This window comes from Rhineura floridana, chromosome 20 (assembly GCF_030035675.1).
Source record: "Rhineura floridana isolate rRhiFlo1 chromosome 20, rRhiFlo1.hap2, whole genome shotgun sequence".
NCBI lineage: Eukaryota > Metazoa > Chordata > Lepidosauria > Squamata > Rhineuridae > Rhineura > Rhineura floridana.
This window is the reverse complement of record NC_084499.1, coordinates 1,461,304-1,531,936: the sequence shown is the minus strand read 5'-3', so window position 1 is coordinate 1,531,936 and position 70,633 is coordinate 1,461,304. Positions and strand designations below refer to the sequence as shown.

General features: G+C 47.3%; 3 protein-coding genes across 4 annotated transcripts in view; all 3 read right to left on the bottom strand.

Moving 5' to 3' along the window:
- The window catches only part of MAMDC4 (MAM domain containing 4), a 57,198-nt gene extending 41,087 nt beyond the window's left edge, over window positions 1–16,111 (bottom strand). The window contains exons 1-6 of the mRNA XM_061604465.1: window positions 16,060–16,111; window positions 14,484–14,588; window positions 6,665–6,838; window positions 4,522–4,647; window positions 1,230–1,375; window positions 1–46 (exon numbers count right to left, since the gene is read on the bottom strand). The exon at window positions 1–46 is cut by the window's left edge and continues 39 nt beyond it. Of these exons, the coding sequence (XP_061460449.1) occupies window positions 1–46; window positions 1,230–1,375; window positions 4,522–4,647; window positions 6,665–6,838; window positions 14,484–14,588; window positions 16,060–16,111 (649 nt within the window). The remainder of the gene's footprint in view (window positions 47–1,229; window positions 1,376–4,521; window positions 4,648–6,664; window positions 6,839–14,483; window positions 14,589–16,059) is intronic.
- Window positions 16,112–38,507: 22,396 nt separating this feature from the next.
- Window positions 38,508–41,108, bottom strand: PHPT1 (phosphohistidine phosphatase 1). The gene is made up of 3 exons (XM_061604019.1): window positions 40,895–41,108; window positions 39,548–39,672; window positions 38,508–38,819 (listed from the first exon to the last, which is right to left on the bottom strand). Exons 1-3 carry the CDS (start codon window positions 41,037–41,039, stop codon window positions 38,727–38,729), a joined length of 363 nt encoding a protein of 120 aa, XP_061460003.1. The 5' UTR covers window positions 41,040–41,108; the 3' UTR covers window positions 38,508–38,726.
- Window positions 41,109–51,264: 10,156 nt separating this feature from the next.
- On the bottom strand, window positions 51,265–66,815 carry AJM1 (apical junction component 1 homolog). Of its 2 annotated transcripts, none has more exons than XM_061604018.1 (3): window positions 66,750–66,815; window positions 56,591–56,679; window positions 51,265–54,924 (listed from the first exon to the last, which is right to left on the bottom strand). In XM_061604018.1, the coding sequence occupies exon 3, from the start codon at window positions 54,855–54,857 to the stop codon at window positions 51,591–51,593; it is 3,267 nt and encodes a 1,088-aa protein (XP_061460002.1). In that variant the 5' UTR covers window positions 54,858–54,924; window positions 56,591–56,679; window positions 66,750–66,815; the 3' UTR covers window positions 51,265–51,590. The 2 variants fall into 2 exon arrangements, with proteins under 2 accessions (XP_061460002.1, XP_061460001.1); XM_061604017.1 differs by lacking the exon at window positions 66,750–66,815 and adding an exon at window positions 64,587–65,076.
- Between the last annotated feature and the right edge of the window lie 3,818 nt (window positions 66,816–70,633).

The following is a 70,633-nucleotide window of genomic DNA, read 5'->3' as shown; positions in this document are numbered from 1 at the left end:
CCAGTTGCACCGTCTCAGAGAATTCCTGGGTTGAAGTGAAAGTTATCTGCAGAGACACGGAAGAGCTCTGGGTGAGTCTCTAGTAGCAGCAGGCTCCTCTGTTAGTCAGCCACTCCCCAAGAGCAGCTCCCCAAATGCCCACTCCTCGCTGAGGACGCACACATTGACTCTTAGAGTGCATAAGAATTCCATGACCCTAGAGGAGTCCACCCCTTGGGGCGCCACTACATAAGCTACGGTAGGCAGGAAATGTTGCTGAGTCCCTGTGCCAGGAGCAGCGGAACAATACAGTCACAATCCAGTTCAGAGACGGCTCAGCAGCCTTTGCCAGCTTGGTGCCCCCCAGATGTTTTGGATTCCCATCAGCCCCAGTCAGCACTAGGCTGTCCTACAGAGTTGGAAAGAGATGGGGCCAGAACAGTACATCATACAGAGATGCAACGAGCAACCTCCCTTCCAGGCATGAAATGCCACTGAGTCCTCACATCAGGAGCAACTGGACAATCCACCCCCACGCCATGCCCTGAGGACTCTAAAGGAGACTGACAGCCCGCCTCTCCATCTGTCTTCAGGTCCCCCCAGAGCCTTTGGAAGTTAAAGGTTCCTCTCCGTTCCCCTAAAGCAGGAGTGAGTAATCTCTGGCCCTCTCAGTGTTGCTGAAAAACAACTCCCATCAGTTGCAGCAAGCACAGCAAATGGCCAGGGATGATGGTAGTTTATCAACATCTGGAGAGCCAAAGGTTCTCCACATCTGCCTTAAAAGGCACATACCTGTGGGAGGGGGGAACCAAAAATTAACCTATTCCCACCATGGATTTACATGGATTTCAAATGAAAATGGACCGCCTTCAAGTCATCCTGACTTATGGCAACCCTATGAATGGAGTTTTCAAGGTAAGCGGTATTCAGAGGGGGTTTACCATTGCCTTCCTCTGAGGCTGAGAGGTAGTGACTGGCCCAAGGTCACCCAGTGAGCTTCGTGTCTATGTGGGGATCCGAACCCTGGTCTCCCAGGTCATAGTCCAACACCTTAACCACTATGCCACACTGGCTCTCTTACCATGGATTTACATGGCCTCATGGCCTTGATCCCAAGACAGGTTACAGAAATGCCCTTTGATCTCAGCAGGCCAAGCCATCCGTTTCCACCATGGATTTAAGTGGCATTCCCTCCAGGCCAGGCCACAGAAATAAGAGAAGGGAGCTGCTCTTTGAGGGCAGCCAGGTACCTGGAAAGTTCCCTCGATCCGGCCTGTGTAGGCAACCAGCTCCCGCCAGGCGTAGACGCTGCTTGGGGGGTTTCGCCACAGCGTCACTGTGTGATTCCTGCGGCTCAGCTCCACCGTCAAGGCGGGCCAGGGGTTCTTGTCGAGACCTGTATTAAAGAGGCAACAAGCATCTGTTGAGGTCTGGAAAATATTCAGCTTCACTTGCCTCAGCTCTCAGAGCACTATTTGGGGAGGGGAGGGGGGCTGCTGCCCTTCCTATCCACCCTTCGGACCACTTGGGAGGAATTAAGCCTCCTCAAGTCAGGAGTATCATATCTCCGTGCAAACACAGGCATGATCCAGGAGGTCTGTGATCAAACTTCCCAACGTCCTTTTTCAAAATAAATTTTTAAAAAATTATATTGCACCGCACTTAAGAAATATGTTAATGTTAAGCAGTCTAGAAATCTTCTAAATTGTTTTCTAAATTTTCAAAACAAGCAATAATATTTTTTAAAATGTGGGGTCCTTAAATAGGACCAAACTGGATTGAGGGAGTGACTCTGGGGAGGGCTATTAAGCCCCTTATTTATTTATTCACTAATAGGAAAAAAAACCTTGCGGTTTATGAACGTACCTACAGCCAACAGATATTTCTATCAAACTTGAAAAAGCAAGGAAATTGGGCAGCTCTAGTAAATGCACCAGGGGAGCAGGAGACCTGACCTCCTCTCTGAGATATTGTACTGCCCTACACCAGCCTTTCCCAACCAGTGTGCCTCCAGATGTTGTTGGACCACAACTCCCATCTTTCCTGACCATTGGCGATGCTGGCTGAGGCTGATGGGAGTTGTGGTCCAACAACATCTGGAGGCACACTGGTTGGGAAAGGCTGCCCTACACATTTGTGAAAATTTGAGTTGGTCTTTAACAGTCCAATCCACTTCCCGTGTAGCTTGGAAGAATTTGGTAACATATGCCTCTAAGCACATCAGTTCCCCTTACAGAACTACAATCCCCAGAAGAGGGGCTGCCTGTTAAATCCCTCTGGCCATTGGAGCTCTGTCAGGGGAATAAGCCTCTCCTAATAACTCTCAGCACCCTTGGCAAACTACACTTTCCAGGATTCTTTGGGGGAAGCCATGACTGTCTAAAGTGAAACTACCTGATTAGCCAAGCCAAACAGCTGTGAGTCTGTCTTTTAGAACACTGACAGTTGGTTCTTACTGAGCATGCCTAATGTTATAATAGACTCCAATGTTAAATTTCTTAAATTAATTAAAAATCAGCCAGGCATTTTTTTAACTTTAAAACTGCAGAAGATGAAGGTCAGCAATAGGATTACAGGTACTCTGTGAACATGGGTGATTTGTAATTAATTTCAACAAATTATGAGACCAATGACAGAAAAAAGTCCAAAAGGGATTTGGATTCCCCCCCTTTTTTTTACACTTTGAACTCTGGATTCTCTCTGACTGTTTTGTGTATCACCATGAAAACCTAGAGGGTTGTTAAGCGTTTCTGAGTTTAGGACTATAAGTTTTGTAAGGTTTTGTTTTGAAATTAGCTTGTGGGAAACAGCAGAATGTCCCGTCCAGAGCCAGAAGGACGAGGCTGAAGCATGGGTGCAAGTATATCTCATTTTATTAGAGTAATGGATACATCAAAGGCATTGCGCTTCATAGAAAACCCTGCGCTAACTCACTAGAATCCCTAACTATACTCTAGACATGCTCTGCAGCGTGTGAAGGAAGTTGACTCAACGACTCCCCACTGTGAGCGGCAAGCTTAAGTAGGGAACGTTTTCAAACGTAATCTCTGACTCCTTCGTAATTCCTGTCTTTGCCCTGTCCGTTTCTCGCGGTGGCAGGAGCAAGGGGACAGGGGCGTGTTTTCAACGGCTCATCGGAAGACACCTGCTCCTGAGCAACGGGCTCGAGGTCAGGGGGCTGTGCCACACTGGTATCCTCCTGGGAACTGCTTGGCAAGGGAGGAGCTGGCACTGTCTCTGGAGCCTCCCCCAACAAGTCCTCTGCATCAGCTGGGGGCGGCGTGCTCTGTTCCTCGGAGAGTGCACTACCCGTGGGAACTGACTGGAGTGCAGGCTGACTCCCTCCCGCAAGGTCCTGCTCAGACTCAGCAACTCCCAACTCTGCTTCTTCTGGCAGTGGAGGCACCTGAAACTCATGCCTCCCCCCTCCCTGTCCCTTCTGGGTTAGCTGAGGCTCAGCACAGAATGGCATGGGGAGTATTTTCAATTTAACATTGCAGAATGTGAAAAATCCATGGTGGCTATAGTGTATAGCCATTCTCGTGGCTGTATAATTGATTATATCTTGCCCTTCCTCTCAGAAGGAGCCCAGGGTGGCAAACAAAACCACTAAAACCACTCTAAAACATCTTTAAAAACATATTAAAACAAAGTATCTTCAAAAACATCTTTTAAAAAAAGCTTCAAAAACATCTAAAAAAGTAATTCCAAAACAGACGCAAACTGAGATAAGATCTCTACTTAAAAGGCTTGTTGAAAGAAGAGGGTCTTCAGTAGGCTCCTGACCCCTTCCCTCCTGCCAATTTTATAATCAAAATCTTTTATAGCTGTACTGCTGAGAGAAATTCAACAGGTGGAGATTTCCCAATCACTGCAAAACCACGAGAGGAAAACTTCAAAGAAAAAGAATGTATTGATTATTATTTATTATTACTATTATTACTGTTATTATTATACCTTTACATCGTTTCTTTGAGCATTCAAACATTTTATATACTTTTATAATTCCAAACTACCTTAAAGGCTTGTTGTCATAGCTGCTGATGTAATGTACGTAAATTGCTTCAAATAATCTATAGTTAGCTATTTAAATGGTAAGGATTATTGATGAAGGCCATCTAGTAAGTTCGTGACAAAAGGCGTTCCCTCACAGAGTTACAGTTCCCAGAGTTACCTGGAAAGAGAGATTCACCATTAAACCACTGTGGGAATTGTAGCTCTGGGAGGGAAATAGGGGTCTTCTCTAACAATTCTCGGCACCCTTAACAAACTACATTTCCCGAGATTCTTTGGGGGAAGCCATGGCTGTTAAAATTGTATGATAGCACTTTAAATGTATGGTGCGGATGCAGTCTAAGATTCAAACTGGGGGCTGATGCTCTTAGGTGTTACACTTTGCCCCTTACATTTTCTGTCTGCTATAACTCTGGAAACCAAGCCAAACAAGTAAAATGGTTTTACCCTAGAACACTTGGTTTACCAAATACAACCCTGAGGGAGGCTGCTGTTGGCTCCTCCATTCCCACAGGCCCATTTCCATACCTGGTCCCCACAGGTGATACCAAGCCCGGATCTCGCAGGTGGCAGCTGCCGCCCTCATTGGTGGGGATCTGAGCTGGGCGATAGCGGATGGCTTGGCTCTTTGCTTGGAGGTGGACATGAACCAGCCTGTGGGAACCCCAAAAGAGGCATTCAGGAGCACCCTAGGTAATCACAGGACATCCACCTCTCCTTTTCTGATGGCACTTTAATGCAAATCTAACAAGTTCACTCTGCCCAGAACAATACACAAACCAATATACAATTATCCTTCAAAATTCACACGTCTCTTAATTTTGAAGTTCCTTCAACCCAAAAATGTGCACAAACGTCCATAGAGGAAACTATGCATAACAATGCATACATTAAAGAAAATTCACTAATAGAAAACCCTTGCGGTTTAAGATTGTACCTATAGCCCATAGATATTTCTATCAAACTTGAAAAAGCAGGGAAATTGGGCAGCTATAGTGAATGCACCAGGAGAGCAGGAGACCTGACCTCCTCTCTGAGATATTGTACTGCCCTACAAATTTGTCAAAATGCAAACACAATTTGGGTTGGTCTTTCACAGTCCAATCCACTTCCTGTGTAGTTTGGAAGAATTTGGTAACATGTGCCTCTGGGTGGGCATTGGGCATTGGGCATTGGGCAGAGGGAAAGCCCCTTTCCTTTCCAAAAGGAAAACATTGTTAACAGTATCGTTATTTTTCAGGGTTTCCCCCACATTTTTATTCTGTAGCAGGCACATGTAGTCTCCTACCCAAATTTAAACCAAAGCTGTCCCTGGCCACATCCACACCAGACATTTATTCCACTTTAAACAGTCATTATTATTATTTTATTATTTATTAAATTTATTAGTCGCCCATCTGGCTGGATGTCCAGCCACTCTGGGCGACGTACAAGATAAAAACAATACATTAAAATGTTAACATTTAAAACCATAACAATAAAAATCTAACCCACCCCAAAAGCCTGCCTGAAGAGCCAGGTCTTCAAGGCCCGGCGGAAGCTCATCATAGAAGGGGCATGGCTTCCCCCAAAGAATCCTGGGAAGTGTAGTTTGTGAAGGGGACTGAGAGTTGCTTGGTGATGCCCTATTCCCCTCACAAAGCTCCAGTGGCCAGAATTTTCAGGGAAGAGGGGCTGACTGTTAAACCACTCTGACCACTGGAGCTCTGTCAGGGGAATAGGAATCTCCTACCAACTCTTAGCACCCTTCATAAACTACACTTTCCAGATTCTTTGAGGGAAGCCATAACTCTTTAAAGTGGAATAAATGCCTGGTGTGGGTGTGGCCCCCTGATTAGCCAAGCCAAATAGCAGTTAGTCTGGCTTTTAGTTTGTTCTTACTGAGCATGCCTGCGATTTCATAGACTCCGATGTTAATTTTCTTAAACTAATTAAAAATCCGCCATGCATTTTTTAAACTTTTAAAGTGCAGAAGATGGAGGTAAGAGTATGGGGCAAGATCAGTAATAGGATCTCATGTACTCTGTGAACATGGTTGGTTTTTAATTAATTTCAACAAATTATGAGACCACTGACAGAAAAAAGTCCAACAAGGATCTAAATTATTTTAGACTTTTAACTCTGGATTCTCTCTGAGTGTTTTGTGTATCACCGTGAAAACTTAAAGAGCTGTTAAGCATGCATTTCTGAGTTCAGGACTTTATGTTTTGTAAGATTTTGTTTTGAAATGAGCTTATGGGAAGAAGTCGAATGGCATTATACAGGCACTCTCGTGGCTGTATAATAACATACAAAATGCATTCTATTAGGGAGCAGTCCTTGCAAAAAAGTATATAGTGCTCTACAATGCTGATGAACTTTCTTGAGCCTTGGACTTAAAAAATCAGAAACAAAGCAAACTGAAGTTAAGATTGAAAAAGTGAGAGCAACCAAATTGGACAGGTTTACCCATCCCTACTCGGCACACCCCCAATTCAAGGCATGCACAGACAGACATAATTTTTTTTTCAGAGCCAGTTCAAGCCTTTTCCCTGCCCTGGGTGCAAATGAATCACAAATGAGTTGTGATTCTTGCAATGATGAATTCTCCCTGGGCGCAGGACAATCAGCCGAGCCCTTGCAGCCCTTGGCCACGATCTCCAGAGTCAGCCCCCTGAGAAGAAGCAGTTACCCAAATCGGTGCCCAGCGTATGGTCAAAGGGGGGTTCTGCCCCCCATGTTGAGAGGCTGGCCCGTGCTGGGGCCCATCGGTAGCCAGTGGTGCTCACATCCTCCCAGCCACAAGTGCTGCCTTCAAAGTCGCAAGTAAAAGGCGTTCCCAGGGCAAAAAAATCCTTTCGATATCCTAGAAAGCAATAAGAATAAGAATAAACGTATTAGTCGCCCATCTGGCTGGATGTCCAGCCACTCTGGGCGACGTACAAGATAAAAACAATACATGAAAACGTTAACATTTAAAACCATAACAGTCAAAACCTAACCCACCCCAAAAGCCTGCCTGAAGAGCCAGGTCTTCAAGGCCCGGCGGAAGCTCATCATAGAAATTGAGAAAGAATGCTCAGCTGGCAAAGCCCAAAACAGGCTGGCAGGATCAGTTCGAGGTCCAGGAGTGCCTCAGGCAAGGAGCATTTCGGACAGCCCCCTCCATTCCTTTGGCTTTTGGATGCCTTGTTTTTAAAACAAGGCGTCTGCAGTCCATTTTGTGACTTTGACGCACAGCTTGCCTGCATGTTTTATCCCTGTCAGCTAAGATGCTAAATTTGCACACCTGGATCTGATGATCAGTCAAGTCAAGTCAAGTCAAGTATATTTTATTGTGCTAGCCAAAGGCCATGACAAATACCTTAAAAACATTACAATTGAATATGAACAAAAGCATACAGGATATACATATTGTCCCAGGATATAAAAGTCATGTAATAGAAAATTAACCAGCAGAGTCTCCCTGGCAATTAATTGCTATTTTGTCTAGTTCTTTTTTCCTAATCTTTTTTGCCGCAAGAGCAAAAAGGGCCACCTTGTGGGTCACATAACTATTAGCATCACTCAAGAGATATAAAATCTCCTCCAGGGGGTTCCCATTTCCCTGGAACAACAGAGGTTTTATAAATCTCTCTCTTGGGTGTTCATATAGTGGACATTTTAGCATATAGTGCGCAATGTCCTCCACCTGCCCTAGATCACAAATACACAACCTTCTTTCAAAGGGCACCTTCTGATAACGTCCATCTATTACCGCTGTTGGCATAACTTGGAACCGTAGTTCCATGAACGCATTTCTTAAAGGAGCTAGTCTTAATTTGGTCAGATAGCAAGCTCTAAAGTGTTCTGTTTTCACTGACGCAAAATAAGTAGAAAATCTAGAGTTTTTAATTAGACGCAAATCCCTTCTGGCGTCTATCCAAAGGAGCCAATCCCTTAAATGTCTCTTTTCTATGCCTACTATATATTTTAACTTGGGAAGATGGTAACTATTTAAAAGATTTTGAGACATTAACTTCCAGTTTGGGTTGTTTTCTAGCTCCTTATAGCACAATACTGGGAGGCGTTCTTTTGTCAGGGAAGCAATTCGCTTATAATAATTTAAGCGTAGCCACACAGCTTTTATCTTTATTGATGGCCAGCCAGATTCTGTTCTCAAGAAAGCTGCAGGTGTTCCTGGGGGTAAGGAATATAGCTTTCGAAAGAATTTATTCTGTATTATTTCCAAGATTTTGATCACATTTGAATCTGACCCCCATACCTCTACCCCATAGAGCATTTGTGTGACCACTTTACTGCCAAAGATCTTTAAGGCAGGTTCAATCATTTGTCCTCCCTTATTATAATAAAACTTCATTAAGGCTCCAATTGTTCTCTCCGCTTTCAGCTTGATCGTCTCACTATGCCGTTTCCATGTAAGGGACTCGCTGAAAACAATCCCTAGGTATCTGAATGAGCGGACTTGTTCTATAACCTGTTGATCTAAGTTCCATTTGTATCTTGGATTACATTTACCAAAGACCATAATTTTTGTCTTGGAGTAATTTATCAATAGATGCTCATTTTTACAATAGGTGCTAAATGCATCCAGGAGATTTTTAAGGCCCAAACGAGAGAGGGAGATGAGTATCAAATCATCTGCATACATTAAAATAAAAATCTTTCTATTACTAATTGCTGGTGCGGGAGAATCTACTCGAGCTAACCATGGCACCAGATCATTTATATAAATATTAAAAAGAGTGGGAGCCAAAATGCATCCCTGCTTCACCCCACGTGTTGTTTTCAAGGCTTCAGTTAATGCACCCTTTAGGCCAATTCTGATCCTTAGTTCTGTATTACTATATAACTCTTGAATCAGTTGTAAAAGTCTACGATCCATCTTGGTGCTTTGTAATTTCTCCCATAATCTGGGTCTGTTAATCGAGTCAAAGGCTGCAGTAAGGTCTATGAAGGCAGCATAAAGATGTCTTTTGTTCTTGGTGTATTTCTCTATAATATGGTTTAGGATAAAGCATTGGTCGATCGTGCTATATCCTCTCCTAAACCCTGCTTGTTCTTCCTGGATAAACTGATTTTCTTGCAGCCAGTCAGTTAGTTTTAATAATAAATGTCGAGCATACAGTTTTGAGGGGATGTCTAACAGGCTGATTGGACGATAATTTTGTGGGTCGTTTCTATCCCTTTTTGTAGATTGGAAATATTATGCTTGTTTTCCATCCTAGAGGCATTTGACCAGAACTATTTATTGTGGTAAATAATCCTACCAGGATGGGTATCCACCAGTCTACATTTTCTGTAAATAGTTCTGGGGGGAGCATGTCTTCTCCTGGTGCTTTTTTAGTTTTCAAGGATGCAATAAGAGTTTTTACCTCATGTGTTGTAACTGGATGCCACTCAGGTAGGTTATCAAAATTTTTAGATATCTCTATCTCTGCACGATCATTAGGCTGATCTCCAAATATATTAGAAAAATGCTTAATCCAGGAAGAAGCAGAAACTGCTGCCTCCGAGGTAGATCTTATTTCCTTTAGACCACGTGAAACCAGCTCCCAGAATTTGCCTTCATTTTGTTCCTTTACTGTTTGTTCCAATTCTTGCCACTGCATTTTTATATATACCCTTTTCTTGTTTTTAAGTAAACTTTTGTATTCCGTCCTACATTTGATTAAATCTTCCATTATCTCTTTTGAAGGTTTCTTACAGGATTCTCTGATTTTTTTTTAACACTTTCTTAGCCTTCTTACACTCTGCATCAAACCAACCATAATGTATTGTCTGCTTACTTTTGTCATTAGATGTTATGAAGCAAGGTCTAAGTTCCGTAACTATTTGCTGGAAGATGTCTACATGATTCACTGAGTTATCCCCAAATTGTTGTCACCTGCTCATCAAATAATTATTTTGTAGTTTTTGCTGGATGTTGCTACTTATTTTGCTGGACCATTTCAGTCTCCTTTCACCCAGCATTTCCCCTGTAAGGTTGGTTGTTTCGGTTATTGATACCCGTTCCATCAAGGGGCTTATATTCACCGATAAAGGGTGATGGTCACTTTCTGTTCTTCCAAGAATTTCAAAAGCACTTACTAGTGGGAAAAGTGAGACTGAAACCATAATATGATCGATAACACTGGCGCCCAGTTTGCTCAGATAAGTAAAAAAACCTTCAGTTATATCCAGTGAACTCCCGTGCAACGAGTATAAACTTTGGTGGTATATAAATTCTAAAAATTTAAGACCTTGTTGGTTGTATTTACTGTCCATCGAAGTGTGAGAGGTTAGGAAGATTTCTTCCAGATCTATTCCCAAGGGATGAAAGTAACCTTCTGAAGTTGCCCCAATTCGAGCATTGAAATCTCCGCAAATTAAGATGTATGCTTGCGGAAACTTCTGATCTATCTGTTCCATCAAAGAAATTAAATCTTTCCAAATCTTAGTAACGGTTAATGGGCCCTTGGACGGAGGAAAATACGTGTTTATGCAGAAAAAGGGGGCTCCCGTCTCTGTTTTTAATTGTACTGGCAGAAGATAGTTGTTCTGTGGTCCCAGATTGACCAATTGGGATTCTTCTGTTAATTCCAGCGATATGAAGGAAACCAATCCGCCACTGCCTCTGCCCATCTTGAATTTCTTAATAGCTGGCAGATTGAATGATTTATAACCCTGCAATAAAGGGGGGTTATTTTCATAGGTCCAGGTCTCCTGTAGGCAGACTATGTCATATTGTTGGAGCATCACAATAAATTCATTATCTGCCATCTTATTTACCCAACCTGCCACGTTCCAGGAGATTATCTTTAACCCTTTATGTTTTGTACGTAGTCAGTTAGAGTATTCCAGGAAAGTTTTGGGAAGATAATCTCTGGGCTTTTTGTTATCACCCTTGTTCCAGTATTTGTCTTTAGGCATCGGACCGCAATACCTGATGGAGCGCCTCTCTCGCTATGTACCTACCTGTTCACTACGCTCGACGTCGAAGGCCCTTCTCCGGGTCCCAACCCATAAAGAGGCCCGGAGATCAACAACTAGATCTAGGGCCTTCTCGGTGGTGGCCCCCGAACTATGGAATGCCCTCCCAGACGAGATACGCCTGGCGCCTTCTCTGTTATCTTTTCGGCGCCAGGTAAAAACTTACCTTTTCGCCCAGGCTTTTTAAATTTTGTAAATGTTTAAATATTTTAAATTTAACATTCTAAATTTAATATGATCTTAATTTATAAATCTCAATGGCAATTTTATTAATGTTTTATAATTGTACTATATATATATATATTTTCCACACTTGCTCATATTTTAATTGTGATTTTATTTGTTGTACACCGCCCTGAGAGCTTTCTGCTATAGGGCGGTCTAGAAATGTAATTAAATAAATAAATAAATAAATAAATAAATAGTAGGGATCATAGGTTGTATTCCCCAATTTTCCTGTTTATGATGATCCAGCCTGATGTTATTTGGATAGGTTACAAATTTGGGGATCTCATGCCTCTGGTTCCTCCAGCATCTGTTTTCCCCCATACTGTATTTGGGCTGTCTTTCATTTCCAGTCCTTGGTGCCCATATGGAAATATTACTATGCCCTTGAGGGGACTTATTTGGTGTTCTTATCAATTCAAATAGTAACCCTCTATTGGAAAATTTATGTAATAGAGACCAGAATTTACAGCCTAACTCCGAACTCCAAAATGTGAGCTCAATGCTACCCATTTGTCCAAAGGAGGGTAGACAATTGCAAAAAACTCCTTTTCTTATATCCAAGTCAGTTCCCAGTATAAATTGAATATCTGTTAGGAGTTCTTTCCACGATCTTATTCTCCCTCCTGGTTTTCTCACTGGCCATTTATGGATGATCACTTGAAAATCATTCGATAATCTTTCCCTTGATATAGTCCTTTTCTTATAATAAGGGTTGAAGTTGCTCCTTTTCCTTCTGTTTTCTTTATAATTGTATTTTAAGGGATAAGCTGTTTCACAAATTTCCTCGATTGCCTCCCGACTGCATTGCTGAGTCAAGCGGGGAGGCTCTCGTAGTGACTTATCTAAGCCATCTTCTTCTAGTGGAATTTTATGAGTTTGCTTAATGCTATTGGGCGAACTACTCATAATTTCCACTGGGAGTGGAGTGGAGGCTTTATCTGAATATTTATCTATTATTAGAAGTCTTGGAGGGTGTAAGATTTAAAATAGAAACATCGTTGTTACTAAGAGCTTGCTTTTGGTTACTAACATGAGGGAATGTCTCTGAGTACCTATTCCAGTCTGCGAATATATCCTTAAGTTGTTGAGTTATTGTATTTTGATCAAGGTCCTCCTTGTACAGATCTTCTCTGGCTGAATGTTCTTTCTGTGTCATGATATCCTCCAATCCTTGAGTAATGAAATTTGTCTGAGGAGCTACTGACAGAATTCCCATCTCAACCAGGGCAACTAAAGCTCTAATAGTAGCCTTCAGACCAGAGACTTCTTGTTGCAATTTATCCATGTTGTGAAAAAATTTTTCTGTTGTTTGCTTAGTTAAAAGACATTGGTCTCGTAAAATCTCCCACGGAGAGGGAGTTTCTTCCTTGTTTTCTCCTAAGTCCAGTTTATCTAAGTTTCCCTTTAAAGTATGTAGAGTTTATTTACTTGTAGTGAGTTGTTTTTGTCTACATAATTGGGAAATGTCTTCTCTCAAATCTGGATCAATAGACCAGTTAGTTTGGCCTTCACTAAAGGAATACTTGTCTGGGATTCTTCTGTCTGCTGGATGATCTGTCTCTGTTATAAAACAAGTGCTATCAAGAAAGTCCAGACTCTCCATAGACGGTAATTCTGGAATACTTTGGACCATCTGCTGCTCTTTTGCTTTTACTTTTGGATCTTTTCCTTTATTTATTCCACAATAATCTAATATAGATTTTTGAATTAGATTAGGAAGTGAACTATTAATTATAGTGCCACGACTTTGAGCACGTGTGGTCACCATTTTATACCCGTCTGGTCAATTCTTCAATGAGTGAAATATGCTCAAGCAGCTCTATTTTCTTCTCTTCTCTTCTCCTCCTGGCTCTCTAGTTTGATTTCACTAGGGGTTCTTTGGTAGTTGCAGCTTTAAAGGAAGGGAGTCAAAGCTTCCTTTGTAGGAGGGAGAGACTATGTAGCTTGTAATATGCAGGGGGGGCAGTGACAGCAAAGTTGTTAATTGGCTGTTCCAAGGTCCATTTAAAATAATTCTCCCTCCTCGCAATAATATTTCTACCCCCTTGCAGCTGCGTTGGTTTTCTGTTAATTAAGTGAGGTGCCGAGCCACAAGAGAGTAAATAATAATGAGTACCTGTATTCTTACGCTAGATTTTCATCTATTCAGCTACAAATAAGTAAGTACTTTATAAGAAACTGGAATTCTGCAACTTCTTCACTTCCTTCCTTCCTTCCAGGATAATAGAGAAGCGGTGGATGTTTGCAGCTTGCTGTTCCCTCCTCCAGGTCTCGGCATAACCTGCTTTGTAGCTTATCTCTCTAATTCCACTCTTTTCCTTTTAGGTACTTTCAAAGGCCCGGAAAAAGGAAACAGAGGAGTTATCTCACTCCTGTATTGATTTCATTCTCTTTAATTAACTCACAATTGCCAGGAATCAGAGCTTGGAAAAGTTACTTTTTTTAACTACAACTCCCATCAGCCTAATCCAGTGGCCATGCTGGCTGGGGCTGATGGGAGTTGTAGTTCAAAAAAGTAACTTTTCCAAGTTCTGCCAGGAATATAAAGGAGATATAGGAGCCATACAAGCATTCAACCGTCTCAGTCGCCATCTTGGCCCCTCCCTCTGATGATCAGTCACTCATGAGCAATGGACAGGCCCTGATGTGAATTTTCCTGCATGGAGCAATAGAGTGTAGGAGCGAAGAACTTCAGGCAATGCAGGTTGGCATGGCCAGCTTTACCAGTGAAGGTGAGCGGTTTCCACCCTTTGCTCCAGTGGGACGAAGAAGAGCTGGGTAGGATTCCCTGAGTCAAACACAAGTATGGAGAGGGGGAGAGGGGAACCCCAAATAGAGCGTACTGAGTAGACTGACTGACAGTTTGGGGGGGGGCAGAGAAGAGGGAAAAACCAAGGGAAAAGGGGAACTGAACAGAGTATCCTAAAAAGAACTTCACACTGCAACAATTTGTTGCACATCCCACTTCTTAGCCTCATAGTTGAATGGAACCTCCCTATTCAGAAGCAGTCTACCTCCGAATACTAGCTGCTGGGGATGAAACACCCCTTGCATCCGTCCCCTGCTTTGTGGGCTTCCCAGAGGCATCTGACTGGTCACTGTGGGAGGAAAGGAAGATGCTGGACTAGACACACCTTTGCTCTTGTCAACCTGGTGCCCTCCAGCTGTTCTGGACTTCCGTCCCCATCAGCCCCGGACAGCAAGGCCACATGATGCTGAGGCTGATGAGAGCTGTAGTCAAAAATAGCTGCAAGGCACCAGGCTGAGGAAGGCCATCTTGGATCTTCTTGGTTCAGGGAAAAAGCACTTACCACACCAGCTTTCATCTGAGCAATCCCAGCAGTCACAGACAAAATCACAGATGCTCGTCCTGGGGCTTCCACACCTGTTGCCGAGGGCAAAAAACGGAGGCCTGGCTAGGAGACAAAAGGCAGGAGGCACAAATGGACGGACCACCCAAATTACCTCTCTGCTCGACCTACCTTTCTATCCAGCCCTTCCTCCACCGAGGGATGTCAGTGGTTCTACCTGTGAGGTGGGCGAGGCTAGGAGGCAGTAATGTACCCAGGCCGGGGGCTTAATGTTGCCAGCAAGTCATCCAAATATCACAAATGGAGCATATACTGAAAATGCATGAACCATCCCATAATAAACTCCCATCCGGAAGCTCCCCCCCCCCGTGGGCTTCAGAGCTGCTGAGCGGGAATTTGAACCTGGGTCTTCCCAGTCCAAGTCCCTAAAATATATTGGGTGCAGCAAGTAAAGGGGCTAATATTCGTGTATGGGGTATTCTCATGCAAGGGTTCAAAATGCAACCCACCTTAAAAACCTCCTTAAAAATCTGAATTTAAAAAACAAATAACTGAGCTCTCTGTATAAGCCAGTGTACAGGTTGGGCACAAATTTCCACTCTGGAGAAGGCTGTTTGTATATGTGTGAACTGTTATATTTTAGCAACAAGAGTTCAGCACCACCACCAAAAACAAAACACACACACACACATAGTGTTGAAAACAAATTCCCCCCGCGGAATGAACTGCAGCAGAATTCAACAGGGAGCTACAAACATTTATACTGAGCTTCAGAAGAGTGCCAGATTATTTATATCCCCCCCTTTCATCCAAAGGGCTCAAAGTGGCATACATGGTTCTCACCACTTTCCCCCATATTTTATCCTCACTAGAACCCTGTAAGGTAGGATCGGGAGAGAGGGAGAGGGAGAGAGAGAGGCTGGCCTAAGGTCACTCAGTGAGCTTCATGGCTGAGTGGCAGTTTGAACCCGGGTTTTCCAGGGCCTAGTCTCAACACTCTAACCACTAAGCAACACTGGAGTAGAGGGACCAGGGGCCTGGTTCAGTCATTCCTTCACTTTCTCATTTCCTGAAATTAAATCGTGGACAGGCTTCCTCTTTCCCACTGGAGTGGTAGAAAAGAGGACCTTTACATTCACCCCGGAAGCATTGTGCCATTTCCTGAAGAGGAAGAGTGGCAGCAGAGCACCTTTCCTTCACACGCAGAAGGCCTGGGGTGCAGCCCCTGGCATCTCCATGTAGGGCCGGGAAAGACTCCTGCCTGAAACCAGGGAGAGAGGCTGCCAGTCAGTGTAAGCAATAATGAGCTGGATGGACCCCGAAGGTCTGATTCGGTGTGAAGACGCTTCCTATCTAAATCATCCCCTTTTATTTTTAAGGGAAAGGTCATAGGTCAGTGGCAAAGCACTTGCTTTGCATGCAGAAGGTCCCTGTCAACTCCAGAGTAGGGCTGGGAAAGGCCTCTGCTTGGCAGCTGCCGGTCAGTGTGGACAATACTAAGCTAGACAGAACAATGGCCTGGCTCACTAGGGTGGGCAGCTTCCCATCTCCCTATGTTCTCCATTGGAAAACTTACCCAAAGGTTTCTCCAGGAGCAGGAGACACAGGAGGAGCCATAACCCAGACATACTCAGAGGCCGACCCAACAAGCAGAAGAATTTCTCTTGGGAAAGGAGGGCAGGTCTCCGAGCATGACACCGCACTCTGGACTTCAGACTCATTTATCTCTCACCTGCGCAGCAGAGAGAAGCAGGCCCAGGGCAATTTCCTCCTTGATGCAAGCAGGCAGTTGAGCAGAATCTCAGACACCCTTCCCAGGGGTGAGGGGCATCAGTCAGCGAGGGGATGCACAGGAAGAACACACACACAACAGGAGCAGAGGCAGCAGGCTTCCCACCCAAAAGGTGGCAGCTCGAGGAAGCCAGCCAAGCTGCACCAATGCACACACACTGGAAGCACTGGAAAATCCAGGCGTGTTGGACATCATTTACTAAAGGGGCACAGGAGAACCCCTTTTGTTAAGGCCAGCCTTTGCCAGCCTGGCACCCTCCAGATTTTCTGAGGGGCTGAGGTGTAGTCTAGAACACCTGGTGGCCATCAGGCTGGTGAAAGTTAACAACAGCAAAGAGCAAAAAATGGGAAAGTTGCTGCTATAATTCTAAATTCTCAAAACACTGTGGGTTTTTGTTTTTTTTAAAGACACCTGTGGAGCTAATAGCTGAACCCTGGCATGCTACTTGATATGGAATTTTCACATTCTGCAATGTTAGATTGAAACAAAACTATACAAAACTTATAGTCCTGAACTCAGAAACACTTGCTTAGCAACAGTGCTCAGAGGCTCATTTACCAAATTCTTCCAAGCTACACAGGAAGCGGATTGGACTGTGAAAGACCAACCCAAACTGTGTTTGCATTTTTACAAATTTGTAGGGCAGTCCAATATCTCAGAGAGGAGGTCAGGTCTCCTGCTCCCCTGCTGCATTCACTATAGCTGCCCAAGTTCCCTGCTTTTTAAAGTTTAACATAACTATCTGTCGGCTACAAGTACTTTCTTAAACCACAAGGGTTTTTTGCCTATTAGAGAATAATGTTTACCAATGTGCCAAATGTCAAAGTGATCCAATGAAACTTGCTACAGGTACAAGTTAAAAAGAGCTGAACATTGATATCCTTTTTATTTTAACTTCAAGTTTTCAACAGGCACATCATATATTTCTTTCACATTTTGGTGAAAACTAGTGATGTGCTTTATTCAGGCTTGGTTTGGTGAAGGTCTGAGCAGCAGTTCAAAATTTATTAAAGCTCCCGTTCTCCCTGAAAGCTTGCAGCAACAATTGTTGGTAAATGCTCAGTTTAATTCTGATGGTAGAATGCTGCCAGTACTCCAGTGTTTGCAGAGAGAGACACTTATGTGCAAGGCCCATTCCTTTATTATTTATTTATTTATTTATTTATTTAATTCAGCTTTTATACCGCCCATAGCAAGCTCTCTGGGCAGTGTACATCAATAAAAAACACTTCGCATATAATATAAAAACCACTTAATCATCAGATTACAAAAGATATATCAACTGTCTGTTAAAACATTACATACAAAATACAAATACAAGAATACGAACATATTAAAATATTAAAATGCCTGGGCAAAGAGGAAGGTTTTCACCTGGCGCCGAAAGGATAGTAATGTAGGCGCCAGGCAAACCTCGTCAGGAAGGGTGTTCCATAGTTCGGGGGCCACCACCGAGAAGGCCCTCTTTCTTGTAATCACCTTCCGGGCGTCTCTCTCTGTCGGCACCCGGAGGAGGGCCTTCGATGTTGAGCGCAGTGTACAGGTAGGCTCATATCGGGAGAGACGTTTCATCAGGTATTGCGGGCCTGTGCCGTGTAAGGCTTTATAGGTTAAAACCAGCACCTTGAATCGGGCCCGGAAACATATGGGCAGCCAGTGCAAGCAGGCCAGAATCGGTGTGATGTGCTCCGACCGCTTGGTCCCAGTTATTAATCTGGCCGCTGCATTCTGCACTAGCTGCAGTTTCCGAACCGTCTTCAAAGGCAGCCCCACGTAGAGTGCGTTGCAGTAGTCCAATTTCAAGGTTACCAGAGCATGAACAACTGAAGTAAGATGTTCCCTGTCCAGGTATGGGCGTAGCTGGGCCACCAGCCTAAGTTGGTAAAAAGCACTCCGTGCCACCGAGGCCACCTGCGCCTCAAGTGACAAGGACGGGTCCAGAAGGACTCCCAAGCTGCGCACCTGCTCCTTCAGGGGGAGTGTAACCTCATCCAGAACAGGTCGAACATCCATCATCTGGTCAGGGGATCCATTTACTAGTAGCATCTCAGTCTTATCTGGATTGAGCTTCAATTTGTTCGCTCTCATCCAGTCCATTATCGCAGCCAAGCATCGGTTTAGCACTTTGACAGCCTCACCTGAGGAAGATGAAAAGGAGAAGTAGAGCTGCGTATCATCAGCGTACTGATGAGAACACACTCCAAACCTCCTGATGACAGCACCCAGCGGCTTCATATAGATGTTAAAGAGCATGGGGGACAGAACTGATCCCTGCGGAACTCCATATTGGAGCACCCAGGGTATCGAGTAGTGCTCCCCAAGCACTACTTTCTGGAGACGACCTGCCAGATAGGAGCGGAACCACTGCCAAGCAGTACCTCCAACTCCCAAATCCGCAAGCCTCCCCAGAAGGATGCCATGGTCGATGGTATCAAAAGCCGCTGAGAGATCAAGGAGAATCAACAGGGTTACACTCCCCCTGTCTTTCTCCCGACAAAGGTCATCATACAGGGCGACCAAGGCCGTCTCTGTGCCAAAACCGGGCCAGAAACCTGATTGAAATGGATCCAGATAATCGGTCTCATCCAAGAGATCCTGGAGCTGGGATGCAACCACCCTTTCCAGAACCTTGCCCAGGAATGGCACATTTGCTACCGGCCTGTAGTTATTCAAATTCTCTGGGTCCAGGGAAGATTTCTTCAAAAGTGGTCTCACCACCGCCGCCTTAAGGCAGTTCGGGACCACTCCCTCATATAATGAGGCATTAATCACTTCCCTGGCCCAGCCGGCAGTGCCATCCCTGCTAGCTTTTATTAGCCAAGAGGGGCAAGGATCTAACACAGAGGTGGTTGCACGCACCTGTCCAAGCACCTTGGACAGTTATGGGATGTGGACTCTTAGGAAATGGGAGTGGGCATTGAATGCACCGATGTGGAAATGGGGTTGGGGGCCTCATGCTGACATTCTGAAAGCAGGAAGGGGATGCCAGGGAGAGAGGAAAAGGTGCAGCTGGACCAGCAAGCAGCTTAGTTGCAGCACCCTCAAACTTGCCCCTCTAGCCACATGCCCAGCATACCGTAACTGCACATCTGCCATGGAGAAAAGCGATTGATGAGGGAGAAGGCAGCAAGTGAAGTCAGCAGAAAGAGGACAACAGAAACTGGCCCCGGGTGAGGGAGGGAGAGAGACAAAGAGGCTGAAGATAAATATTGGAGGAGTCTTCCATACAGAGTCTGTTCCACAGTCAGCTGGAAAAGGACAAATGATCTATCCTGAAAGAGAGAGGATTACGGCATAGCCACAGTGGCTAGAGGCTAGGCCATGGAACAGTGAGACCTGGGTTCAAATTCCTGCTCAGCTGTGAAGCTCACTGGAGCAGTCACTTTCTCTCAGGCTCCCCTACACCACAGGGTTGTTGTGAAGATCAACAGGGAGACAGAGAATCATGTACGCAGCCTTGAGGGGAAAAGGTGTAATTGGAAAATAATTAGGAGTTTTAACGCATGGATATTTGGCACATTTGGTTTCGTCTCCTGTTCATTGTTATTACTTGAAATTGAACCTGCCCAATGGAGTTCTCCATTGCTCTGACAGGGAGCTGGGAAAATCAGAACAAGCCTACCTTGAGTTTTGCAAATAGCTGGCAAATGGTCTAAACTGCTTTGAGATTGGCTCAGTCAGTTTTTGTTTTAAGTGGATGTCAAGTGGCTAGTCCATTCAAGTCCAGGGGATCTTTCTGGGACAGAGCAACCCAGCGAATGGCTTCCTTGCGTTTTGCATGCCTCCCAAACTTCTGCCTTCTTAGACACTGGCACATAAAAACAAAAGTCTCTGTTCCTTAACAAAATGCAAAAGCTCAGGAAAAAAGAGTGAAGGATAAATAATACATTGATATATTAAAATTCTTATATTCAACAATAAAAGTAAAGGTTAAATACTTATTCCAAAGGCACTTGTATACGCCCAGTTAATGAGACAAATAAATATTTTTAAAAGTGCTCCTTTGGCGTTTTGGCCAGACACCTTTCAACAACCTGTCTTCCTAAACTCACAACATAAAAATACAAATAGCATTAGTTAGTATCTCAAAAGGAAACTTTTTAGCAACAATATATTATATATAATGGCACTCAGCCAGGCTTTTAAATAAAAAATCCTTTCAAACTGCAAGCAATATATATCACAGACTAATGTGGGATGCCACAAATCCTACATAAAGACTAAATATATATATAAATTGTAAAAATGATCTCACTGATCATTTAATATATAGCCAATCTAAGGTACCCAATGCCTTTATAGTCCAATTCCAGTGAATAATAAATACATACGATAAAGAAGCCATGGGTAACAGCAACTGTCCAGACCCAAAGTTTTTATGGCTAAATTTGGAATCAAAAAGTTGACACAGCTGTGTGATCAGTTTGGTGCCACAGCTGTTGGCCATATAGGTAACGATTAACCCCTTCTAAGGCACTATCCAAATCAAACAAATACATGAAAACAGTAAATTGAAATAATCACAAAGGTGAACTATAAAGGATACAGAAAGCTGGTTGTCATACAGGTATCAGCCAAATTCCATATCAACTACAGTTCAGGAGACCAATCAAATCCTCATACAAACCACCTGGCATCAAAGTCTTCAGAATAAAGATCCAAAAGGTTCTCTTCTTTCTTAGCTTGCTCTCAAGTTGTGTTCCTGATCCAGTGATTCTTTCCAAGGCTCAAAACTTTAAGTCTATATCCGTATGTCCATGTTCAATGAAATGCTTTACTATGGGGGCGTGCATCCTGTGATTCTTAATGCAGCATTTGTATTCACACACACTCATTTTCATTTTCCTCACTGTCAGATCTACATTTGCAGGGGCACTGAGCCACATATATAACCCCTTTAGTATTACAGTTATAAAAATCCTGTAGGACTTATTTTCTACCATCTTTGCACTTGACAGATTCCTTGTTGTGCAGTTGTTACAGACACTGCAATGGTTGCATGGGAAATTGCCTTTAACCTTCTGGTGGAATGCAAGTCATCTCTGCTTTGCTTAAGATTACTATCTCCTAATAGATCTTTTAAATTTCTTGCACATTTATACACAAATATTTACTTCACATCCTGGTATATCAGCCAGTAGATTCCAGAATTTAAGTATGGCTTTCTGTATAGAACCCTTATTGCCATCATAAGTCAAAGGTATCACCATTTTGTTTTTTTTTGTAATAATTTTTATTATTCAAGTTTTCATAAAACAAACACAACAAAATCAAACAACAAAAACAATACAACAAAAATAAAAAGAACTTGACTTCCGATTTGTTATCTGTTACAGATAAGTATATATAATATATATCAAACCTGTCCCCTAAAACATACGAAATTCACTTTTTTCCATAGTCTATCTTAATTAATCGTCAAATCCCATTATCATCATTTCATTTTTTTTCTTTCAACAAAAAGTCCAAAAGAGGCTTCCATTCCTTAAGAAATGTATCTGTCGTTTTTTCTCTGAGAAGGCATGTCAATTTGTCCATCTCAACTAAGTCCATTAATTTCAATAGCCATTCTTCCTTTGTTGGTATTAATCCCATTTTCCACTTTTGTGCATATAATAATCTTGCTGCCGTAATCATATATAATATTATTCTTCCATATTTCTTTTCCTTTTGTTTATCCATAAAACCCAATAAAAAAAATTCTGGCTTTGACTGAATATTTATCTTTAATATTTTTTGCATCATCCTACCTATCTGTGCCCAAAATAATTTTGCCTGTTTACACGACCACCACATATGATAAAAAGATCCTTCTTGTTGTTTACATTTCCAACATACATTAGAAACATTACTATACATTTTTGACAACTTTTCTGGATGTACCAACGATACATCATTTTATAAAAATTTTCTTTAAGATTATAGCATAATGTAAATGTCAAACCTTTTTTCCACATATTTTCCCATTGATCCATTTGTATATTATAACCAAATTTTTTTGCCCACTTGACCATACATTCTTTTACTTGTTCTTCCATGTCCATTTTCAATAAAAAATTATACATTTTTGCAATTATACATTCATCATTTGTACACAAACCTATTTCAAAATCAGATTTATTTATTTCAAACCCAAACATTTTCTTATCCAATTTGTATCTTTCTAACAATTGTAAATAGGCAAACCATTGAGAACTATATCCTTCCTTTATTAGTTGTTCTCTCTCTTTCATTATATATTCTCCATGCACATTTTCTAATAGTTCTTGGTAAGTTAACCATTTCTCTTTTCCAACCATTTCTCTTCTATAAAATGCTTCTTGACTTGAAACACATAGTGGTATTTTCGAAAAAAACCTTGTTTTATATTTATTCCATATTTTCAACAAAGGACGTCTTATAAAATGATTATTAAAATCCACATTAACTTTTACTTTATCATACCATAGATATCCATGCGATCCCCACTTCAGGTTGTGACCCTCCAAATCCAATAATCTTTTGTTCCTCAATACAATCCATTCCTTTATCCAGACTAAGCAACAAGCAGCAAAATAAAGTCTCAAATTTAGTAATCCCAGCCCTCCTCTTTCTTTGGCATCTTGTAATAATTTAAATTTAACTCTTGGTTTTTTCCCCTGCCAAACAAATTTAGAAATATCTTTTTGCCATTGTTTAAAAGGTAAATCAGAGGATATGACAGGTATTGTTTGAAATAGAAACATCATTCTCGGCAATACATTCATTTTTATTACAGATATTCTACCCATTAATGACAACTGTAATTTATCCCATTTTAACAAATCTTTCTTAATCTCTGTCCATAATTTTTCATAATTATTATGAAACAACTTTGAATTTTTATTTGTCATAATAATACCTAAATATTTCACCCTTTCTTCTATTTTAAAATCTGTCTTCTCCATTAACTCTTTTTGATCCCTTAAAGATAAATTCTTCACCAACATCTTTGTTTTTTGGTTATTGATCTTAAATCCTGCTAATGGTCCAAATTCTTTTAATTTATCCATCAATACTTTAATTCCTTTCAAGGGATTTTCTAATACAATTATCAAGTCGTCAGCGAATGCTCTCAGTTTATATTCTTCTTTTTTTATCTTTAATCCCGAAATCCTTTTGTCTTGCCTTATGTCTCTAAGCAGCACTTCTAGAACCAAAATAAATAAAAGAGGGGACAGTGGACATCCCTGTCTTGTACCCTTTTGTATTTCACATGAGTCTGTTAAATCCCCATTGACAATTATCTGTGCCTTCTGTGATGTATAAATCGATCTGATCCATTTTATAAAATTATCTCCAAAATCCATTTGCTCTAGAACCTTAAACATAAATTTCCAATTCAAATTATCAAATGCTTTCTCAGCATCCAAGAAAATCAAAGCTGCTTGTATGTCATTTCGTTGTTCTAGATATTCCAACACATTCAAAACATTCCTGACGTTATCACGTAGTTGTCTTTTAGTTAAAAACCCCGCTTGATCTTCCTGAATAAATTGTTGCAATATTATTTTCATTCTTTCTGCCAAAATCATTGTAAAAATTTTATAATCATTATTCAATAAAGATATTGGCTGATAATTTTTTGTTTTAGTTAGGTCCTGCTCCTCTTTCGGTATTAATGTTATATTAGCATTTTTCCAACTATCCGGTATCTTTCCCTCTTGCAAAATTGAATTCATTGTACATTGTAAAGGTAACAAGAGTTCCTCCTCCAAACATTTATAATACGCTGCCGATAATCCATCCGGTCCTGGTGCCTTTCCTAGTTTAATTTTACTTATTGCATCAGATATTTCTCTTAACATAATAGGACCATTAATAGCTTGTCTCTGGAAATCTGTGATTTTAGGCAAATTCTGTTTAGATATATACTCTTCTATTTTTTCAGAAGGAATTTCCTGACATTTATACAACATTGAATAATATTGATGAAAAGCTTTTTGGATTTTTACATTGTCTGTCAACATCTCTTCTCCTTCTTGTATCTTTAAAATGAGATTTTTTTGTCGTTCTTTTCTTAATTTATATGCCAACCATTTCCCCGGTTTATTTGCAAATTCAAAAGTCCTTTGTTTAGCAAAATTTAATTTCCTTTCAATTTCTCTAACTGTCAACATTGACACTTGTTTCTGTAACATTTTAATTTGATTTATAATGAAAACTTTAGTTGGATTCTTTTTCAATTCTTCCTCTTTCTGTTTTATTTCTTCCAAAATTAATTGCATTTTCTGTTGTTTCTTTTTTAGTTCAGAATTACATTTAATAAAATATCCCCTCATAAATGCTTTACTTGTATCCCAAACAATATTTTCATCTGTAAATTGTGTTCAAAAAACTCTTTTAATTTCTTCTTACATTCTTGCACTACTTTATCATTCTGTAATAAAGATTCATTTAGTCTCCATCTAAATCCAAGATTTTTTTTTTAAAAAGTCAATATCACAGGGTTATGATCCGAAAAAGTTTTCGGTAATACATCCATCTTGGAAATGTCTTTCACTAAATTTTTAGACATCCAAATCATATCAATCCTCGAAAATGTTTTATGTCTTTCTGAAAAGTAAGTAAATTCCTTTGCATTATCATTTATATATCTCCAAGCATCCACCAATTCTAAATTTTCCATCAATTCAAAGCAGATCTTCGGCAGTTTGCCCTGTGTCTCTTTAATATTTTTCTCAGAAAGTCTATCCATTTTTGGTGAGATTACCCCATTCCAATCACCCATGACACACCAATGATCATATGCAAACTCTGATAATTTTTCCATGAGTCCTGTATAAAACCTTGTTTTATCTTCATTAGGGGCATAAATGCCCACTATCAAAATTTTTGTACCCTGTATGGTGATTTCAGCTCCCACAAATCTGCCACTATCATCCAATAATATCAATTTAGGAGACAACTGTGAATTAATATAAAGAACAACACCATTTTTTTTTTAGATCCTGCCGAAATAAATTCTTCACCCAAATTTTTACAGATCAAATATTTAGAATCTTTCTTTTTAATATGAGTTTCTTGTAAACAAATTATATCCAATTTTAATTTTTTCAAATAACGAAATACTTTCTCTTCTGCGACGTATTAGCTCCATTTATATTCCAAGTTAGAAATTTTTAATCCATTTTTAGGCATGTATTTTAGAAAAGTCTGCACCTGTTGCTCCCTTTAGTTCATCATCATCCTTTTCTTCCTCTACCTGTTTCCCAGGAATTATATCCATGTCTTTGAATTTGTCTTCTTCCATGTCTTTTGAAGCTTTTCTCAAGAAATCCCTTGCTTTTTGAACAGTATTCAGTCGATATTTCTGTTGTCTAAATGTAAAGATCACTCCCTCTGGAACATCCCATCTAAATTGAATTTTACATTGTTTGAGTTTTTCTGTGAAGAAAGCATATTCTTTTCTCTTACGTAGAAGTCTAATAGGAATTTCCTTCATCACCAGTATTTCTTTACCGTCAATTTTGAAGACATTATTAAAATGATGTTGCAAAACCATATCTCTGGTCCTCTTTTTTAAAAAGTAAACAAGCACATCTCTTGGGATTTTTTTCATTGTTGCGTATCTGGAATTAATTCTATAAACTTTATCTATTTCAAATTCTATCCGGTCTTCATCCCAATCCAAGGATTTTACCAAGGCATTAATTTTCTCTCTAATATCTTCACCTGTTTCCTCAGGAATTGCACGGAATCTCAAGCAATGTTCTTTATCTCTAAGTTCCATGACGGCAATATAGTCCAAATTTTTTTCCAATTCCACATTTAAAATATCTGTTCTATTCTCCAAGGTTTGCACCTTGTCTTTAACATTTTTTACGTCCTGTGTTAGTTGCCCAATTGTATCTTTAATCTGATCCACTTCTGTTTTGATATGATCTTTCAAATCTTTAAAATCCTTTTTCATATTACGAAATTCATCTTTAAAAACTTGTCTGTCCTGTTTCATCTCTTGTTTAAAATCATTAATCCCCTCCATGATTTTCTGGAACATGTCTATCCCTTCTTGTGTATCAGTTGAACCTCTTCGCTCTAAAACTTTAGCTGCTTTCCTGGTTGTCATTCTTGAGAAAAAAAAAACCCTTTTCTATTATTAGTCAATGTTCCCAAACTTAGAGGCAAACTGTTTCTTTTTTTCCTCCAACAATAAAAGAGTTAATATTCCAGGCCTGTTAATATAATCTAACCAGCACAGTTCTTATCTCCAGCACGTTCAGGAATGTAAAACAAATCCAGTTCTCAGCATCCAAGAGCTAGTAACATACACGAACAGCAGATTCGTTCAAAAAAAAATAATCCAAGAAAAAAGAAATAAAAAATAGTCTGATATATTTCCTTCAAATAATCAAATCATCTTATCTAATAAGTTGCCTCTTATCCGTTTTAATCTTTGTAATTCCAAATTTAAGCCAGCTTTTTGTCATAAAAAATAAAACAAGTTCTTTGAATTGCTCCTTTCTTCCTTAACTTTATATAAAAGAAAAAAGTGTGACTCACCCAGATTTCTGAATTGCTGATTCGTAAACAAGTCTCTTTTACGGTAGTAATTTAAGTCAAATGATAAGATTTAGACAGAAGGAGGGTCGCTCGTTAAAAACGTTTTTTGAAAGAAAAAAAAAGTATCACTTATTTTCAGCACAGCTTGTTGGAAATCCGGACTCTGTCTTCCGCTGCTAGATATGCCTTCTTATCTCAGGGGATTCCTGATCAAATCCAGCCATCTACAGCTCAACGAAGTCTCGTGGATAATCTTCAGTTCCCCTTTATCTTGGAGAACATTTACGCCAGTCAAAGATTCCTCTTGACCGGCTTTTAACTGAAAAAAGCTTCCTCTGAGGCAGAGCTCCCTCAGAGACAACCACCAGCCAGCACTCCTTCCGGGAAGTCGGTATCACCATTTTGGATTTCTGCTGTTTTTTCTCTTTAAAGGAAGACAGTTTGTCAAAATGTGTCTGGCCAAAACACCAAAGGAGCACTTTTAAAAAGATGTATATGTCTCATTAAGTGGGATATAAGTGCCTCTGGGATAAATATTTAAAGATTGCTTTTATTGTTTGATATATTAACATTCTTATATTCCTGTATTATTTTTCCTTAATTCTTTTTTTCTGAACATATGCACTGGTACATGCCATATCACCTTATGCAGCAAAGCTTATATCGCAATGTCGGGGCAAATGGCACCTGTTGAATTTGTGCCCGACAGATGGAACACTGACCGGGGGGGGGGGTTTGAAGTCTTCTAGCCCACGACTCCTTTGCTTCAAACATCGCAACAGGAAGGAGGTGCGGACTGAGGGCTGTTCACACAGTTCTCTAACAATGTTCAGTCCCAGTCCCTGCAGGTACCTTGGAGAGGGGCAGAGGCATTGACCTCCAAATGGCATGGAAATATCAGTAATCAAGCAACCACCTCATAATCAGAATCTTCTGCTCAATACTAAGATGTACCCTTTTCTTGGTGCCACTAAAAAAAGATCTATGAAATTGGCAAATTGTTTTACAAAACTTGCTTTGCCATGGTTCATCAGTTGTAATCACTCAACAAGCACTGCACCCCACCCAAGTCATGACTAGCAGCCCCTCGCCCTGTCAGAGTACACCCTGTAAGCAGCAAAGAGGCCAATGCCCAGAAGAGTTCCACTCCCAATACCCTAAGGCCCAGGTGCTTCATAAGCCCCTCTGCTTAGGGGACCCACAGTCCTTTGGGAGCGGGAAATACCAGTCCTCCAGCTGAGTTGTAGCTCTTCCTTGTGTCAGTTTGTGGCCTGCTGTAACAGCAAGATCCAAGCCCAGGTTTTACGGCTTGATGCCCTGAGTTGAGGGTCCAAGGCCATTTCCTGGGCAGCAAGAGGCTGCATTTCTTGGACTCGAGAACAGCAGACCCACATGGAGCCTTGACTGCCCAGAAGAAAGATTTTTGTAATCTATTATTTTATTATTTATCTATTTATTATTTAATTTATTAGTCGCCCATCTGGCTGGTTGACCAACCACTCTGGGCGACGTACAGGATAGAAACAGTACATTAAGCATTAAACATTTAAAACATAACAATAAAAGCCTAACCCATCTTAAAAGCTTTCCTGAAGAGCCAGGTCTCAAAGTCCGGCGGAAGGTCATCTCAGAAGGGGCATGATGGAGGTCATTTGGGAGAGAGTTCCATAGGGTGGGGGCCACTATTGAGAAAGCCCTTTCTCTAGTCCTCACCAGTCTCACTGTTCTTACCGGTGGGATCGAGAGAAGGTCTTCTGAGGCTGATCTTGTTGAGCGGCATCCCTGACTATGCTGGAGGCGCTCCTTCAGATAGACTGGGCCAAAACCGTATAGGGTTTTAAAGGTCAAAAACAACACCTTGAAATGGGTTTGGTAAACAACCGGTAACCAGTGCAACTCCTTCAACACAGGAGTGATGTGATCTTGCCGGCAGCTGCCTTTAATCAAACGTGCCGCCGCATTCTGTACCAGTTGCAGCTTCCAGACCGTTTTCAAGGGTAACCCCACGTAGAGCGCATTACAGTAGTCTAGGCGAGAGGTGACCAAGGCATGTACCACCGGTGGGAGCAGATGGTTGGGAAGGTAGGGGCGCAGCCTCCGTATCAGATGGAGTTGATACAGCGCCCTCTGGCTCACAGCCGAGACTTGAGCCTCCATGGACAGCTGGGAGTCCAAAATGATCCCCAGGCTGCGGACCTGGTCTTTCAGGGGTAAACGTACCCCATTGAGCACCAGGTCCACAACCCCCAACCTTCCCTTGTCTCCCACAAACAGTACCTCGGTCTTGTCCGGGTTCAGCTTCAGCTTATTCCTTCCCATCCAGCCACTCACCGACTCCAGACTCCAGGGTTTCTACAGCCAACCTTGGTGAAGATTTAAATGAGAGATAGAGCTGCGTGTCATCCGCATACTGATGACACTGCAGCCCAAATCTCCTGATGATTGCCCCCAGCGGCTTTATATAGATGTTAAACAGCATTGGGGAGAGGATAGAACCCTGTGGCACCCCACAAGTGAGAGGCCAAGGATCTGAAACCTCCTCCTCCAATGCTACTCTTTGGTACCTACCGAAGAGGAAGGAATGGAACCACTGCCATACAGTGCCCCCTATACCCAACCCCTTTAGGCGGTCCAAGAGGATAGCATGGTCAACGGTATCAAAAGCCGCTGAGAGATCAAGGAGGACAAGGAAGGTGCATTCGCCCCTATCCCATGCCCTCCTCATATCATCCACCAAGGTGACCAAGGCTGTTTCAGTCCCATGTCCAGGCCTGAAGCCCGATTGAAATGGATCTAGATAATCTGCTTCCTCCAAGTGTGCCTGCAACTGTTTTGCCACCACCCGTTCAACCGCCTTGCCTAAGAATGGTAAATTTGAGACTGGGCAAAAGTTGTTCAGATCTTGAGGATCCAAGGAGGGCTTTTTTAAGATTGGTTTTATTATTGCCTCCTTGAGTGCTGATGGCATTACTCCCTCTTGAAGTGATGTACCACCATCTTGATCCTCTCACCCAGTCTATCTTTACAGCTCATAATGAGCCATGGTGGGCAGGGATCGAATAAGCAGGTGGTTGGCTTTAAAGTTGAAAGCATCTTGTCCACTTCTTCGGATGGAAGAAGCTGGAACAACGCTGGAGCTCCATTGGTCACCTCTGGCTCACTCACTTGTGTCCACAGTGTACGGAATCGCACTCTTAATACGATCGATTTTATCCGCAAAGTGTTTAGCAAACTCGTCACAGGAGACCTTATCTTGTTCCATTGGTTCCGGAGCAACTGGACCGACCAGGCTTCGGACCACTTGGAACAGTCTCCTGGGACAGCACTCTGCAGATGCAATAGAGGCAGCAAAAAAATCTTTCTTTGTTGCCCTTATTGCCACATGATAGGCTGCCGCAGCCACTCTAACATGTGTTTGGTCATTTGCAGAGCAAGATTTCCGCCACCGGCGCTCTAGCCGTCTCACCTCCTGCTTCAGAACTCGCAACTATGGAGTGAACCACGGTGCCGTCTGAGCTCTATTCCGGGGGAGAGGGCGTTTTGGAGCCACCCGGTCTAATGCCCCAGCGATTGCGGTATTCCATTCCTCCACTAGGGCCTCAGCCGAGTGGCCGTGTGCATGCTCCAATGAATCCCCAAGCGCATTCAGGAATCCATCTGGATCCATCAGACGTCTGGGGTGGACCATCTTAATAGGTCCTCCACCCCCACGGAGGGTTCGTGGCATCGAGATGTCTATTCTCACCAGATAGTGATCTGACCATGACAAGGGGGTGATGGATGTACCCCCAATTTTCAGATCACTCCCCTCCTCTCCCAAGACAAGCACCAGGTCTAGTGCATGACCGGCTACATGGGTGGGCCCCGTTAAAATAAGGCGCAGCTCCCAGGAAGCCATGGTTTCCAGGAAGTCCCGAGGTGCTCCGGTGAGGTTGGCCTCCGAATGTACATTGAAGTCCCCCAACACCAGAAGGTTTGGGGACTGCACTCGCACATCCGAGACCACCTCTAGCACCTCGGCCAGGGAGTCTGCCGTGCAGTGGGGTGGACGGTACACGAGCAGAATCCATAGACTGCCCTTTGGGCCCAACCTCCAGTACATGCAATCTACCACCTTGGTCTCACAGAGAGGAGGTCTGGTGAGAAGCAAGGACCCTCGGTAAATAACCGCCACTCCTCCTCCCCAACTACCGACCCCCGGCTGCTGTGCATACGAGAACCCAGCCGGCACATGGCCGCTAGAATAGCAGCAGCAGCCTCATCCAGCCAGGTTTCCGTAATACATGCCAGGTCTGCGCCCTCATCCAGTATCATATCATGGATGAGTGATGTTTTTTGAACAACAGACCTGGCATTACACAGCAGCACTTGAAGGCCAGAGTCTGGAGTCAGGCATCCACCAGCTATCTGTTGGCTCCAGGCAGGTCCGGAACAAGGGACAGATATTATACATCTCTCCCTAGTTCCTCTCACCTGACATGACCTGCCTCTAGCTCTCCTCCAGCATCTGCCGCCCAGCCTCAATATACATTGGCCTTCCACCCTTCTCTCATCACTCCTTTTTGATTGACACATGCCCCAATATAGGCTTCCACCACTCAGGCAGACCCCTGTTCTTAAAACAACCCCCTCAAAAAAGATGGGGGTGGAGATGGTAATCCGACAGCAGTTGTAACAGCCGTAGGACTCTCCTTCCCTGTGCGATGATATTCTCCTCTTCTTGTGGCACTAGATCTTCCAAGTCTATATATCCCTTCAACCGATTTATGTATCCCTCAGGAGGGACAGATGGTAGAGAGCAGTCTCCGCCAGCTGGGCCCAGTCCTGCAAGATGGTCATACGCAGCAAAAATCCCATAGGAAAAGGCGATGATCCATCAACAGCAGCAGCAGCAGATCCGTCTTCCCTGGGCGGCAATGCTCTCCTTTCATATGCCACAGTGATAACAAAGGGTTGGTGAGGCCAACGAGGTCTCTTTCCTTTACAAGCTAGCTGTTTTGAGATGACAATAGCAGCAATAACAGCAGCGGCGGTGAAAACCCTCCCAGCCACTGCGCCCATCCAGTCTCCCAACCAGAAAAACAAGCCAACAAACTTTCCGCGAGCTGCGAGCCACGGGTGTGACCCAGCTGCTTGCTCCATCTCGCTCCGTCTCTCAACCGTGCGTCTGACACTCTCGCCACCAACTCTTTCCTCGCTTCACCTCCCACCTCCAGGGCCTCACTTCCCCGTCTGAGCTCGGCCCAGGTAAGATTCCCGTGACGGCCGGCGTTGTCAGGCAGCGGCTCCTAAATAGTGTTTAACAGTCTGGCTCCTAAATAGTGTTTAAATATAAGGGCCATTGCAAAACCGACAAAAGTACCTTTTTGAGAAAACAAAAAGGGAACTAGCCTTCTCAGCTAGTGGCCTCCCTGCCCCCCGCCCCTGGTCATGTGGCAGCCAGTTCCATAAGTTATGCACAGGAGTGTAGTCCAGGGTCTTAGGGGGGTCTTAGACCCCTTACTTTTTTCAGAGCAGGGTCCCAGCAGGGTTCCTGCATCTCCAAGAATCCTACAAGACAATCAGTACGAAAGGGGAATTGTTAGCCACTGAGAAGAGTCTTCTAACATGCTTCCTTGTCCTTTCCTGGTGATTTGAGCCAGTCAGAGTGAAAGGAAGTGAGTCAACCACTGAGAAGACTCTTCTCGGTAGCTAACAACCTCCCCTTTCATGTTTATTGGCTCCTAGGGATATCTGTTGTGGGAGGTTTACAAAGAACCTCATTCTTAACCCAGCAGCAAAAAAGGTGGGCAGGGCATGGCTGCGACTAACATGAAGGGACCCTGCACTTCTGAATCTGCCACTACACTACTGGTTATGTATCCTTCACATGGCAAACTTCTTTCCTCTGTCCTCATCTATTTCATCAAGCCACCCCAAGCTAATTTTACAGGATTAGAGCAGTAGTTGTGGGCATTCCCTTTTGTAACACAACACCCTCTCTCATGCACCAAAGAAGCATGAAGTATAGTTGACTTTAAGGGGCTTCTTTCTGGAAGCTCCCTCTGCTGGGTTGAGCCTTGCACCAGGTAGTCCTTCATAGCCACCCGTGGAATATGCAGGAAGAAAATGCCTTGGCGCAGGACAGTCTGCCTAGCTTGGTCAAGAGAAAACTTTTAAAAGGGGCAGATATGTGCTCTAGCACCATATATAGGGGGCATATATTTCCCCTTCCTGGCCTCCACGGCAAACCTGACACAAGGGACAAGGCTACAAAATGCAGCAGGCCACCAGCCAAGCTTCTTTGCATTAATCGCTTCATGCTAAAAGACAAACAAAGGAGTGAACACCAAATGTTGTGAAGTTTCCTTGCCTGGAACCAATGTTCAACTCGCCCCAGGCAAACAGGGAAGTGGCTGTTTAGGAGCTCTTAAAAAAGCCACTCTTCAACAGCATTTAAGTCCAGTTTGGTTCTGGTGCATGACTGTAACAGGGAGTTGAACACCTCATCCAAATTTGGCAAACAAGGTACTAAAGAAAGCTTTCCTTTGTGATCTCTGTCACATTTGTGTCCTATCCTTTCTCAAAGGAGGTCAGGCCATTGTATGAGGAGTTCTTTCATTTCAAGCCTAACAACCTTGAAAAATATTTTGGGCTGACAGTGCAAGCAGAAGCAGCTGCCATCTGCAGCGTCAGATCCTTGAGCCACCGAGCCCAGCAACGCCTGCACTGATTGGCAGAGGCTCTCCAGTTTTAGAGGGTGGGGTCTTCCCAGGCCCTACCTGGGGATGCTGGGCACCAAACCAGGGACCCTCCCAGTGCCTTGTCAGCGACCAGGGATTTGAGTTCAGCCTTTGCCCTCTCCCCCAACCCAATCCCACCAATTTCTCCATTATTCCACAGCGGAACTTCAGTCCCTTCCATCTGCTCAAGAAGGAAACTCTGTAGGTGTTGCAATGACACCTTTATTTTGCTGCTCCTCAGGAGCCAGCCCATTAACAGATTAGCAAGTCTTTTTCCTAGCCAAGCAAGGCTCCAAGTGGGTCTGGTGCTGCTGCCCTCAAACCCCCAAACCTCCAAACCCCAGCCTCCTCTTGCCCAGGGGATGGCCTTGGACCCTCAGCTCAAGGCCATCAAGCCACAAGGCTTTGAAATGATCCTGTCACAGCAGGCTGGAGACTGGCCCATGGCAGAGCAAGGAGACTCCCCTCTGTCCAAAAAACCCATCACCAAGATTCCCAAGAGATGAACGTCCCTGTCGTTCTTTCACTGGCTTTCTGAAGCTGGACTGAAGTTTAAGGTCAAAAAGAGAGACTGCTTCACCTCCCAGGAGTGTAGATGTCTAGGATCTCGGGGGGTCTTAAGACCCCTTACTTTTTGGGAGCAGGGTCCTTATGTCTCCAGCATCCTGTGAGGCAATCAGCATGGAAGGGAAGTGTGCTAGCCACTGAGATGAGCCTTCTAACAGGCTTCTTTGTCCTTTCCTGATGATTGGTGTCAATTAGGGTGGAAGAGGACTCTTCTCAGTAGCTAACACTCTCCCTTTTCATGCTTATTGGCTCCTAGGGGCATCTGCTGTTGTGGGAGAAGGCATGAACAAGGATCTCATTCTCTACCCAGCAGCAAAAAAAATATCATGAAGGAACCCTGCACTTCTGAATTTGCCACTACACTACTGCCTCCACGTTTTCATAGACTTCTTTCATATATATGCTCAGACCAGGACCACTACAGCACCGATCCTTCCCTCCACCCCACAATCACCAGCAATTTTCCAAAGTGTATCTGTACGGGAAAGTTTCATACTGGTATAAGTTTCAGAAGAAAAAATCCCAGTTCTGAAATGCAGTAACAAAATTAACTGATATGGTACCAGTAAAATTGGGCCGTTTTGAAGTTGCAGTTTACTTTGTTTTCAAGTGACTATCTCTAGAAAGCACACATATATCTTTTTATACATAAACATCCTGATGGACAGACAAAAAGGTTCTTTGCTAGGACTGGCTTTTAAATTGCAGCTACTATTCTACTAGAAGAACGGTTTGAGAGCTGCGTTGGTGCGCATGGAGCACGGGACTGTGGTTGTTGTGTAGACCTGAATGGAATGAGTGGATGTTTGTATGACTGTATGTTGTGAGTGTGTGTGTATTTTTATTTTATTTTATTTTTATTTTATTTTATTATGTGCCTGGGCGGGAGGATAGGGTATTGGGAGGGGGGACCAGAGGGGGCCCCTGTTAGCGTAGTGACGGGTAATGGGAGGTATGGCATTGTGAGGAGGACATGCCGGTTGAGGGGAACTCGGCACAGACAATTGGTGGCTGTACCGTGTTCCGGTCCTCCCCACATCCACAGGATTGCTGGTAGTTCTATCAGCCAACTCTCGGATCTCCAGTTGCTGCTGCTTAATGCCAGATCGGTAAATAATAAAGCTTCCCTCATCCATGATTTAATTGTGGATGAGGCGGCCGATCTGGCGTTTATTACTGAGACATGGGTGAGCGATCTGGGAGGCATTAATCTCTCCCAGCTGTGCCCACCTGGGTACTCGGTTCAGCATCTGGGTAGATCCGAGGGTCGGGGAGGGGGAATCGCTGTGGTCTATAGAAGTTCCATCCCTCTCATTAGGCACCCTATCCAGGTAGCTAATGGTCTGGAGTGTCTCCATATTACGTTGGGCCAGCGAGACAGACTGGGAATACTGTTGGTGTACCGTCCACCCTGCTGCCCAACAGCCTCCCTAACTGAGCTGACGGAGGTGGTCTCAGGTTTGGTGTTGCGATCCCCCAAATTTATGGTATTGGGGGATCTCAACATTCATGCCGAGACCACTTTGTCTGGGGCGGCTCAGGACTTCATGGCCTCCATGACAGCCATGGGGCTGTCTCAATTTGTTACTGGCCCTACGCATATTTCGGGGCACACTCTAGACTTAATTTTTGCTACTGGAGCAGGGGATGGTGATCTGGGAGTGAGGGATTTTACATCTATTCCTCTGTCATGGACAGATCATCGCCTATTGAGGTGTAGGCTCACAATGTTTTCTCCCCTCTGCAAGGGTGGAGGACCTATTAAGATGGTCCGCCCCCGGAGACTAATGAATCCTGAAGGTTTTCAGAAGGCTCTGGGGAGTTTTCCGGCTGATAAAACTGACGCTCCTGTTGAAACCCTGGTCAATCTGTGGAATACGGAAATGACCCGGGCAGTTGACACGATCGCCCCGGTGCGCCCTCTCCTCTGCAGAGCTCAGTTGGCTCCGTGGTTTACCCCGGAGCTAAGAGTGATGAAGCAAGAAAGGAGACGGCTTGAGTGCAAATGGAGACGAACTCCCGACGGCTGTGGTCTTGCCCTTGTGAAGATCTCTACCAAGCTCTATGTGAAGGCGGTGAGGGCAGCGAAGAAGCAGTACTTTGCTGCCTCCATTCAGTCATCTTCTAACCGCCCAGCGGAACTTTATAAGGTTGTTCGGGGACTTTTACACTCTGGTCCTCAGAACGCAATAATACCATCAATAGCCCGCTGTAATGAGTTTGCGAGACACTTCCAAGATAAGATCGCAAACATCCGCCGGGACCTTGACTCCAATATTGTAGCAGTTGAGCCTAATGAGGTGTCCGGAGCACAGTCCTGTCCTGTTTTATTGGATGAATTTCAGTTGGTTCAGCTCGAGGACGTGGACAAGGTGCTTGGACAGGTGCGGGCGACCACTTCTGCTCTGGATCCTTGCCCCTCATGGCTAATAAAAGCTAGCAGGAACGGAACAGCCGGATGGGCCAAGGAGGTGATCAATGCCTCTTTACGAGAGGGAGTGGTACCACCCTGCCTGAAACAGGCAGTGGTGAGACCGCTCCTAAAGAAAACCTCCTTGGACCCTGAAAATCTTGACAACTATAGACCGGTAGCAAATGTTCCGTTCCTGGGCAAGGTTTTAGAGCGTGTGGTCGCTCACCAGCTCCAGGCTCTCTTGGATGAAACTGATTATCTGGATCCATGTCAATCGGGCTTTCGGCCGGGGTTTGGTACAGAAACAGCCTTGGTCGCCCTGTATGATGACCTCTGTCGGGAGAAAGACAGAGGGAGTGTAACTCTGTTGGTTCTCCTTGATCTCTCAGCGGCTTTTGATACCATCGACCATGGTATCCTTCTGGGACGTCTTGCGGACTTAGGAGTTGGAGGCACTGCTTGGCGGTGGCTGTGCTCCTACCTCAAGAATCGTCTCCAGAAGCTGGTGCTTGGGGAGCATTACTCGAGTCCCTGGATACTCCAATATGGGGTCCCACAGGGTTCAGTTCTGTCCCCCATGCTCTTTAATATCTATATGAAGCCGCTGGGCGAGGTCATTAGGAGATTTGGAGTGCGTTTCTAGCAATATGCTGATGATACGCAGCTCTACTTCTCCTTTTCATCTTCTTCAGGTGAGGCTGTTAATGTACTAAACCACTGCCTGGCCGCGATAATGGACTGGATGAGAGCTAATAAACTGAGACTCAATCCTGACAAGACTGAGATGCTGTTGGTGGGAGGGCTCTCTGCCCAGATGGTTGATGCCCGACCTGCCCTAGATGGGGTTACACTCCCCCTAAAGGAGCAGGTCCGTAGTTTGGGGGTCTTATTAGATCCGCTCCTGTCACTGGAGGCTCAAGTAGCCTCGGTGGCACGGAATGCGTTCTACCAGCTTCGGCTGGTAGCCCAACTACGACCCTATCTGGATAGGGAGAACCTTGCCACAGTTATCCATGCTCTGGTAACCTCTAGATTGGACTACTGTAATGCACTCTACATAGGGTTACCTCTGAAGACGGTTCGGAAACTTCAGCTGGTGCAGAATGCTGCGGCCAGAGTTCTTACTGGGACAAAAAAATTTGATCATATAACACCTGTCCTGGCCCAGCTGCACTGGCTACCAATATGTTTCCGGGCCAGATTCAAAGTGTTGGTTCTTACTTATAAAGCCCTTAACGGCATCGGACCGCAATACCTGGCGGAACGCCTCTCCCGCTATGTACCTACCCGGTCGCTGCGCTCGACGTCGAAGGCCCTTCTCCGTGTCCCAACGCATAGGGAGGCACGGAGAACAATAACTAGAGCTAGGGCCTTCTCAGTGGTGGCCCCCGAACTATGGAACGCCCTCCCTGATGAGATACGCCTGGCGCCTTCTTTGCTATCTTTTCGGCGCCAGGTGAAGACCTATCTCTTCGCCCAGGCATTTTAAAAATTTTAAAATTTGAATTTAAAATTGAAAATTTTTAATTATGTTTTATTGTGTTTTTGTATTTTAACCTGTTTTATTATGCTGTGCACCGCCCTGGGAGCTTATTGCTATAGGGCGGTCTAAAAATGTAATAAAATAAATATAATAAATAAATAAATATTCCAAGAATACGTTTGCTGTGCTATATATTTCATGTTTCGATGGATTAGTTTGGGACAAAAGGAAATTTTTGGTGTATTTATGTACTCTTATGTGTCTCTGATTATATATCTGAAATTAATTTATTTGCACTTAACTGCCAAACTTTCAGCGTATGATTGCTCCTCCACCTATCCTTACATGCAGCCTAGGGACCTGTCCCATTACCCTCCACGGGCTCCTACTAGCCCCCACACACCCTAACCCGCACTCTTCCTGCTCTTATCTTGGAGATCAAAACCCCTCCAGAAAGGAAACACAGCCCTGGTGAGTTCCATCCTAAGCCCAGCACATGGTGGAGACTGCACATCAAGGACCAGAGTCAGGCCAGCGATAAGCTTATTTATTTCTATTCATGCAAAGGCTTGGCACACACTGGTGGAGGCTCACACAGAGCACGGATCCCAAGACCAACACATTCTTGTGCAAATTTCCCCTTGGCAGTCTCAGTCCATGCAGCACCAATTAGGTGGGCCAAGGCAACTGGGCCAAAGCAATGGTTACGCTCCTAGAGGTCTCTCTGGGGCAGAGTCTACTGGTGCTAATATCCCTCATCTGCCCAGGTGACCTCATAGTCTGGGTATCTGGCTTTCAGCTTCTCTGTGGAAATGGAATGTTTTGCTCGACCAAACCCCTGCAAAAAAAAAAGAGGGGAAAAAAGAATCAGTTATATTGGTGATACTTTGGAAAGGTTAGTACTCTGAACATGCAGTCCTAGCTACCACTTTGGCAATCCTCCTACCCGTGATCCTAAGTGAGCTTTCCCCAACCTGTTGCCCTCCAAATGTTTTGAACTACAATTCCCATCATCTCTGACCTTTGGTCGTGTTGGCTGCATGAGTTGCCAGCATGGTTGAAAGCCCAACTATCTTTTACTGGGACAAAATCTCTGTAGCTCTTTTGAGATTCCATGGTAATTTCCCAAAAGCAGGTCAAAAAATACCGCTGACTAAGCTAACATAGATTTTAAAGTCTGCTCTGTTTCTCAGATTCCTTCCCTCCACAAAGAAAAACATTTACATTGCAACCATGGCTTTAATATTTGTTTATTTACTACATTGATATCCTGCCCCCTGGTGCTCCTGAACACTGTTCATCTTCGCACCAAGCCAGCACAATCACAAACTTATAAATACGGCAGAATCCTTTAATGCTGGGTCGTTCTTCATGCAGGGGACTATTAAAGAGTCACCGACAGTCATTGCATTTACACACACACCTGTTCAATCGAGATCTCGCTTGTAATGCTCAAGTTCTGTGCTTGAGCCACCCCAGATTGGACGCCTTCCCCAGCACCTGTCCAGCCCCATCACAACACCAGATTCCTCCAGGCTCCTCTCAGAGGCCTCCCATCACACTTACCACGGAGTAGCCGTAAACATGGATCTTCTTTGCGCTGCTTTGGTGGGAGATCCTACCGCCGCCCAGGCATTCGCAGCGGAAGCCCAACTTCTCCAACTCCTCGGCAGTTTTGTCATAAATATCGGCTGAAAATGCAAACAGAAGTTAACAACTGCACAGTTAAAGAAAGCCGGAGTGACTTACCCAGGTAAGTGGTGGTGGGTAAGGTGGCCAGGTGAAAAAGAAAGGGGGAAGGGGCCAGGGCTCCTGCACCTTGGTATCGAAAACTCCTCACCAAAGGGGGAGCAAGCCCTGCCCCCTTTCTTAGCCTCCCCTTCCCTTGCTTCAGCCCCACCCTTCCTCAGATGCACAGTCCTGCCCCCTCGCTGTCAGGCACACACAGCCCCGCCCCAGCAAGGGAAAGGATGGTGGGGCAGGATGGGTTATCATGGGAGACAACAGCACAGATGGCTGAACTCCATACCACTCCCTGGTTCCTCCCTGTGCACCTGACTACTCTTCTGTTGAGCTCCCTGGCTTGGTAGTACTCTTGCTTGACACCAGGCTGGTCCAGAACAAGACCTCACTCATCCATGATGGCTTCCATGTGGATTAAGGTACCAACCGAGCATCCATTACCAAGATCTGGACAGATGAGCTGGAAGTGTCCGACCTCACTCAGCTCTGTCCACCTGCGTACAGCTTTGCAATGCACTCTACGTTAGGGTTGCCAGGTTCAGGGCCTGAGACTGATCCTGTATCTTTAGCAGAAAAGAAAGTCAGCCAAGTGCACAACTTTTAAAGATGCAGAAGACCTCTTGGAGGCCGGGCCTGGCAACCAAGAGGTCTTCTGTATCTTTAAACGTTGTGCAGAGGGAAAGGAGAATTCCACCTTGTGGTTTGTCCCATTACAGGGTTGCAAGAACACCTGCACTTGGCTGACTTCCTCTTCTCCTAAAAATACAAGATCAGTCTCAGGCCCTGAACCTGGCAACCTTACTCCACGCGGGGCTGCCCTTGGAGACGACTCTGAAACTTCCAAGTGGTCCAAAGCGCAGTTCCAGATGACTGCCTGGGGATCCCCTGAGAACAGCTGCATCGGTTGCCAGTTCGTTTCCGGGCCCAGTTCAACGCGCTCATGTTAATGTTTGGAGCCTAGACGACTTGGGTCCCAAAAATCTGAGAGGCCGCCCCCTTCCCACAGACCTTCTCGGGCGTTGACATCAGCAGAGTGAGCCCTTCCGGTAGTTCCACCGCCTCGAAATGGGGGGGTGGCCCCAGAGAGGGCATTATCTTGGCCGCAGCCAATAAGGGCCCGTCTCGGGCGTTCTGTCTCCGCCCCCTCCCTCCACCGGCCGGCTCCCTCACCGTGATACTCGGCCCAGGCGTAGCCGCGCACGACGTCCTTGCCAGGCCCCGCCCCCTTCGGCGTGACGCGGACCAGGACGTACTTGAAGACGCCGTTCGGGCCGATGTCCACGTCAGGGACCCGGCTCAGGCCTCCCTCCGCCATCGCCGCCGCCTACTCGAGTAGAGAGACAGTAAAAGGGTGGGCCTGATAAGCCTGACCCGACTAGCCAATCGCAGGCCGCGGTAGGTGGGGCACGTATGTAGCGTCAGCCAATGTAAATGTCGAGGCGCTATGTTGTGCGCAAGATGCTTAGCCAATAGGCGCGCTCGTAGTCCACCTCTAGGCCCAACGGTAATGGACGCGGGCGGCGACTCAGCGTCCAATCAGACCCTCCTCAAAGACTTGCGACGAAAAAAAAATACGAGGATGTAGCCAATCACGATGCCGTCTGGAACACGCAGACCAATCGTATCCACGGAGGGAGGGATCGCTGGAGGCGTTATTTTCCAGTCATACACGCGCGAGACTCTGCAGCCTCGGCCAATGAAAGCTCTCTTAAAGAGGAAAGGCCGTTAAAGGGGCGGCTGATTCTGCCGACAAAAATTAATTAATTACAATACGCGCCGGATGAGCAAAGCGGAGGGCGGGAAATGGGCACACACACACACACATGGTGTGTGTGTGTGTGTGTGTGTGTGTGTGTGTGTGTGTGTGTGTGTGTGTGTGTGTGTGTGTGTGTGTGTGTGTGTGTCTCTCTCTCTCTCTCTCTCTCTCTCTCTCTCTCTCTCTCTCTCTCTATCTATATATGGGGAAGAGGCCGTTGGGGCAGAACCAGTGTGCCTCTGACCATGTGTGCAGAATTCCTAAGCAATCTGGGCTGATGTTTTAAATACTGGAATTTAAATGTTTTTATTGTTGTCAAGGGCGAGGACTATCTGCGGCCCTCCAGCAGGCCCCCATTACAGGAGTACTCCAACCCATCATCCCTGACTTCTCCAAAACATTTGGAGGGCCCACAGGTGCCCCCCTCAGCCATGGCAAGTGCCCTAGAAGCAGGGCAGGGGACGTCCTATAGATCCGGGTTTTTTAACCCTGTGGCCTACGGGAGGGGGGAGTCTGTGACCCAGGCGCAAAAAAAATATTAATTCCCAAAGCAATAAAATTAATTACGTGCATGTGCGGGGCGGGATCTCTAGGTTTCATTAGATTCTCCAAGGGGATCCGCGACCCAAAAAAGGTTTAGAGCCTCTGGTCTGGGACTAGTTGCTGGACTCCCAGCTCCCCATCAGCCCCAGCCAGTGGGTCAGAGATGATTATTTATTTATTCATTTAAAATATTCCTATCCTGCCCTTCTACCCTCATATGCCATAAATAAAAACATCCCCCAAAATTAAAAGAGATAAAAATACATAAAATACAGTTAACAATTCAAGGGCAATGATATTAAAAGGGGACTATATAGGTAAAACTAAAGGGGGGCGGAATAAAATCAGTTTCAGGCCATACCTTTAGTCCCTCAGAAAGGCTCTCCAGAACAAGATGGTTTTCAGATTTCTCCAAGTGGAGTGGGCTTCTTCGCGTGGGGTAGTCCAAAGCCTGCGGGCCACAGCCGAAAATGATGACAGTGGGAGCTGGCATCCAGCACCATCTGGAGGAACCCACAGGAGGTTTCCCATCTAGCAGGGAGGCTAGAAATCTATTTAAAAGAAAGTCGCTGCCATCAGAAGAAAACCCCTCTGGGTTGCCTGGGGCTTCCTCCCGAGTCCCGGGTTTGGGGTTGGAGTTACACAGGGTTCGCTGCCCTTGAGAAGCTGTCCTAAATACATGGGCCTTAAGCAAGCCCTATGAGACAAGGTGGGTTTTCCTTCTGGTTTCACATCGGACTGCAGCTCCAGCCTGGGGTATGTTTCCAGTGCCAGACCTCCAGTTATTGTGGGGTATTGGATGCAGGGAATGGGGGAAACAGGCTTTAAAAAAGAAATTGTTGGTGCACTAGAGGCCCGCAAAAAGTAACAGTGCCAGAAATCCACAGTAGAGTAAAACCTTTATTAGGCCAACTGCAAGATAGCAAAACTGTGAGCTTTTGCGTTATCCAGAATTTGTACTCAGACTAGATGTTAAGCAAAGCAAAAAAAATTTTTTTTTTACTGGGGGGGGGGGGAAGGGGAAAAAACAGGTGGCTCGGTTCAAAGCTGTGAAGTCTGCATTGGCCTCGGTCTGAAGATGCTGTCTGGGAAGAGCTAGCTAACTTAAGAGAGTCCTTCCACTTTGTCTTCTCTCCCTGCACAGCCTTTACCACTCTGGTGCCCCCCATTTGTTTTGGCTTACAGCCCCCACCAGCCTCAGAAAGAACAGCCATCTTGAGGTGGGAGAGTTGGTGCATGTTGACTCTAATGCAATGCATGCCATTTCATGTGCATGGGTCCAAAACACCCACACACAGCTTCCGTTCCATTAAAGGCACATAATAACTTGAAATATACTTTTTGAAATGCTGAATGAATTATGAGTGTTCTAGAACAATGGCATCCTCATGCATTAGGGTGGTAAAACAGTTATAAAAGGGGAAAAGCTGTTTTGGCTAATTTACTAACACCACCTCTTCAAAAGCCAGTTATTTGTTCTAAATTTTAATCTAATCTGATCTGCCTTGGTGTTTCTTTGGAGAGGGCAGAAGAATGACTTAATGCTTTGTTATGTTTATTAAGTTAGCCCCCTGGCAATTTGTTTAAGGGCAAGCTATCAATAGAAGCTAAGCGGGCTCTTGCAGGAAATGGATTCAAGATAGGAGTAGTGAAGAACCTTCAGAGTTGGGGCCTGGCAGATTCTTGGGCTTAAAACACATCTATGCAGTACCAGGAGGATCCGGAGCCTTGAATCTAGGAAAACCACATCTGACCATATCCAGATTGCCATTCTTTTACCACTATCAACCAATATGTAGCTGAGATCAGGTTACACCTCAAAATCTTACTTTAAAAAAAATTAAGACTCCAGATCCATTGATCCAGAATAATTCCCCCCATTTCATGGGCAGGATGCCATTCCATTTGCCCCCATCCTCAAATTTTCTGCCTCCATACTGTCACAAGTGGCCTCCCCTTGAAAAAAGCAAGCAGAGACTGAAAGGCTGTACATTCAAGTTATATTTTATATTTATTCAAAGGAATTTTTTTCATATTTTATATATATATATAATATATATAGATTTATATGTATAGATTTTCATTATATCTTCAGAACTGTGTCGGGAAACCAACAAACTCAGACATTGGCAACGTGAGAAAATATGGACCTAGTTTTGTTCTGCACAAGAGAAAATGTGGAACTCTTCAATATTTATGCAGTATATTTTCTTCTTTTGTTTTAAGGAAATAAATAGAACATGCATTTATCAAAGAATCTCTTTCTGGATCAGCAAAATTCTCCTGGGGAAAAGGGGGCAACAGCTGGTTGGAGGAATAAACTGAAAGGGCTCTCTGGCAGCCAAAAGGGATCCATTGCCTCCTTGGGTGGAAGATGGCTCAGCTCATGGCTCAGATGGCAGGCAAAGAGCCAGAAAGGGTCCACCAAGATGTGGTGGGGCCGGCCTCTGTTTTGCTAACCTAGGGATGAAGGAAGGACAAGGGGCCACCCAAGGGCCTTCACACAAAACAGAAGAAAAGAGAGGGACGAGGTGCTGGCAAAGGACTTTGGAAGGTGCCTGTCAGGTATAGCAGAGTGCATGCCCTCATGGGAATATGGGGCACCAAGAGAGCTTCCGCCACTGTTAGGTGGGGAAAATAGAGCCTGAGGTGACCAGATTGGTACTGGAAGGGCAAATCTGAAAAAGGCAGACATTTTCTTCTGCCTCTGGCACCAGCGCATCTAAGGCCCAGCACAGCACCCTGGAACCCTCCCTCCCTTTGCAGGATGCTGTCTTGTGAAGAAAAGAGGTAGCGGGGGGGGGGGAGGAGCCAACACCAAAGGAGGAGATGGCATTCTTTCTGCAGGAAGAAGATGCTGTTCAGCCAGAGTGTGAGAGATGAACTGTGCTTTTTGGCAGATCTGCCCTTTTGTTGCTTTACCTCAGATCCAGCAGCAGGACCCTCTTGCCAGGAGGCTGGTTCTTAAGGCACAGCAAGCCAAATCCCCACCATCCACTCTCTGACAATTGCGGAGGAGGAGGAGCCACGTACTTGTATAAACCAATTTTAGCTAGCAGAGTAAGCCAACACCATCACCACCGCTATGTCCCCTCCAAATCTGGACCGCCAGTTCCTCCTGGTCTTGGAAACCTTTTGTGCTCAAACCTGAAGCAAAAGGCAGAGCTCAGACCTTTGGGATTTAAAACTTGGTGATCTCAACACTCAGACCTGATTTGAACCACCTTTGAAATGCAATTCTTCACTGGGAAAAGATTGTCAGGCAAAATCTGGCGTTGTCCTTGAGACAACACACTCCTCAGGTTGCCGCGGTGGGTCTGGGTCAGGTGGGTCTGGGTCAGGTGTGCTGGGGGAAAAGGGAGCTGGGGGAAGCCCCCAAGCGCAGGCATGGCCTCCCCCTCAGAAATCCCTGGACCTTCATTTCCTTATGGTGCTGTGGATGGGCACACCCAAACCGGATTATAAGGAAACATGGCCACCAAGCTGGGGGCGCAAGGCAGAGCCACCCCAAAGCCACCAGGAGGGTAGAAGGCAAGCACTCCTGCCCCTCTGTAGGACTGCGTAGCCCTGGTGAAAGTGACTGGGCACAACATGTTTGCAACACCAGAACAGTCTACGGCCAATGTGGATGACCAGGGAGGAATGGACCCCTCTCATTCATTTCCTGAGCCCCCCACCTGTCCCAGAACAGAACACCATCTATGCACACCCACCCACCCACGATGCACCCATCAGTGCCCCCCTCCCCACAGTTCCCAGCTTTATCCACCATTGGCCCCCATTAAACACACACACACAGACCCACTCCTTATCTCCATTACATCTAGGACATGTCAACAATACATCAGATTTTCCCAAACTTCTGAAAGTAAATTGACACTTTTTTTCTGAATTAACACAGGAGGCACCATTTCACTCTTCCACACTCATCCTGAAAAAAGAGTAATAGGAAGATTTACCAGTCCTCAGAGGACTCCTTTCCTGCCCCCGCCTCCCGCATATCTGCATAAATCATTCCTCTGAGGACAAGTTATTCTGGAAGGGAAATGATGCCGTCCAGAGATGTAACAAAATTAGTGGCCTCGAGAAGCAACTGATTAGGACTGGGGCAGCCAGCATGGGGCAGATGTTGTACTACAGATGTTGTACTACAACTCCCATCAGCCTCAGTTGATGGGAGTTGTAGTCCAACAACAGACGGTGGGTGCCACATTGGCTACTCCTGGATTAGGAGGAAAGAGGTCAAGTTCAAACAATGGTTTATGCAGAGGCAGTGGGCAGCCTTCCAGGGTTCCAAAGGATTTAAAAAGAAATCTTTACGACGGGTGCAAGTGGCTCTCTTGCAGCACTGCAAGTGTGGGGGTGACGGCACTGACATGCCCATAGCCATCAGGGGCCTCATCACGCTCTTGGGCGTGTCCCACTACCCCTTAATACATATTTTGGGACCCCAGCAAATGAATTCACCTGGAATCGTAAAATGCAACCCTCCCCCCACCCTGCATATGCAAAAACTGAGCATCCCTCCCCCCAGTTTCCCCATGCATACATCACGCAAATGGGGCCTAGACCCTCATGCATGGCCCTTAAACTTTGGCAGGAACAAAACCATTTGGCAAAAAAACACAGCTGGGAATGTGGAGCAGAGAAGAGGAATATGAGGGAGCCACCTTGCCCCTCCCTGCCTCCCTGCCACCTCTTATCTGCAAACAAGATGGACTTTACATCATGCTCAGACGGGGGGGGGGTCGCGCCTGCAATACCACTGAAAGTCAGTTCCTCGGCGGGTTCACCCCCCCAAATCTGAACCTGACATCATGGCGTATCTGGTAAAGGTGACAATCAACCAGAGAAGATGATGGGGAGTCACTCCTCAGCTGCCCCTCCCAACCTTGAGCAAAATAATAGCACAAGGCCAAGCCAGTGAGGGAGGGCTGTGTGCTGAGGGCACCAAGCAAAGGGAACACAATCCTGCGCTACAAAGCTGGTGGCGCACCCTCAACAGTGGGCATTGCCAGCTGCCACAGCACGCAGTTTGAAAAGGATTGCCAAGCTTGGGAAAAGCTTTGGGAGAAAGGGCAAGTGGGAGAGACTGGGGGCCCTTCTGTACAAGGGAAGGGGGAAGCGTTTTGTGTTTCGAGGGTTTAAAAAAGAGGTTTGGGGTGAGGCAATGCTCCAATTACCGATGTGTGTGTGTGTCCCAGCCCTCTTAGTTATTAGGTGATCAGGGAGGCCATGATTTGGTTAAAAGTTAGTGGACATCAGAGTATGAGGTTGATGGGTTTCATTAAGACCCCCCAATAATTTGAGCACTAGTACGAGCCAACAAAGTAGAGAAACAGAAGTTGAGAAAAGTAGGAATAACGCAAATAATTTTTTCTGTCCTTCCCTCTCTCATAATACTAGAATTCAAGATCACCCAGGGTCATGACAGACGCGAGGGTGGAGGAAGGGCTTCCATGCAACATGAAATATCACTTATGGGAATTGCTGCCACGAGATGCGTTGAGAATAAAAACAGAGATGTACGTTGTGGTGGTGATGGAGGAAGAAGAGGAGGAGGAGTGGTCCGTCCACAGCTATTTGCCCCAATATCCAAACTGAACCTCCGTGGTGAGAAGCAGTCTACCTCAGACTGCCAGCTGCTCGGGGCAAGTCATGTGAATGGCTACCACCTTGATGTCCAGATAGCAGCTTCCAGAGGAGACATGCTGATGATCATGGCCCTTGGGCTGACCCAGCAGGGCAGGGCTTAATATCAAAAGCAGCCAAAAGCAACAGCATGTTTGGCTCCAAGAGCTGCAGGTACATTCATTTTAGCCCCTGGGGGCTGCTCAAATATGACACACACAAAAGCGTATTTTAGGTGCAGGGAGGGGGGAAGGGCTAAAAGCCTGAGGGATGGGACTGAATGCTGTAAAGTCACCCCACCTCTTCTGTCAGCTAAAGGGAAGCAGACTGAAGACGTTTTGGAAAGAGCAAGGATCATAACGTAAGAAGGATATCGGCAGACTAGAATGGGTCCACGGGAGGGCGACAAAGATGGCAAGAGGCCTGGAGGCAGAACCTGAAGGAGTTGGATGTGTTTAGCTTGGAGAAAAGATGATTAAGAGGCAACAAGAGACCCATCTTAAAATATGTGAAGGTCTAGGCACGAGGGAGCAAATTCTTCCTCTGCTGCTCCAGAGGACAGAATGCAAACGAATGGGCAAAAATGACAAGAGAACAGATTGAGACGAAACATTCGGAAGACCTTCCTGGCAGTGTGAGCTCTTTGCTGGAGAAATTACAACCCTCTCGAACAGAAACCAGCATCTGGGCGAGGGAAGAACAACTGTGGCCTTGAAAGGTGCAGCAGCTCCCTCAGACAGAGTGCTCTTGCTCAGAAGTGGTTGTGCCACCTTAGCAGCCGTCACCTCCCACAGCAAAATGTGCTTTCCTGTGTTAGGCTGGACGCCCAGGGCCAGTGAGCATTCTGGGGCTGTGCTACCCTTGCCAAGCAGCTCTGAGCCAGAGACCCTCCCCTACAGGTGCAGTTATTCTCTATCTCCTTAATCTGCCTTTGTTACACTGTTTTCTTTGTTTGCTGTTATTGCTTTTTATTGTTTGTTGTCTTAAAGTTGTTTTGTTAATGACTACAAGCCACCTGGGTGGGGGTGGGGGACACAAAAACAATGAGGTGCTGAGTACCCCAAATTTGACACTGGCAACGGCTCTGTGTTTGCACATACGCAGCTGGGTATATTTCTGCAAAGTGCAGGACGAAGCAGAGAAAGTGGCGTTTGCTGCAGTTCAGTTTCCTGAACAATCTTGATCTTCATTGTCAAAAAGGCCAAACAAGTTCCTAGCCCTCATTGCTGTGACGTCAGGCAGTTTGGCTTATGGAATCTCCACATCCTGAAGGAGGTCAAATACGATTTGAAGTGATGCAAGGCAGGGTTTTAAACACCTTCCGTCCCCCCTTATCCCTCTCCCATTATTAGCCGCAAGAAAAAGTTGTGCAACATATATATATATATATATATATATATATATATGTATCTTTTTAAAGAATGGAAGGAGACATTGACAAGGGGCTGAATTCTGTGCCCACATTTTGTGCTTTTTGAAGACCTGAAGCTGCCTGATGCCGGGATAGACTATTTGCCCAGAACTGTCTACTCTGACTCATGGCAGCTCTCCAGGGTGTGTGGCGAGGAGCTGTCTTCCCCCCTCACCTGCTGCCAGGTTTGTGGTTTTGTTGGAGAGGCCAGAGAGTGACCCTGAGCCCTGCTGCAGGCAACGAAGGAGCCCCAGCACTCATGGGCTGCAGCCCTTGCTTTGACGGAAGCGCCTTTATCCCGAGTCAGAGCCGTGGTCAGTCCTGTCTACCCTGACTGGCAGCAGCTGCTCTCCAGGGTTCCATACTGGGAGCCTTGCCCAGCCCTATGTGGAGGCTGCCACTGGGCACTGAACCTGGAATGATGCTCCTATCCCCGTCCTTTAGTCCCTGCAGAGTTCCTGCGTAGCACCAAGCCCTGCCTGCAGCTTGATGTGAACCCTTCTCCCCCCCACTGGGCCTTTCCTCTTGCTGCTCCAAACCGTGTTCAGTTACTTGCAGCAGAGCTGCAATCTGCAGCCCCGTTCCAAGGCTCAGCTGCAGTGAGGGACCAGCGGCTTCGGGGTCCAATCCTGCCCCTTAGAAAGAGAAACGGGCTGGACGCTGCCGCACTGCTGCTGATTTGTCACCTCCAAGCCTGGCAGCTATGGCTTGGTCGCCACTGGAGGAGAGAAGAGGCAATGGCCCTTGATGGCGGGCAGAAAGGGCTCGGAACAGCAAGAGCGCAGGTGGTGGCCCAACAAAGCAGGGTGCTGGAGCTCCGTCCACAGCAATCAGGACATTTTCCTGCAACAGGACAGCATCTGCCAACCTAGTGGCCTCCAGATATTTTGGGCAACAACTCACAGCGTCCCTGAACACAGGTCGCGCAGGCTGCTGGACAACAAGAGTCCGACAACACTCAGAGGCTGGGCCACGAGTTCCCCAGCCACGTTCCAGGCTCACGGTTGCCCGCAGAGCGGAGGAGGGTGCCCTCTTCACTCACAAGATGGGGTGGGGGGAAATCCCAGCTGTAAGCAGGGCATTGCAGGGCAAGGATTTGCAGGTGTGATCACTGGGTGGGTGCGTGGGAAATAAAGCATTTATGACAGTCAAGATGGAGGTTGGGGGTGCTTGCACTGCCATTTTTGCCTTTCTTAATCTGTGCCCCCACCCCCCACTTTGCCTCAGCAGAGCAGAGCTGGGCGGGCTCTGATTACATCAGATTCATCCATTCAAGATCCTGCACATACACACACCCAAGAGGCAGCAGCATATATCGTCTGGTGCCAACTTCCTCGGCTGCTCAGGAAAGCAGCACCTTGTGCAGATTTTCCAAAGCACTGCACCAGTAAGGAGCATCCGTAGACCAGACCATTGATCCACCTCACTCAGATTGTCTACATGGACTGGCAGTTGCTCAGGGATGGGAGCTGCCTCCCCAACCCACCCCTGCTTCATCTTTGCACACTTCCCAAGCTGTTCCTGGCTTCCCACTCCTGCAAACACAAGCCACAAACTGGAAACCTCTGCAAATTACCAGAGAGGCGTGGCTGGAGCTCCCCTCCCCTGGCTTGCGACTGAGAAGGAGGTGTCTCTGTGGAGCAGCTGCAAAGAGCACTGGGGTCTTCCCCAAGAGATGGGCAGTAGGACTCGTGTCTAAATCTCTGACCACGCTTGCTGAGAGAGGTAGCACTCTTGTCTAGTGGTTACAGGGTGAACCAGCAGCCAAATGGCTTTCTTGGAAGTCCGAAGACAGTACTGGCCCCTCGGCCAGGCAAAGTTGGCAGACCATGCACAGCAGCAGCCCCATAGGAAGGGACCCCTCCCCACTGCGCCCCCAAAGACCTTAAGCTGTGGCATCAAAGCCTAGTTGCTTAAACGCTACTTAGAATGAACTCCACTGCTGCTGCCCTGTTGCCCCTCCCACTTGCCAATACTAGATGCAGCAACGGCAGGATAAAGCTGAAAAATAGTTTAGGGTAGATGAGCAACCACACAATTCCCAAGGAAATTGCCCAAAGCAAAACATCGGTTGTGTTCACCTGCCACCTGCAATTTCTGTTCTCAACACCAGTATTCCCTACCATGAAAACTCTTGAGTTTGTGCTGGGGAGAGGAATGTGGAAGAAAAAACAGGGTTGAGCATGAATGGCATAAAAGTAAGCCAGTAAAACTTTTTAAGTTGTTGAGATTTTAAAAATCACTACAGTGTTTTCCCAACTGGACATTTCAAAACTCCCGGTTCACATTTCAGAAGGAGGCATTTCAGCTTTCAGTACCCAGAAGCCACTAAGGTGGAGGCGCACTACAGGCAGGATCTTTCCCCAGGGAAGCTTCCCCTCGCTGGGCTGACACATTCCCCGGGCAAAGATAGGCTGTAGAAAGAACACGAACATACCAAGCACATTATTACTCAGAAAATAAGATACACCTCTTAAGAAAAGGGCAACCAAGAAGAGACCCTTGGGAGGAGAGGAGAGGAGGGATCACATGATGTCATCCAGGAGGTTGGGACTCGCCACCCAATCGAGAGTGCGTGGCTCGGAGGCCGCCATGATCATGCACATGAACTGCTTCCCAGTCCTCTTGTCAATGGGGTAAATGGTGGTGGGCGTGAAGCGCTTGTTGCTCTCCACGAATGCACAGAGCTGCTCATAAATCTTGGGGAACTCGTGCCTCAAGAAGACGCCGCGGATGCGCAGCTCCCGCTGGATGTTGATGAAACAGACTTCACGGGCTTTGCGTCCTTCCTCACCCTCTTTGTCGATGTCCGCCGTGCCGGGAGGAGGCGTCAGGATCAGCGTCTCCATGTCTCGCTCTTTCTTGAGGATCTTCTTTTCAGGGCTGGAGGATGCTAACGCCACCTTGGCGTACTTGCGGACCGTCGGCACCTGCACTTTTGGGGACGGCCTCTCAGGGACGTTCTGCCCAACTGCCACAGTGACATTCAGGAGGAAACATTCATCCGGGTCGTACTGGTGGCCAGCCTCCTGCAGCTCCCGGGCATAGTCCCCAAGGTTGTCTGAGTAGCCCTCCAACTCCCTCAGCGACAGGTAGGTGGGCGACATCAGCAAGCTCTCCAAGCCGAACTGCAGGAAGTTCTCTGCCGAGCCCGAGTTGGGGAAGCCCAGAAAGAGCACTCCGCGGCCCCGGGAGAGGAAGCCCACTTTGGCGATGCGGGAGAAGGCCTTGTGCACCTCCCCATTCTCCCGGCAGAACTGGAGCACGTGGCGACAGGTGCTGCCAATCCGCCCGTAGATGCAGCTCTCCTTGTGGGTGTCCCAGTCCTCCCGCCGGCAGTTGCGGGAGCAGTAGTAAGTGTAGCAGCTGTGGCAAGACTTAAAGTAGAGACAGGCATTGAACATCGTCTCTGTCCGCCGGCACTTGGCGTTGGAGCACATCATCACGTCGTCCTCGTCTGCACTGAGGTCTGGGGAGCAGTCGTCCAAGGACTTCTCAAAGGGGCCAGTGAGGACAGGCCCCTCAGCGGTTCGCCGGCCTTGGTCCTTGCGGAGCTCCGCGTGGAAGAGGCTGCGTCCAGGCTGCTCCTTGGTGGGGAGGGGCTCCAGAGACTTCCAGGATTCCGGCTTCTTGGGAGGCAGGGCCATTCCGTCACTAATTAATTGCCGGAGTTGGTCCGCCAAATTGCTGACCTCGCTGGGCTGGCAAATGGAAGGGGGTTTGTAGTCAATGACTAGGTCCGTGATGAGCTCGTCCAACTGCTCCAGGCTGCGCTGGCGGGCAGCGTTCTCCTTGGCAGTGGAATCTGGGATGTAGGGCCGGGCTGGGATGCAGCCCCTGTCTCGGGCATCACCCGAATCCAACACATCCCAGCTGGCTGAGCGCCGCTCATTCTTACAGAAGCTGTTTGCCCGGATGTCGTTGTCCGTGATGGTGATCTCCGGGGTGACAAACCAGCCATGGCGCCCCCCATCGACATGCATCTTCTCAATGAGGGAATTCTCAGAGAGTGAAAGAGCAGCATAGCGCTTGGGCGATCTGGACAGGTTGATCACTACTGGCTGGCGCCGGTCATCAGGGGATAAGGCACGATGAGGATCCCGGGCCAATAGGTTTTCATAGCTGCGCCCGCGCAACAGAGGGTCCTCCCGGTGCATGTGGGGAGTCAGGATGTTGTCCCAGGACTTTGAGTAGTGCCGCGTATCCATGCCAAGCCGGGGAGGGCTGACGCTGTAGCTGGCGTGCCAGGAGGACAGCATGGCTCCCCGGGGAGCAGGCTGGTGGGCTGGGAAACGGCACATCTGCCACGTCTGGTAGGGCAGTGCCCCCCTGTTGGGGGAGTACCAGTCATTGAACTGCACAGGCGGAGGAGCGCTGCGGGGGTGGGGGTAAGTTCGGGACACGACTTCCCGCTCGTGGTATTTCCCATAATCCTCCGTGTAGAAGACTCGGGGGTTGGACCTCAAGGGAGGGTAAGCCCTGGGGTCTTCAGCATAGATGGCTTTCACAGGAGGGGTCCTGGGGGTGTAAAAGTGGGGGTCATCCCCAAAGTAAGTCCGGGCAGCAGGGGCCTCCTGGATGGGGTAAGTCCTGTTATCCTCCACAAAAAATGTTCTGGCCTGGAGAGGGTGGAAGCTGCCCTGTGGAGGTTCTTCTGCATAAAAGGGCTGGGGGGGGAGGACTTGCCCCCCATAATGGGGATGATACCCCTCATAGCCAGAGCCTTTCAGAGGGAAGTTGCCAGAGGGAAGGGGCTCCTCAGCATAGAAGAACTTGGTGGGCATGTAGGGAGGGTATGGGGTGCAGCCACCTTCGGGCACGGCAGGGCCTCCATCACAGAGGTCAGCAGGGTATGGTGCCAGCAGCCGGTGCTCCCCACTGTAGGTGTCGCTTGGCGTGGGAGTCCGAGACATGGACACTTGCCGACTGCTGGGCACTGTCAAGCTGTGAGCGGTGCCCGGAGGCCTGGGCCAGGCTGGCAGGGCTTCCCCGTGGCCATGTGAGGCTTTGGCACTGCGTGCTGTGTGCATCACCGTGGCCTCATCCGGCTTGATGTCCACACGGCACTTGACGTGCACGCTTGGCGGTGGGGGGGGGGGCCTCACAGCCGGGGGGGCCTCCTCGTAGCAGTTTGCCCCGGTGACACAAAGGGGCGAAAAGCGGCTGCTGCTGCGCTGAGGCTGCAGCTTGATGGGGTGGACCTCATTCATCAGGGCCTTCATAGAAGCATAGCTACCCTCACGGCGCGGGGACAGCTCTGCTCGCTCAGGATCCCGCGACACCCGGTGGGCCTCACGCCCCCTCCTGGTCGGTGCTGGCGGAGAGCACGAGGACATGGGGATGGCCACCGGGGTGAAGGTGGACTTGACCCGGGGGGCGCTCTTGGACCGGGAGCGCCTCTTGGGCTCTACCTGAGGGGCTGGATCCTTTGGGACGTCCCTTCCGCGGGAGTAGGCCTTGCTGACATACTCCTCCAGAGCTGTGGCCCTGAGGGAAGCCTTCCTGCCACCGGCAGGAGTGGGAGACGGTTCTGGCGTGGGGGGCCGCTGGGGGGGGCGCTCCATGGCCGGAGGGGGGGAGGGCAGCTCGTCCAGGGACTCCAAGAAGTCAAAGCTGCGACAGTGCCGCTTGTTGAAGCGCTGGGGGTGCTGATTCTCCAGGGAGGAAGACATGGGGGTGTCACATTGCCTCACGGGCGGGCAGAAGGCAGACTGGGAGGGGGCAACTGAGGCCACTTTGATGCCCTGATACACTGTAGACACCAGGATATCAGGCGGGTCCGTTCGGGTCATCTTAAAAAAGCAGTCTCCCTGTTCCTTCCAGGCCCTCCTCAGATCATCTCAGCGCAACGGGGAAGCCCTGAAAAAGAAGAAGAGGAGAGGCGGGGGGGCTTCATCAGGGGAGGGAGGGGAGCCAAAGGAGCACTCACACAAGCAACTGCTTCGTGGCTCTCAAAACCGCCCAAGGCCTTGCAGGCAGAGGAATTAAAGGTGGAAAGGGAACAGGGGGCTTTATGTATCCCTCTTCTTCCATCAGCCTAAGGAGTGCCATGAGAGCCCATATAGTCCTGATTCCCACGGCAGCCAATCAGATGTTGCCAGAAAGGCAACGGCCCTCCTCAGTTTCCTGTCACCAGCACCTGGTACCTTGAGCATCAAGACTCCATTCCTAACTAGCCTGGGCAATTAGGACATTGCTGTTAATTTGCCCACCATTTTGAATCTGCCTGGAATCTGTTTTATCAGGCTTTTATGACATTTTATTGTTTTTAGGGTGCATTTCTTTTTCTTTCTTTCTTTCTTTCTATACTGCTTGGATATTTCAATGTTTAGCAGGCTAAAAGTTTTGTGAAATTCTGGGAGAATTCTGCTAAGTCAGATCAAAGGCCTGTAAAAGTTCAGCAGATATTGCTGGAAAGTGCTCTCGGGGAGCGTAGATGATGGCCACCCCACATGGGTTGTCCCTAGAACTTGATACTCAGAGGCAGACAGCCCCTGAATATGGAGGCGCCTTACCCCTCCTCGATAAACAGAATTACGTGAACAAAACAGATGCCAATTTGTACAGTTCAAAAGCAGATTACAGATTCCATTCTTGTGCAAAGTATGAATATATTCCATATTGAATGTAGGTGTTTGGGTTTTTTTAAGCTGAATATGATCCCAACAGGAGGAAGACAAGGAAAGTATCACCTGTTCATATCCAGAGTACAGTATACAGCCTTCCCCAACTGGAAGCAGAGAATAGGACCGCATTGTGGTGGCTGATGGGAGTTGTAGTCCAAAACATTCGGAAGGCACCAAGTTGGGGGTGACTAGTGCATAAAGTACTCAGAGAATAAGGCATGACACCCTTCTGTGGCACTCCTGCAGGGGAACTGAGCCAGTTTCCCTGCATCAGACCTCTGGTCCATCCAGCTCCACATGGTCTGCTCTGACCGGCAGGGACGGCTTTCCCAGCACCTGCTGCCACCTGCGATCCTTGTAACTGGAGCTGCCACCAGGGACTGAAAGCTTGTGCTCCCTTCACTGAGCTGCAGGCTCTGCCCAGAGATCATGCAAGGACAGGTTTTGTTTGCCGCCCTGGGCTCCTTCTGGGAGGAAGGGCAGGATATAAATTTAATAAAGAAAATAAAAATAAAGAAAAGGCAAAGCATCCCAGGGCCACGACAACGAGATTCTTCCATTATTTGTGGGACAAAAGAATTGGGCATGCTGGCATACCGTCCCTCCCAAAAAATGGGGGCAAATGAGGGCAACAGGTAACCAGCAGTCTGGCCACACCACTGTGGTGGCTGCACGTGGCTCCCTGTGGCTGCCATCTCTGTGCAGAAGGATGTTCCCATCAGGACCAGCCTGGGAAATTCTGGGGCACCAAAGTGGAAAATCCAGGTGGGGCCCCCTCCCCTGAGATTAACAAAGGGATGGTCCACCCAGAAATTCCCCTGTAGAAGCCTCGTGGAACTGAAGCCACGCTGGGTGTGGTGGAGACAGGAGCCACATGGCGTCCCACCCAAGCGACCTACCTGGTCTGGTGGCCGTTGGAGGGTGGCAGGAGTGCAGAGCTGGGCAAGGAGACTGCGCTCTCCGCTCCATGCCGACGCTCGGCCCCAAGCTGGAAAGGAATGAGTGAAGCAGGGGTCAGGTCAAGGCCAACAACTTTGGTTGATTTTATGAGGGTTTTATTGCATATATGCATGGTTGCTGTTAACCGCTTTGGTATTTGTTTATGATAAAGCAGCATAGAAATATTTTTATAAATAAATAAATAAATAAAACACCCCCCCCTTTCCCACTTCAGATAGCAGCAACATCTCTCCAAGGAGACACCCACCAATGGGGCTTTGATCCCAAAAGTATGACCCTCATCCAGGCAAGATGGATGTCCTCCAGTGCCACCAGGCTCAACTGGTCTGACTTCTGGTCTGTTGCCTTTAGTCTGACACCCTGTTGTCACCCTCCCACCCTGGCCAGACAGAGGCCACAGCAGGGCATGAAGGAAATAGATGGCTTTTCCTTCTTTGCTCCCAACATCTAGTACTCAGAGGCAAACTGCTCCTGAACATGGAGGTTCCACTTAGCTATCGTGGCTAACACTGAACCCCACGGATGGAAGAATTTCCTTGCTGGGTCAGATCAGTCCCAGATGCCTTCAGGAAGCCCCCCAAGGAGAGCACTTCCAAAATGATCCTGCAGCTACTGAAACTTGGAACCGATGGTCTGGATATACTATATGTTTGCACCTTAGGTGCATACCTTGAGTAACTTCATCAGCCACATCTGGGATCAGTTAATGTCTTATTTAAGACATTAAGCCCCTGACAAAGCATAAATCTATGGTGTGGCTGCATTTGGAATACTGCATACAGTTCTGGTCGCCTCACCTCAAAAAAGATATTGTAGAGCTGGAAAAGCTTCAGAAAAGGGCAACCAGAATGATCGAGGGGATGGAGCGATGCCCCTATGAAGAAAGGTCACAGCATTTGGGGCTTTTCAGTTTAGAGAAAAGGCAAGTCAGAGGTGGCATAATGTAAATGAAAATGGACTGCCTTCAACTCGATCCCGACTTATGGCGACCCTACAAATAGGGTTTTCATGGTAAGTGGTATTCAAAGAGGGTTTCCCATTGCCTTCCTCTGAGGCTGAGAGGCAGTGCCTGGCCCAAGATCACCCAGTGAGCTTCCTGGCTGTGTGGGGATTCGAACCCACGTCTCCCAGGTCGTAGTCCAGCACTCTAACCACTATGCCAGACTGGCTCTCAGGTGGCATAATAGAAGCGTATAAAATCATGCATGGTATGGAGAAAGCAGATACAGAAAAGTTTTTCCCCCCTCTCATAACACTAGAACTCATGGACTGTTCAGAATGAAGCTGAATGTTGGGAGATTCAGGGAAGACAAAAGAAAGTACTTCACGCAGCACAGAGTTAAGCTACAGAACTCGCTTCCACAAGACGCAGTGATGGCCAGCACCTTGGAAGGCTTTAGAACAGGATTAGAGAAATGGCGGACAAGGCTCTCATTGGCTATTAGCCGCAATGGCTATACTCTGCCTCCATAGTCAGATGCAGTTGCCGGTAGTCGCAGGAGGGGAGAGTTGCTCTTGCACTCAGGTCCTGCTCGTGGGCTTCCCATAACGGGCATCTGGTTGTCCAGTGTGATAACAGGATGCTGCCTTTGGCCTGATCCAGCCGGCTGTTCTGAAATTCTTACAATAGTGTACTTACTTCCCCCTCTAGTGATTGTGTCTGGTATGACCATCTGAGGTCTCCACCAGGTGTGGGGAACCTTTGGTCCTCCAGATGTTGCTGAAGGACAGCTCCCATCATCTCTGGCCATGCTGGCTGGGGCTGCTGGGAGGGCCAAAGGTTCCCCGCACCTGGCCTACACTCGGGGCTTTGCAGTTTCCCATTTTTCAGCCAGCCACTGGGCCTTTCAACCACCGCTTGATCCGCAGGCATGATCAGCTGATCTGTACTTAATCACCACCATCCTGGGAAAAGCTTCTGCAGATCAAGCCTCTTTTAAAAGGCACATGAGCAAGCTGGGCAAAGATCAGTAGGTGACCCTAACCTTCAGGGCATTTTAATGCCTGGAGAATGAAAAACAATCCACCCCCCCCTTCGGTAGACTGAAACCCAGAGGACTGGCGGCTGAATCTGGCCCTGCTGAGGGGATTACAGAGTCCCCCATGGCACCCAAGGGCAGCAGACTAGCACAGAGGGCACAGGGCCAACCGTGGGGCACACAGCATTCTGCCCTCTAACATCTTGCTGCTGCCCCCCTCACACCTGCCACCTGAGGCGAGCGCCTCACTCTGCCCAACGGTCAGGCCAGCCTTTTCCATCTGCCGTCCGGTTGTGGCACAGAAAGCAGAGAAGCCGCAGTCGAGTCACTGCACACTGTCAGCGTTCGCTGGGGAGAAGATGCAGCACTAAGAACTGGCATCACAAGGAGAGCACACGGTTGCCATGGTTTCTCTACACACACGTCTTTTGGGGGGGAGTAGCAGTGCTTGCTGGGAAATGTCCAGGGAGGGGCAGGACGGGCGGAAGCTGAGCAGGACCCTGGGCCGGATCCCAGCAGCTGAAGGGGGGGGAGAAGAGGGTCGCTCCCTTCTCCCTCCACCAGCCGTTCAGCCAGCACTGCAAGGGGGGCTCTTGAGATGGCAACGGCCGCTCCTTCATGCCCTGCCTGCTTGGGGGGTCCTGCTGCACTTCAAGGCCACCAGCCCAAGACATTTGGCTGCCCAAGACAGAAGACAAGATGGCTCCTCCCCTGCTTGAAGCTAACCAGACCGAGCGTTGGGACTCCCTCAGATGGCTCCTCCACCACACCGGCCACGGGGGTGCACAGAGCTCGGTCCCCTCCACACCCCTCAGCATTTGCCACCTGAGGTGGTCGCCTCATGGAAGGGCCTCCTGCTGCTGCGCAGGGCCCTGGCCTCCTACCCCAAAGCCTGACCCCCACGGCCTTTGCCAGCCCCCCAATGGCTTTCACAGACCATCAAAATCACTTGCTAACTTGCCCAGAGTGCCTGTTTTTGCTTCATGGCGCCTTGGGGAAGCCGTTCTCTCACAAGCTCAGTCCGCCCCACCTGCAATGGGGAGCAGGGTGGGGGCAGAAGCCATAGCTCAGAGGCAGGAGCCCTAGGCCCAGCTTCAGTGCAAACTCCACCAACAGCCATCGGAAGGCGCTCCCAGTCCAGAGAGAAAGGACCCCTGGCTGGGCAGCCTAGTGGTCTCAGTCAGCCTGTGCTGCTATGGCTGGTGGTGCCCACGCAGGCCTAACCCTAAATTAGGGATAGCCAATGAGGTGCCCTCCAGACGCTGCTGGACTCCGCCTCCCATCAGCCCCAGCCAGCATGCACAATGGTCAGGGATGAGGGGAGCTGTCAGAGTCCAACACTAACATCTGGCTGGACACCACGTTGCCTGTTCCTGCCCTAAACCATAATTTAGGGAAATGAGGGAGGGATGAAATTTGTACGGGGGGGTAAAGACATTGGCTGCATGGACGCATGGGGTGAGCCTTCCTCAGCCTGGCCCCCTCCAGATCTCCACATCTGAGGGGTGCCCGGTTGAGGAAGGCTGGCGTAGGGTACAAACAGGCACAATTTGCTTCCGTAAAGCCAAGCTCAGAAAGCTGAATGATATGATTTGGGGGGAAAGCAAAGAGACTGTCTCAAAAGGCTTTTCTCATGTCACTCCCATTTTCTGATTCAGTGCCAGGAATCAAAGCCTTCCTGTCTGAGATTTAAGAAGCCACTTGCTGGGCAACAGTTCACCACCAGCTCCCAAACTCGGACCCCTCAGGTAGCTGGGAGGGCGACGGCAGCTGCTTCAGGACCCAAAGGAGGAGAAAGATCAACCAACAGGCAGCCGTAGTGGAGGGAACACACAAACTCTCAAGGCCGTGGCACACCCACACAATGCACCAACCCCTCCAAAAATGCACTCACTAGGCAGTTTGTCGGTGTGTCCCTCCCCCACAAGAGCGCTAACACTCTCCCATCTACACACAAGCACAGAGGCTGGAGACAGGCAAAGGTCCTTCCAGAGAGCTGAAGTCAGTTTCAAAAACAGGTGTGCCCCCACCTGTGATGCAGAGAAACCCACCTCTAGCTGTGCCCAGCAGGTCTGGTTGGTTATCCTGGTCCTCTCAAAGGGCAGCCAAACCTATTCTGATCCCCAGCAACCGAGGGGAGAAACTCCAAAGCTGTGTATGAAGAGATAGCCTAGAAAGGGGTGCCTCCTCCAAATTATTTGAAATGCTCTTTAAAAAACAGGTTTGCTACCTTCAGCACTCAGACACATACAGAGCACGTTTACGCAATAAGGCAACCTTGCCGCCCTGGGCTCCTCCTGGGAGAAAGGGCAGGATATAAATCTAATAAATAAATGCTTTTACCGAAAAGTAGGCCAGGCAGTGAGACACGTGGAGTTTTCACAGGAGTGCTGAGCAGCAACACACAGAACTGTGTCCCCTCATCAGGGCACAGCAACTCTCCAAGTTGTGACAACTTTTATTCATTCGTTTATTCATTCCTGTCATTTTTCCTCCCCTGGGGGTGGTGGGGGTGGCAACAGAAGCCACTTTAAACTGATAAATGATCTACCACAAAATCCCAAAACAACTTAAAAAGTACTGCAGCTCCACAAGGGGCAGAATATTGTCCTTTGAGTGCTCAGGAAATGCAACAACTTGGCAAAAAGTGTGCAACTTTGAGGGAATGCACAGCACAATGCAGCCGGTTTTGAAGAACAGGTCTCAGACAAGGGGCTCCATGACAATAACATTCAAAATACTATGATGCCTTGACAAGCTCCTAGTTCTCGAGTTTTCTGCAGGAGCTCAGCCAACTTGTCTCCTGTGGAACAAGGCCCATTCTGTGGATGGTATTATCATCATTCAGCAAGGTGGGCGGGAAATGTGGCAATTCATGATGAATATGAAAGAAAGCCAATCAACAGGAGGGAAAAACCGCTGGCTGAAGAGGAACTGACTCATTCAGAAGGCAGGATGCCCAGAGGATGATATCTAGCCATAAATTAGTCACAAATATCCCATTCCCCCCTCCTGTGGTCCCCAGACCCAGAAAAGCAACCATTTCAGTGGGAGGCAGCTACAAGGCCCACTTCCTTTTGCTGGAGGCAGTGCATGCTTCTCTGACCAGATGTAGAACTCTAAATTCTATGCTCGGATCAAGGCCATTTTTTACACCTGGAGCCTGAACTGGCTTTTCATTTCCTATGCCAGTTAACAAAGACCTATTTAATTTTAAAATATACCTCCCTTCCACTTTCTACTGCGTGCTAACAAGAATCGCAGACGCATGCACAAACAGATTTGAAACTCCAAAAGTTCCATTAGACTCACAAATAAAATATGTCTTCAGTTATGCAACTCAGGCACATCAGAGCCCTCAGTGGGACAGAGCAAAGTGTCCAGTGGAACCAACAGCCCCCGGCAACGTCATAAGCAAGGCATCAGACTGGTTCCCCCACCCCCTCCAGCATCTCGAATCCAGCTGTCTTTGGACATGGAGGCCCCAGGCACCCATAATACCCAAGAGCCACTGATGGACCCCTAAGACGCTGACAACCTGCTATTTAAAAAGCCTCTTAAGCTGCTGGTCATCACCGCATTATTAGACATATTAGTCACTTGTTATGAAAAGGTCTCCAATAACTTAACACATATTTAAAAACATCAGCATAAGTAAAAATACATAATAATACTGTCACATTCAAACAAAAACTCATGCAATTCATAAAACATACACACACAAGCTCCTCTCAAACCAGATTCTCTGACTGGCAAGCAGAAAATCAACAAGTTTAGTCTGTTCTTCTCTAAGATAGCATCTCTGTGCCCAGAAAGCTGTACCTGTTGAATCTATCTGTCATCAAGGAGCCTCCACAAGAAAAAAAAATAAGAAGCCTAGGCATTTTTGTAGCATTTCAGGGTGTTGAACATTCTTCAGGCAGTTATTGCACCAGTCCTCAAAACAACCCTATAAGGTAGGTCTGTATTGTTGTCTCGCACTGAAGTTATCAAGACAGAGGCTCCCTGAAAGCCACACAGGGAGTGTCCCACCAGAGGTGAAATTTGAACCCAAACATTCCAGCTGACACTCTCCCTGTGTAAGCCTAAGAACTTTTTACTCAGAAATAAATCCCACTGAGTTCAATTAAATTTACTTCCTATTACAGTCTTCCCCAACTTGGTGCCCTCCAGCTATTGTGGGCCCATCAGCCCCAACATCATATGGCTGTGCTGGCTAGCACTGATGGGAGCTGTAGTCCAAAACACCAGGTGGGGGGGGGTTCCGGGTTGGGGAACGCTGCCTCAGTGAATGTGGTTTGGATGGCAGCCTTCGGTAATGCATGATGCCAGAGCGTAAAAACTGATGCCAGGGTAGTCACCCAGCTGTGGGGGCCTGGCTGTGGAGGACAGGCACACTGGTCCCTCCCCCCCAATCCAGGACTCGTGGCCTTCTGGTGGATTGCAAGCCGCCACAGGCCCAGCAGACCTCCTGATCAATATTTCTCCTTCCAGAGTGGCACCACTGGGGAAATGCCATGTGCCTCAGGGCTGCCCAGCACCCTTTGGATGGAGACCCACATGCATCACCAGCAAAGAGGCTCTGTTTGAGCCCCTGGGCCTGCTTACATCACTCCTGGGGCTCGTGCAAAGAAGAAAACATGTCCAAAGTGCTTTTTCCTCCACCACCAGAAGCACCATATACTCCTCCATGCTTAGGATTTGTGGAGCCCACAGGGCTACCTTTCACTACAAGCGCCTCTTCTTTTGGAACATAATTAGGGTCAGAAGTTATTCGAAAACGTTTCTGATTTCTCTTTACATAAACATCCCAAGCAGTGAACATTTTTATTACTATGTTTTAATCAAGTAGACATACAAAGTTGCAGCAAGGCCAGAGGCCTTCTTGGTCTAAATCAAATGGCGCTGATTGATGAGTCCCTGGAAATTACGAGGGCTCACCTGCCAATGGCCAAGAGAGGCTGACTGGTGCTGCGGCCTCTGCTCAAGAAGCCACAGCACCCCTTCCCCCTGCCTCCCCCCCCACAAGGACCCTCTTTCCCCTTTCCTGACACACAGAGCTAGGCTGCCAGTTTGGGGGGGGATGCACTCTGCCCATGTTCAGAAGCACCCCACTTGCACACTGCCCCACAGCCACACTCAAAACAGGCTGTGAGGCTGAAGTTCACCCTTCCGCTCACCCTAACAGAGATGTTGCTAGCAAAACTCTCACTTTCAGCCACAAGGGACCCCAGGGTTGGGGGACCTCATTGCCAAGTGGCAGCCAGGGGGCTCATGGCAGGAGAGCCAGCGGCCCCTCCCACCTCAGGCCTTTGATGCCATCTCCCCCCCCCCGCAGGGAGCACCTCCTTAAATGAGTCTCCCTTCCCCTCCTCCACTGACACCATTTTCTACCCACCTGAGCAAGACTGCGGGGGGGATTAAAAGTGGAAGGGGGGCGAGAGTGGAGAAGAGACTGCAAATGGTAGAGGTCGCGGGGGGGGGTGTCTGGATTATTCCAAAAGTGGGGAGGGGGAGCTCACTGCTTGCAGTACGTCATTGCTGGAGAAGATTCCCTAAAAAGGAGGAAAATGGGACCCCCCCCCTTAGAGGCTTAGAAGAAAAGTGGCGGCAGTGATGGGCGGCGGGGGGCTTTCGTAACTCGATTTAGTTGGGTCTCTCCCGCTCATCTGGGTCCCTCCTCCCCCCCCCGGGATGCCAAGCCCATCTCTCACCCTTCCAGGGATGCCAGCAGCAGGACGAGCGGGGCAAGTATCCCCCCGCGCGCACTTCATCGGTTCGCAGGGAAACCACGGCTCCCGCCCCCGGGGAAAGGCGGACAATGCCCACCAGGAAGCCCCCCGAGCCCCCCCCCGGTAGGATGCCCTCGAGATGCCCCTGCCTTCCCTGGCACAGCAGATGCACTCCGCTTCTGCAGGGCTGACTGGACCCCCCTTGCATGATGCAGCCCCCTCACCTCTCCGTGCTCCCCCGCAGCATGCAGAGGCCCCCTCTCCCCGGTTCGGCGGCGGCACCTGCGCGGCGGCGGACAGCGCGGAAGATTCCAGCGGCCGGCTCCGCAGCGCCCCCAGCGGCCGCCGGGCGGCCCTTAAAGGAGCCGCATCCTCCGGGGGGGGGAGAGTGGGGGGGCAACTTCTCCCCCCCCCGCCGGCCCCTTGGGCTTGCATATCCCGCCCGTCCAGCTCCCGGGGCGATGGTGGCTTCGCCTGCGTCCAATACCGGCCGCGCTGGAGGCGGAGAGGTCGCCCCTATCCAAGGCGGGCGGAGCGGCTCCGCCCTGGCTGGGACGCATCTGGAGGGCAGCAGAGACGGCTCCTGCAGGTGGAGCAGGCCGAAGGAGCAGCCCAGCGGCCCGCCACATGCCTCCCCCGGGAAGCCCGCCAGCAGAGAGGCAGGCTTGCATCCGGAGGAAACGCCCAGCCTGGCTCGCGCCCTGGCTCCGGCTGACCCGCTTCTAAAGCCCCCCAAGTTGGTGGCCACCGCTGCCTCTCGCGGGGGCAAATGCCGCAGCTTCACTACGTGCCGGGGGTGGCTGCCTTTGCGGGCCCCAAGTCTCCCGGCACTCAGCTTCAGGGATGATCCAACCGGGTTCGTGGTGTTCGGAGAACGTAGCAAATGCTGGCTGGCAGCCCCAGGGCGAAGGTGCCCCGCCACCTCTTTCCCAGTGACCAACCAGACGCCCACCAGCAAGGTGGGAAAGAGACAGCCCTCCCCAGTTTTATGTGCCTCGCATCTCGTACCCTGGGGTAGACTGCCTCTGAACATGGAGGCTGCATTCCTAACCAACATTGTTAACAAGACCTACTCTGGCCATGGAACTTATCAATCAGAGCTAATAATGGCTGATTAGCCTCTCTTCCTCCACACGCTGGTCCAATTCCTTTTTAAGCTGTCATGTAAAAGAAAGAACAGGTGCAGAACAGCAGCCTGGTCTCTATCTCCATGAGTGCTAGAAAATGGTCATTAAAACCTTAGTGATTAAAAAGAGAGAGCACAACCAATGCCAGCAATCAGAATTACACACTGCATACCAGAAATTTGTCTGTATGAAATCACAGGCAGCCGCCCCAGTGACTGATGCAAAGGAATCAACTGCTTGATTAAACAACAGGAGAATAATCTGACGGAGAGCCGGCTGCACACAGGGAAGTCATTGGATCAAGGTGATCACCAGAAAAATCTATTAGCTGGAATCCCAGATGACAGGCTTGGGGAGGAGCGGCAGCAACAGAGCAAGGGGGGCAGGGGAAGAGTTGCTTGCCCCCGTCGTCCTTGCCTGACCCCATTGTTTCCTTTCATCGCCTGCTATTTTAAGACTGATCTTCCCCTCTTTGCTTGGCCTCTGTCCTTTTGGCACAAAAAGTCTGCTACATTTTTGTAGAAGAAAAGTTCCCTGAAATTGAAGGGAATTTTCAAAGAGGTGCGATCAAAATACAGTGGGGCTGCAAGTCAGCTCCTCAGTAAGCAGATTACATTACAATGAACATTGCAAGAGCTGAGCTGCCAAGTCAAAGCAAAGTTCCTTGCAAGACCTTTGTAAATCACTGGGAGATATGCTTTGCAAAACCTGAGCAGCTTGATAGCTCATAGCTTTTGCACGTGGAATTGTGATGTTGGCTACCTTGGAGCAGGGTCCGTTGCAAGACAAAGCTTTTCTGAAAAGCAAATTATAATTAGCCTTGCAAGACCTGAGCTGTTAGACAGAATAACATAGAAACAAACAGAATAAATTAATGAACTCCAAGCTGCTACATGCCTCCTATGTAATGTCTTGTCAAAAGGCTTTGCAAAAACACGCACCAAAGCAGCAATTGTGTAGATAACTCAGAGACAAATGCTAAAAGCACACAACTGCATAAATAATAGAAATAATATACTGGACGTATTAAGGAAAACAAAAGCAAGTGAAGAGGAAGGGTGGAATAACCAAAAACGTTGGTTGTCCAAAGGGCTTGCAAGACCTTAGCTGCTGTAACAGGAATCCCAAGGTTTGCATCACACACACACAGGAGAAAAGAGGGTGCAAGTTTGCATAAAATGTACATATATTAATGTATGTGTATAGATGCAAACTTAGAAACAGTTTCAATAATTCAAATAAAAATGGAAAACATCTCACCAACCAGGTGCCCGCCTGCTGCATCTGCTGCCCCGGTGCTGTTCGCTGTGGACAGGTAGCTTTGGGGGCCCTGCACTGCCTTCCCTTCAGAGGGATCCCAATCCTTAAACTGGGCTTGGGCAAAAACGCCCTTCGCATGGAGGACACCATCGAAGATGGGACTGTCATCCTGTGCAAAGCAAGACACGCAGCCACCCTAGCTGAGGCTGGACCGGCAAGGAAATCCCGGGAAGGGAAGGGAATTGTTCCCGCTGTCGAAAAGGCCTTGGGCAGAGCAAAAAGGAAAAACCAAAGAGAGCAACAAAGAGCCATTCCGGCAGAGAAAAGTCTCTCTTGCCCCAGCCGGCCATTGACACAGAAGCCCCAAGGCTCCACTCCCCATCGGACACTGTGAGCAGGCATCACCAGAGGGAGAAACTGAGGATCGAAAGGCGTTTGCCCTGGAGCAAGCAAAAAGAAGCCTGCAGCAGCAGGTCCCTCCCAGCAGGAGTCGTGCTGGATTGCTGTTTCTCTGGGAGTCCTGCAGGACTTGAGGCTGCCTTTGAAGACGGTTCAGAAACTGCAGCTTGTGCAAAATGCGGCGGCCAGATTGGTAACAGGGACCAGACGGTCCGAACATATAAAACCGATTCTGGCCCCCTTGCATTGGCTGCCTATATGTTTCCGAGCTCGATTCAAGGTGCTGGTTTTAACCTATAAAGCCTTACATGGCTTGGGACCACAATACCTGATGGAACGCCTCTCCCGATACGAACCCACCCGTACACTAAGCTCAACATCCAAGGCCCTCCTCTGTGTGCCTACTCCAAGGGAAGCTGGGAGGCTGGCAACAAGGGAGAGGGCCTTCTCAGTGGTGCCCCCCAAATTATGGAATGATTTCCCTGACAAGGTGCGCCTGGCACCAACACTGTTATCTTTTCAATGCCAGGTCAAGACTTTCCTCTTCTCCCAGGCATTTTAGCATGTGTTTTTATTAAATTTTTAAATTGTGTTTTAAATTGTTTTTAAAAGATGTGTTTTTAAATTTGTATATTTGTTTTAATGTTTTTAGCTGCTGTAAACCACCCAGAGAGCTTCGGCTCTGGGGCGGTATATAAATACAATAAATAAATAAATAAATAGCTAGGCCCCAACGCCCTTTGCTGTGCCCGGCGGCAGGATGGGAAAACGAGCCAAGGCAGCTTCAGGCTCCCCTTGCCCAGCAGCTTCTCCAAGGCCTAGGCTAGCCAGTCCTGGGTTCAAATTCTACTATCAGCTGTAAAGCTGATCTTGAAGAAGTCAACTCTCAGCCTACACCTGCCCCCTGGGATGGTGGTCCCTGGTTTTGCCTTTTAAGAGTGCCTTGTTGACCATTTCATCAGTAGCTTGCCAATGTTGCCATTTATTTATTATTTATTTATTTCATTTCATTTATAAACCGCCCATAGCGAGTAGCTCTCTGGGCGGTGAACAAAACAAGATTAAAATACAATATTACAATAAAATCAATAACAAATAGCAGCAAGTTAAACTAAAAACATTAAATATGAAACATTGAACATTAAAATGCCTGGGAGTATAGCCAGGTCTTAACCTGGCGCCTAAAAGAAAGTACTGTAGGCGCCAGGCGTATCTCCTCAGGTAGGCTGTTCCACAGTTCGGGGGCCACCACAGAGAAGGCCCTAGATCTAATAACAATCCTCCGGGCATCCTGATGAGTTGGTACCCGGAGGAGGGCCTTGGATACTGAACGAAGTGGACGGGTAGGTTCATAGCGGGAGAGGCGTTCCACAAGGTATTGCGGTCCCACACCGTGTAAGGCTTTATAGGTCAAAACCAGCACCTTGAATCTGGCTCGGAAACAGATAGGTAGCCAGTGCAAACAGGCCAGGACAGGTGTTATATGCGCGGACCAATGGGTCCTCGTCAACAACCTGGCTGCCGCGTTTTGCACTAGCTGAAGTTTCCGAACGGTCTTCAAGGGCAGCCCTACGTAGAGCGCATTACAGTAATCCAATCTAGAAGTTACCAGAGCGTGAACAACTGAGGCAAGATTTGTAAAGGTTAAGCTCCTGTGACAGAGTCTCTAGTGGTTAAATCTTTGAAGCAGTGGGTGGGAGAACAGATGGAAAGTGTCGGTCCACACAGCATTCTTCAACCTGGCGCCCTCTTGACATTTTGGACGATAGCTCCCATCATCCCTGATCATTGGCCATGCTGGATGGGGTTGCAGTCGAAAACCAGAAAGCTTCTCTAAACTAAAGCCTATGCATGTAAACATATAAAAACCAGTGGCGGCTGGTGGTTCCATGTCAGTGGGCAGGGGAATCCACTCCGGGTTTTTGTCCAAATTTTCAAGGAAATTTTATCCAAATTTCCCAGGCATTTGCTTCAGCACCTTGGACAGCTCCTTGAAAGTTCAGACTAAACTGCACTGCACCACTGACACGGAGTCACCAGCCACCACTGACATAAACATAAAGGGTGTGAGGTGATGCACAGCTTTCTATTTCACATCCTGTGGAAGTTCAGTGACCGTGGCCATGCTGGCTGGGGCTGATGGGAGTTGTAGTTTAAAAAAGTAACTTCTCCATGCTCTGACAGTGTGTAGGACATCAGAATACAGGAAGCTGCATTACAGCAGCTCAGGCCACTGGGAAGGTGCACCCGCTGCCTCCTCTCATGCCAAAGGGGCAGACTGGACTGGCCCCATCTGTAACCAGAGCAGCAGAAGCAGCAGCACGGATCTCGCTGCACCCCTTCACCTGCCTGCCCTAGGTCTGTGGAACCAAGGAGTGGCACTCTCTCGGGGCCAGCTCAACCACTGGGCAGAGTGAGACGGCAGCTCAGGCTTAGACATCATGAGGAGGTGGAAATGAGTTATTGGATGCACAATTATTGTATTGTTACTGCCAGAGACAAGGAGGGGTTCTGGCATCCAAATAACTTGGCTAGCTTTGGGTATCTTTGGGTATCTGAACTGGAGGAGAGGGGAGAGGAGGGGGTGCCATTTGTTGCTCTGCCTCAGGCAGCATGATGCCTGGCACCCTGCCTCCTCCCAGGGAAGACATCAAGGCAAGGGGGAGATAGACCTGACCCCATCCTCTGGCCAGATAAGGAGCAGCTGTTCTGGTGCTTGCTTTCCTCTGCCCTCACCATTCCTTTCTCCTTTTGTGTTACATCTGTTAGATTGTGAGCCTGCAGAGAGGGATTATCTTAATCTTATACGTTCTGCACTTAGAAAATTGTAGTCACTTCCTAAGTGTTCAGTAAACAATTATTAATAAGTAGTCATAGTCCATTGCCCCTGTATTGCAGGTTGGAAGGGACTGTGGCGAGGAAAGAGGGGCTTAGGACAGTCCTGCAGTATAATTCATTCTGAATACTGCAAATCAAGCTCTGTGTGGTTTACAACAACCCTTGCAGGTTGGATGGCTGTGCTGGGAGAGTAGCTTCACTGGTGCAGTCAGGATATTCATAGATCCCCAAGACTTGAATAAAGCAGTCATGAGATAACATTATTGCCTGCCCACACTGGGTGACATAACTCACAAACTATCAGATGCCAGGGTATTCAGTGTTCTAGATGCCCAGTCAGGATATTGGCAGATCAGACTGGGCTAAGACAGCAGCAAGTTCACCACTTTAAACACTCCATTTGGAAGACAGCACTTCAAAAGAATGCTCTCTGGCATTTCATCAGCAGCGCAATATTTTTTTTAAAAAAGGGTCCATGAAGCCCTGGAAGGACTAAAAGGAGTTGAGGTCATCATTGATGACATCCTGGTCTATGGAAGCACCAGAGAGGAACATGATGTAAACCTAATAGCACTACTCATGCGGTGCAGAGAGCGCAACCTAAGATGAAATCACCACAAACTGCAAATCAAAGTAGAGCAAGTAAG

What these genes read in the sequence shown, in the direction of transcription:
- PHPT1 (XM_061604019.1), bottom strand. Translation starts at nt 41,039, where the DNA reads ATGGCGGAGGGAGGCCTGAGCCGGGTCCCTGACGTGGACATCGGCCCG. An exon ending in CGCCTGGGCCGAGTATCACG is followed by an intron (nt 39,673 to 40,894) that starts GTGAGGGAGCCG and finishes TTGCATTTTCAG; the next exon opens with CCGATATTTATGACAAAACT. An exon ending in ATGTTTACGGCTACTCCGTG is followed by an intron (nt 38,820 to 39,547) that starts GTAAGTGTGATG and finishes TTTTTTTTGCAG; the next exon opens with GGGTTTGGTCGAGCAAAACA.
- AJM1 (XM_061604018.1), bottom strand. Translation starts at nt 54,857, where the DNA reads ATGACCCGAACGGACCCGCCTGATATCCTGGTGTCTACAGTGTATCAG.